The sequence below is a fragment of the Salmo trutta genome, chromosome 33 (assembly GCF_901001165.1).
Source record: "Salmo trutta chromosome 33, fSalTru1.1, whole genome shotgun sequence".
In the NCBI taxonomy this organism is placed as follows: domain Eukaryota; kingdom Metazoa; phylum Chordata; class Actinopteri; order Salmoniformes; family Salmonidae; genus Salmo; species Salmo trutta.
Window position 1 is genome coordinate 30306880 of NC_042989.1, and position 72089 is coordinate 30378968.

At 42.3% G+C, this 72089-nt stretch overlaps 2 protein-coding genes across 7 annotated transcripts; one reads left to right on the plus strand and one right to left on the minus strand.

Annotated features, from left to right (window-relative positions):
- Nucleotides 1-5079: 5079 nt before the first annotated feature.
- On the plus strand, nucleotides 5080-44429 carry LOC115172816 (proenkephalin-A). Its single transcript, XM_029730598.1, has 3 exons — nucleotides 5080-5196; nucleotides 36516-36680; nucleotides 41984-44429. Exons 2-3 carry the CDS (start codon nucleotides 36555-36557, stop codon nucleotides 42611-42613), a joined length of 756 nt encoding a protein of 251 aa, XP_029586458.1. The 5' UTR covers nucleotides 5080-5196; nucleotides 36516-36554; the 3' UTR covers nucleotides 42614-44429.
- A 2618-nt stretch (nucleotides 44430-47047) lies between these two features.
- LOC115172817 (zinc finger protein 395) lies at nucleotides 47048-58269 on the minus strand. 6 transcript variants are annotated; one of them, XM_029730600.1, is made up of 11 exons: nucleotides 57922-58269; nucleotides 55062-55744; nucleotides 53585-53814; nucleotides 52263-52453; nucleotides 52044-52144; nucleotides 51597-51802; nucleotides 51351-51451; nucleotides 50904-51174; nucleotides 50600-50686; nucleotides 49042-49160; nucleotides 47048-48801 (listed from the first exon to the last, which is right to left on the minus strand). In XM_029730600.1, exons 3-11 carry the CDS (start codon nucleotides 53777-53779, stop codon nucleotides 48690-48692), a joined length of 1383 nt encoding a protein of 460 aa, XP_029586460.1. In that variant the 5' UTR covers nucleotides 53780-53814; nucleotides 55062-55744; nucleotides 57922-58269; the 3' UTR covers nucleotides 47048-48689. The 6 variants fall into 6 exon arrangements, 5 of the variants coding, with proteins under 5 accessions (XP_029586460.1, XP_029586461.1, XP_029586462.1 ...); XM_029730601.1 differs by lacking the exon at nucleotides 57922-58269 and having other exon boundaries at nucleotides 55062-55273; nucleotides 55598-55824; XR_003871496.1 differs by lacking the exon at nucleotides 55062-55744 and adding an exon at nucleotides 49313-49332 and having other exon boundaries at nucleotides 48681-48801.
- Nucleotides 58270-72089: the final 13820 nt, after the last annotated feature.

The following is a 72089-nucleotide window of genomic DNA, read 5'->3' on the forward strand; positions in this document are numbered from 1 at the left end:
ACACTACTAACCCTACCAGCCCTAATGCCTAACCCTAATCTTAACAACACTACTAACCCTAATGCCTAACCCTAACCTTAACAACACTACTAACCCTAATCTTAACAACACTACTAACCCTAATCTTAACAGCACTACTAACCCTAATGCCTAACCCTAACCTTAACAACACTACTAACCCTAATCTTAACAACACTACTAACACTAATGCCTAACCCTAATCTTAACAACACTACTAACCCTAACCTTAACAACACTACTAACCCTAATGCCTAACACTAATCTTAACAACACTACTAACCCTAACCTTAACAACACTACTAACCCTAATGCCTAACCCTAATCTTAACAACACTACTAACCCTAATGCCTAACCCTAATCTTAACAACACTACTAACACTAATCTTAACAACACTACTAACCCTAACCTTAACAACACTACTAACCCTAATGCCTAACCCTAACCTTAACAACACTACTAACCCTAATGCCTAACCCTAACCTTAACAACACTACTAACCCTAATCTTAACAGCACTACTAACCCTAATGCCTAACCCTAACCTTAACAACACTACTAACCCTAATGCCTAACACTAATCTTAACAACACTACTAACCCTAACCTTAACAGCACTACTAACCCTAATGCCTAACCCTAATCTTAACAACACTACTAACCCTAATGCCTAACCCTAACCTTAACAACACTACTAACCCTAATGCCTAACACTAATCTTAACAACACTACTAACCCTAACCTTAACAACACTACTAACCCTAATCTTAACAGCACTACTAACCCTAATGCCTAACCCTAATCTTAACAACACTACTAACCCTAACCTTAACAACACTACTAACCCTAATCTTAACAGCACTACTAACCCTAATGCCTAACCCTAACCTTAACAACACTACTAACCCTAATGCCTAACCCTAACCTTAACAACACTACTAACCCTAATGCCTAACCCTAATCTTAACAACACTACTAACCCTAATGCCTAACCTTAAGTGAAGACCAATAAGCACATTTTTGTTTTCATACATTAGTACAATAGAGCCAATTTTGACTTTGCAGCTGGCCCATCTAGCAGAAATCAACCAGTTCTGCCTCCAGGACAAGACTCATGACAATTAACGTCAACCTGAGAAGTTTACCGGTTAGGGAGGTCCGAAGGAGGGTCAGGAAATAGACAGTGATTGATAGACCTGAAATGTTTAATTAGACCCAATGGTAATGAACAAAAGGTAGGCCAAGGTGTCAGACTAACGAATTGTCAAGTTAGAACAAACAGAAAGCCCAAATAAAGTCACAGACTCCAGAATTCTCTCCAGTTTTATATTTGCATGATTGAACTTGTCATGTCCATGGAAATAGAATCCTCATTGACTTGAATGGGGAGCCCCGTTACTATAGATTCTAATGTCGTGTCAATTTGCAGGCAGCCCATGTTGTCAGCGCCCTCTGTGACACGCCCCGTGAGGGAAGGGTACCCCCTGCAGAAATGGAAGGCCTTTGACCTGTGAGGGGCATGACGGTACTCGCATAGCGAGAGGTGAAGGATGGAGCCAAGGACGAGGTAACAGCTCAACACGTGTCCACTATTAAAGTGTTTAGAAGGCTACCACACCCACCACTCCAACTCCACATGTCCTCTGCTACAATGTCCCACACCACCCATCACACTGCCCACTGGGCACACAGGTTGAATCAATGTTGTTTCCACCATTAAACCAAGGTGGAATAGATGTTGAATTGACGTCTGTGCCCATTGGGTGACCTCACACCCAGGTCCACCATTGAAACACGTGTCCAGGTTTTCCAAGGTTTTAAAAAGCATATCATATCAACACAATAGTATTTGTCATACGTCAGCTCGACATTGCTCGAGTGGACTAGTCTACTGACGTACGACAGTCATTTGGACCAAGCATCAGTGGAGTTCACAGAGACCAGTAACCATTACAATGTGCTGCTCTTTGTTGTACAGGAGAGGACCTGTGATTCTAATGCTGTTCAGTACGGTCCACTATCAGTTTGTCACAGAACACACCGGCTCAATCTGGCTGGACAACTAAGTGGCTAGAGTAGTACAGTCATTAGGTATTGAGTGCAACATACAGATTGTGTTTACGTTGTCTGTGAGGAAAGTTAAAAGGTCAAGATGATGTGTTTGTGGTGGTGGTGCTGAGAAGTGTGTGTGTGTGGGTGGGGGGTGGGGGGTCTGGGGGTTCTGTGTGTGTGTGAGGGAGGGCGGGGTCTGGGGGAGGGGGTTCTGTGTGTGTGTGTGTGTGTGTGTGTGTGTGTGTGTGTGTGTGTGTGTGTGTGTGTGTGTGTGTGTGACGGGTCTGGGGGAGGGGGTTCTGTGTGTGTGTGTGTGTGTGTGTGTGTGTGTGTGTGTGTGTGTGTGTGTGTGTGTGTGTGACGGGTCTGGGGGGGGTTCTGTGTGTGTGTGTGTGTGTGTGTGTGTGTGTGTGTGTGTGTGTGTGTGTGTGTGTGTGTGTGACGGGTCTGGGGGGGGTTCTGTGTGTGTGTGTGTGTGTGTGTGTGTGTGTGTGTGTGTGTGTGTGTGTGTGTGTGTGTGTGTGTGTGTGTGTGTGTGTGTGTGTGTGTGTGACGGGTCTGGGGGGGTTCTGTGTGTGTGTTAGAGGTGGTTGTTCTCATCCAAACAAAAACAAAACAAATATTTCTTAACGATGCAAAGTTAACCAACTGGGTTCAGACGTCAGTTCAACGTCTAGTTTTCATTTACATTTGTTTGCGCCTTCAACTAACGTGAATTCAACGTGAAATCAGCAAAACATTTCCCCGTGTCATTGGATTTAGATTAAAAGTTGGGTGAAAAAAGACAAAATGTGCTTACAGTGATGACTTTTTATAAATCCAATCAGTTTTCCATGTTGATTCAATGTCATCACATAGACTTTTGGGGTTGAAATCACATGGAAAAACGTTGATTGAACCATTTTTGTCCCGTGGGGAGTGAAGTGACCAAACACGAACACATACAAACAGGAAAGCACAACCACTTTGATTGAATGGCCTTAATTAAAACCTTAGGACTGTGAGACATACAGAAATCTTTATTTGTGGCTCTGTTGACTGTAATACTCCCTAAGGAAAAACTCCAGAACTGTAAGATCACCTTCCTAATGTTGAGTTGCACCCCCTTTTGCCCTCAGAACAGCCTCAGTTCGTCAGGGCATGGACTCTACAAGGTGTCTAAAGCGTTCAACAGCGATGCTGGCCCATATTGACTCCAATGCTTCCCACGGTTGTGTCAAGTTGGCTGGATGTCCTTTGGGTGGTGGACCATTGTTGATAGACATGGGAAACTGTTGAGGTGAAAAATCCAGCAGCGGTACAGTTCTTCTACACTCAAACTGGTGCGCCTGGCACCTACTACCATACGCCATTTAAATGTACTTAAATATTAGTTTTTTCCATTCACTCTCTGAATGGCACACCTACACAATCCATGTCTCAAGGCTTAAAAATCTTTCTTTCTCCTCCCCTTCATCTACATTGATTGTAGTGGATTTAACAGGTGACATCATTAAGGGATCATAGCTTTCCCCTGGATTCACCTGGTCAGTCTATGTCATGGAAACACTCAGTGTATATCCCAATGAGAGGATCTGTTTGCGTCTAACGTACTTAAAGGGAAATTAGCACCACCCCCCAACATCAATATATGTGAAAACAGCCCATTTCTATGTTTGTAGTAAAAAAAATAAGAGGAAGACAAGTGTTTCCAATGACATCTTCAACCAATTAGTGGACAATTAGGAGGCAATTAGTAGGCAATGCCTCGTCATAATTGGTTAAAATCACATGTAGCACACCGATGATGTCATTGGAAACACTTATCTTCCTCTTTCTTTTTACTACAAAACATAGAAATGCACCATTTTCACATATGTTGATGTTGGGGTAATGCTGGAGATGATGAAAATGAAGTTGACATTTGGGTTGGATTTTTGTTCTTTGGCTAGAATGATGAACCAACGCTACATCTACGTCAGTAGCTGCACAGATAAGGATGAGCGATTAATGGACTGGATCACGGACTTGGACCAGGGTTTAGAGACAATGAGAGGAAGAGAGATGAAATGATTATGGCTTTGTCATCTCCAGAATAGACTCAATTAATATAATTATAAAAAGGTCAATTTTACCAAGATTATTTTATCTGGAAGTAGGAAAGCACAGAGGCTCGTAGGGGTCACAGGGTCACGTTCCCCCTCAGAGGTGTCCTTTTAAAAAAATATATATATGTATTTATTTAAAAAAATATGTTTGTTGTTGTTGTTTCTCTGTAATACTGCTAGTCACCTAGCAATATAATGAAGTTAGCTTTAGCTAGCCCAGATAGGTTCCCAATCTCATGACTAGCAACCAAGAATCCATTTCAGGCTATCAGTAGCTAGATTATTTAACTATTTTAGTTGACATGCCTGCTGGTAAGGTTGGTAGTCTTCAGAAAAGCAAGCAATAACTAAATGTACTGAATAACACACATTCCTTTCCATCTTTTACCCAGAGATGCAGAGAAGCTTATTTCATTGCTTTAAAAAAGGACTCACCAGTCAGGAGGATAGAGACAGCTCAAGATGTATGCTTAGAATATACATATATTTTTTTATATAGAATTGAGCATAATGATTATAGCTCTATAATGCAGGAAAAAGCTGTTTCAGGTGTTTGAAAATTGCTAAATGTGTTGGGTAGCTGAAGTAGGAGACCGCAGGTTATACGTTGGCATTGACAAACTAATGTAAGTCTGCCTGTCCATCATATGTAATAAGCTTCCTTCCTTCCTTCCTTCCTTCCTTCCTTCCTTCCTTCCTTCCTTCCTTCCTTCCTTCCTTCCTTCCTTCCTTCCTTCTCTCCATCTCTCCATCTCTCCAACCCCTCTTTCTCTCACTAGCTCTGTGTTTCTAAGTCTCCAACCCCTCCCTCTCTCGTTCCACTCTCTCCATCCCCCTCCTCTCTGTGATGAAAGTGAAAGGGGGATGCAGGGGGCAGCACCAAAGGGAGGGGTGTGCCCCTCTATAAGAGATCTGAGCAACAGCCTGTCTGTATAGATGAAATACACTGAGAAAGAAGACAGGACACTAACTAGAGCTGCTGCACTGTAGACCAAAATCACTTAAAGGACCTGCGCCCAAACCCCTCTATAGTACTCAGGTAAGACTGACCTTAGACCTTCAGGCTTGGCTTAAGGTGGGGATGGGAGAGAACTCACCTGGCTTGATTTTGTTGCTGGGACATTTCCCTGGCTGACACTGAAGGAGTTTAGGTTCAGTGTTAAACCTGAGAAGTTGCCTAAGAGCTCAGTGCAGTTTGGTTTATCTTCTGGTGGCTGGTTTATTTATAGGGTGGCATGTGTTTTTATGGTTAGTTAGTTATCAGTTTGAGCAATGTAGAATTTCTCTCTGGGTTCTTGCTGAAGTATGGAGGAGTCTTCCCACTGTCATTTACAGGTAAAGCATGTAGAATGCCACTGAAACAAATGAGTTAAAAAGAAAAATAAAAACCACACAGTAAGTGAGCAACAATTTGGGAGATAAGACTGATTTATTTGATGCAATATCAAGACATAAGGAGAGGACAATAAATTGCTAAGGAGAAGAAAATACTATTACTTTGGATTTTATTCATCAAGTTAGAATGTGAAATTACATGGCAATATTTTAACTTGATAACGATTTAATTGTGTTGTATGGTATATTCTTCGCGGAGATTCGCGATGTGTACAAGAGTAACTGCTGGTACACAGTCACTGCTTAAACTGAGCACTTTTTCTCTTTTATTTGCTCTATTTTTCTTTCTGTGTTCTCTCTCTCTTTGTGTTCTCTCTCTTTCTGTGTTCTCTCTCTTTCTGTGTTCTCTCTCTTTCTGTGTTCTCTCTCTTTCTGTGTTCTCTCTCTTTCTGTGTTCTCTCTCTTTCTGTTCTCTCTCTCTGTGTTCTCTCACTCTGTGTTCTCTCTCTCTCTTTCTGTTCTCTCTCTCTTTCTGTTCTCTCTCTCTTTCTGTGTGATCTCTCTCATTCTGTGTTCTCTCTCTCTTTCTCTGTTCTCTCTTTTTCTATTCTCTCTCTCTGTGTTCTCTCTCTCTTTCTGTGCTCTCTCTTTCTTTCTCTGCTCTCTTTCTGTGCTCTCTCTCTTTTTCTGTGCTCTCTTTCTCTTTGTGTTCTCTCTTTCTGTGCGCTCTTTCTCTTTCTGTGCTCTCTCTCTGTGTTCTCTCTCTCTCTCTGTGCTCTCTCTTTCTGTGCTCTCTCTCTCTCTCTGTGCTCTCTCTCTCTTTGTGCTCTCTCTTTCTATGCTCTCTTTCTCTTTGTGTGCTCTCTCTCTTTCTGTGCTCTCTCTTTCTGAGCTCTCTCTCTCTTTCTGTGCTCTTTCTAGCTCTTCTGTGCTCTCTTTCTCTCTTTCTGTGCTCTTTCTAGCTCTTCTGTGCTCTCTTTCTCTCTTTCTGTGCTCTCTCTCTCTTTCTGTGCTCTCTTTCTCTTTCTGTGCTCTCTTTCTCTTTCTGTGCTCTCTTTCTCTTTCTGTGCTCTCTTTCTCTTTCTGTGCTCTCTCTCTCTTTCTGTGCTCTCTTTCTCTTTCTGTGCTCTCTCTCTCTTTCTGTGCTCTCTTTCTCTTTCTGTGCTCTCTTTCTCTTTCTGTGCTCTCTTTCTCTTTGTCTTCTATCTCTTTCTGTGCTCTCTCTCTCTTTCTGTGCTCTCTCTCTTTCTGTGCTCTCTCTCTCTTTCTGTGCTCTCTTGCTCTTTCTGTGCTCTTTCGCTCTCTGTGCTCTTTCGCTCTCTTCTGTGCTCTTTCGCTCTCTTCTGTGCTATCTCTCTCTTCCTGTGCTCTTTCTCTCTATTCTCGGTGCTCGTGGCACAGTTAAAGTCCTGACCCATGACAGGAGCATATTTCTCCCATCACTCTCATTATCCTCCTATTGATCCCCTGGTCTTTAAATCGATGCATCTCCACCAAGACGATGCAAGACTATTATTTTCCACAGTTAACACCCCAGGGAGAAGGTTAAATCTTTATGCTTTCGGTGCAAAATACTGTCTGCAAAGAAATTTCCTGTTGATGATCTGATGACGGCAGAGAACTAACCACATAGCTGACTTAGGCTAAAGCCCGGGGGCAGTTTCTGTTGCTTTCCAGGACTCCCTTTGTGTGTTCTGTCAATGGACCACCACCACCACTTAATGAGGGGCTATCTACAGCTGTAGTCCATAAATCGTTTGTTCACAGTAGGGGAGAGTGGGGTAAGTTGAGCTCTTTTATACATTCAGCATCACTCCGTCAAGGGCAATACAGTGTTCTTTCTAACAAACATCTACATATATTTCAGGATGTTGTGTATCCCTGGAAATAATATGAATTCATGTAGACATTACAGTTTTGAAAACAAAACTTGTCCAAAAAAAGTGTTCTCTTGGCTCTTTTTTGTTTGCCTTGGGGTAAGTTGAGCTGCTGGACAGGGTAAGTTGAGCTGCTGGACAGGGTAAGTTGAGCTGCTGGACAGGGTAAGTTGAGCTGCTGGACAGGGTAATTTGAGCTGCTGGACAGGGTAAGTTGAGCTGCTGGACAGGGTAAGTTAAGCTGCTGGACAGGGTAAGTTGAGCTGCTGGACAGGGTAAGTTGAGCTGCTGGACAGGGTAAGTTGAGCTGCTGGACAGGGTAGGTTGAGCTGCTGGACAGGGTAGGTTGAGCTGCTGGACAGGGTAGGTTGAGCTGCTGGACAGGGTAAGTTGAGCTGCTGGACAGGGTAGGTTGAGCTGCTGGACAGGGTAGGTTGAGCTGCTGGACAGGGTAGGTTGAGCTGCTGGACAGGGTAGGTTGAGCTGCTGGACAGGGTAAGTTGAGCTGCTGGACAGGGTAAGTTGAGCTGCTGGACAGGGTAAGTTGAGCTGCTGGACAGGGTAAGTTGAGCTGCTGGACAGGGTAGGTTGAGCTGCTGGACAGGGTAAGTTGAGCTGCTGGACAGGGTAAGTTGAGCTGCTGGACAGGGTAGGTTGAGCTGCTGGACAGGGTAAGTTGAGCTGCTGGACAGGGTAAGTTGAGCTGCTGGACAGGGTAAGTTGAGCTGCTGGACAGGGTAAGTTGAGCTGCTGGACAGGGTAAGTTGAGCTGCTGGACAGGGTAAGTTGAGCTGCTGGACAGGGTAAGTTGAGCTGCTGGACAGGGTAAGTTGAGCTGCTGGACAGGGTAGGTTGAGCTGCTGGACAGGGTAGGTTGAGCTGCTGGGCAGGGTCGGTTGAGCTGCTGGACAGGGTAAGTTGAGCTGCTGGACAGGGTAAGTTGAGCTGCTGGACAGGGTAAGTTGAGCTGCTGGACATGGTAAGTTGAGCTGCTGGACAGGGTAGGTTGAGCTGCTGGACAGGGTAAGTTGAGCTGCTGGACAGGGTAAGTTGAGCTGCTGGACAGGGTAAGTTGAGCTGCTGGACAGGGTAAGTTGAGCTGCTGGACAGGGTAAGTTGAGCTGCTGGACAGGGTAAGTTGAGCTGCTGGACAGGGTAAGTTGAGCTGCTGGACAGGGTAAGTTGAGCTGCTGGACAGGGTAGTGGGTTAACATACAAGCCTTACTGCACCAACCCTAAATGAACAAATTCAATATAAGAGTGCTAGTGAGGTGCTCAGGGTCCTACACAGATGTAGGATCTTAATTTGATCACCCTGTTGCAGGATAACTTTCCTGCAATGCAGGAAATGTAAAACCTGTAGTGTATTTGAGGTTTCAAAACTGGTTCAAATTAAGATCCCACATCTGTAGTTATTGTTCCTCTGTCATTCATTTGACTTCAGAATTGTCTGCATTTTGATGGACATGGTGTCTTTTAGAAATTATAGAATTTTCCTTACTAAAGCCGATATTGGGTTAATCGGGGTCAGTTTAATTCCTGTCTTTTTAATTTGCTTTTATTATAAATGTAATCTATCCCTGGTTACCTAGATTATTTTAAAGGCTTATTCCATACCTGGTTGAACAGTGGTTTGATGGAGGTGTTTTTCTTTGAATAACAGTCAATATCAATTTGGGTTTGTTCAAAGGAGTCAATCAGGATTAGCTTTCAACTGATTATAGGCTTAAGCTGTACATGGCTAGCTGCCCCGTGGGAGATAAAGGCTAATCGGGGGGTGAATATTGCGCTTTCCAGAGAGAGGTGAAGGCACAGAGGGACTCAGGAGGTCAGGTTCAAAGCTACACATTGACTGGAGCTGCTATCGGTCAAACTTCATTATATCTAGAGGTTTCAGAGCACAATGGAAATCTACTCAATCAAATTAGCCTTTTACTTTTCTCAGAAGATACTCCATATATATGCTGTGTTTCAAATTAGGCTTGCATTAGCTCCCTAAGCAAATGCTTAGCCTTTAGCTCAGTGGGCTTCTACAGCTTTACGGTGCACAGACGACCCAGGGTGAAACCCAGTAGACGGATAATATCGTCTCAGGGAAAGGGTTTTCTCCACTTAGTCTGCATCTTCTGATTAGACACAGAGAAAGAGAAAGAGATAAAGAGAGAGAGTGTGTGTGTGTGTGTGTGTGTGTGTGTGTGTGTGTGTGTGTGTGTGTGTGTGTGCGTGTGTGTGTGTGCGTGTGTGCGTGTGCATGCCTCCGTGCGTCCGTGCTCGCCTGTGTGTGTGTGTGTGTGTGTGTGTGTGTGTGTGTGTGTGTGTGTGTGTGTCTGTGTAAAAGAGAGAGAAAGAGAGAGGAGTGTGTAAATGTGATTTTAAAGGGATTTCAAGGCAATTAGATGCGGACTCCTCAGACCTGGGGGCAAAATAATTCAAAGCTCTCCCCATCCGGCACGACACAGATTTGAGGAAACTGTGAAATTAGCTCTTGATCAGCTCTCTGTTGTTCTTCTGTGCAACCGTTTGAACGGTCCTCAGCATCAGATAGAGGACCAAGATAGGTTCTACTCTGGAGTTATGTCAGTGACATGGTGTATGTTACGCTAGTTTGTAACAGTTGTACAGTTGTTGGAAACCCTCCCGTATAGTTGTGGATCAGTTGTATAGTACAACTCCCGGCAGTAGAAGGCAGCCACTCAGCTTGAGAAAAAATAACCCATTAAGACTAAAGGGATCCCTGTTAGAAAGTCACCAAACTGCATTCCTAATATCCCCGAGGTGACAAGGTACAAATCTGTCGTTCTGCCCCTGAACAAGGCAGTTAACCCACTGTTCCTAGGCCGTCATTGTAAATAAGAATTTGTTCTTAACTGACTTGCCTAGTTAAATAAAGGTTAAAAAAAATATATAACAAAAATATGGATGCCATACTGGATACGTTTTACAAATCTCGGATGAATTGAGGGAGAAATAAAATAAAAAATCACTATGTTTTGCATATGCCTATAATACGCAGAGCCCCAATTGAGATCCCATTCCAACAAGTTGTGTCCTGGGTCGTGTTCAATAGGCACGAAACGGAAGAAAACGTTTTAAAACACTGTAATAGGGACATGCAACATTAACTCATCCAATAAGAACGCTCATTTCCATTACATTGTGCCTTATGGAACACCACCCCGTTTACACAACCTACTGAGAAGAGTCCTGAAAAGCAGATAATGACAGACAGTTCCCCGAAGAAAAAAAACGTTGTTCTTCTTTTCTCCTAAGTGGCTCTACCTTGTTGGATAAAACAGGAGCTGAACAGGATGACACGCGAAAAGATGTGTTTGGAGGGGAAACGGCGGTGGGTGAGGACTTTGTGTCCATTCCCCCTCAATTCCTGACAGGGGTGTTCTTTGTCTGCCACATCACGGGTGTCACATCACATCAACTCTGCAGCTGCCTTTCACAGCATCACTGCAGGTCTGAGTCAGGTGTGTTATGCTATTATTATTAAATACAGATGTAGGATCTTAATTTGAGCCAGTTTGCTACAGCAGGAAAATAATCCTGCAGCAACAAGAAATGTGAATTATTATGTGGATTATAATTAATGGACATTTTTGTAGGGGTTGATACATTTTTCGTAAGGGAAATTCAAGTCAGAAACCTCAAATACACTAGAAGTCTAAAAGTTCCTGAATTGCAGAAAAGTTTGCCTGCAACAGGGTGATAAAATGAAGATCCTACATCTGTATAAGACAGTGTATAATTATATAGCCTCTGACTAGTCTCTAACAACCGGATGTTCCAGATTTCAGGGGAAAAAGAGCCTGCATCTACTACTCCTCCACATTTACTGGATTGGTTAAACAGAGCAGAAGATAACCTCCCCTGACAGTTCTTTTCCTCCTCCTAAAGACCAGTATGTAGGGGATCTAGTTTCATCAACTTTTAGTGATGGATGAAATGCGCCTGATGGCGTTAATGATAGTGGAATAATAATAGCTACTGTAAATTGGACAGTGCAGTGAGATTAACAAGAATTTAAGCTTTCTGCACATATAAGACATGTCTATGTAGAGCAGGTATTCCCAGGGGTACGCACAATACCATTGGGGGTACGCCAAATAAAAATGGGATTCACATTTTTTTCTTCACATTTTCAAATAGTCCATTTATATTTTCCAACAGGGCTATACATTTGGGTGAGTTTTTCTTCTCGCCTGAGTAGCCTCATTTCACTGACAAAAATTAATTTAAACCATCTTGTGTTCAGCGAAATAACAACACAATGTCAAATACAGGTAACCTAGTCAAATAATGAACATCCAATCACATTAACCGTTACTCTCTCGCAGGAATACCACTAACGGTCCATATGTAGCTGCTGCTCATGTTGGCATCTATACTGATGGCGCAAAAGCCATGACAGGGAGACATAGTGGAGAGGTAACGCGCGTGCAAGCAGTTGCTCCCAACTCCACTTGGGTACACTGCAGCATCCACCAAGAGGCTCTTGCTGCCAAGGGAATACTTGACAGCTTGAAAGACATTTTGGACACTACAGTGAAAATGGTTAACTTTGTTAAAGCAAGGCACTCTTGTGTATTTTCTGCACTATGCAATGATATAGGCAGCGACCATGTAACGCTTTTACAACTGGTGGTTATCAAGGGGCAAAGTATTGACACCTTTTTTTAATTGAGAGACGAGCTTAAAGTTTTCTTTACTGACCATAATTTTCACTTGTCTGACCACTTGCATGATGACGAGTTTCTCATACGACTGGCCTATCTGGGTGATGTTTTTTCTCACCTGAATGATCTGAATCTAGGATTATAGGGACTGTCAGCAACTATATTCAATGTGTGGGACAAAATTGAGGCTATGATCAAGAAGTTGAAGCTCTTCTCTGTCTGCATTAACAAGGACAACACACAGGTCTTTCCATCATTGTATGATTTTTTTGGTGTGCAAATGAACTCAAGCTTATGGAAAATGTCAAATGTGATATAGCGAAGCACCTGAGTGAGTTGGGTGCACAATTATGTAGGTACTTTCCCGAAACGGATGACACAAACAACTGGATTCGTTATCCCTTTCATGCCCTGCCTCCAGTCCACTTACCGATATCTGAACAAGAGAGCCTCATCAAAATTTCAAAAAGCGGTTCTGAGAAAATTTTATTTGATCAGAAGTACTGCCAGATTTCTGGATTGGGCTGCGCTCAGAGTATCCTGCCTTAGCAAATCACTCTGTTAAGATACTGATGCCCTTTGCAACCACGTACCTATGTGAGAGTGGATTCTCGGCCCTCACTAGCATGAAAACTAAATACAGGCACAGACTGTGTGTGGAAAATGATTTAACCTGTCTGGGAACCTTGCGTCCCACCCTAGTCAACAGCCAGTGGAATCGCGTCGCGCGAAATACAAATACCTCATAAATGCTATAACTTCAATTTCATATGACTATTTTACACCATTTTATAGATACACCTCTCCTGAATCGAACCACGTTGTCCGATTTCAAAAAGGCTTTATAGCGAAAGCAAAACATTAGATTATGTTAGGAGAGTACCCAGCCAAAAATAATCACACTGCCATTTTCAAAGGAACTAGCATGCATCACAAATACCCAAAACACAGCTAAATGCAGCACTAACCTTTGACAATCTTCATCAGATGACACTCCTAGGACATCATGTTACACAATACATGCATTTTTTGTTCGATAAAGTTCATATTTATATATAAAAACAGCATTTTACATCGGCGCGTGACATTCAGAAAATATTTTCCCTCAAATGCTTCCGGTGAATCAGCGCTACAATTTACAAAATTACTATTTGAAAACATTGTTAAAATTTAATATTGTCATTCAAAGAATTATAGATTAACATCTCGTGAATGCAACCGCATTGCCAAATTTAAAAATAACTTTACTGGGAAATCACACTTTGCAATAAACGAGGTCCTATGCTCAGAAAAATAGGCTAGGCGATACAGGTTAGCGCCATCTTGGAACCATCTAAAATCAATTTTCTATTGTAAATATTCCCTTACCTTTGATTATCTTCATCAGAAGGCACTTCCAGGTATCCCAGGTCCTCAACAAATGTAGTTTTGTTCAAAAAAGTTAATAATTGATGTCCCAATAGCTCCTTCTTGTTAGCGCGTTCCGAAGGCTACTCATAATGTACGAGGCGCACGGGACTTGTCGTCACGAATGTGCAAAAAATATATATTTACGTTCGTTCAAACATGTCAAACGTTGTAAAACATAAATCTTTAGGGCCTTTTTCAATCAGAGCTTCAATAATATTCAAGGCGGACGATTGCATTGTCTTACTAAACGTTTCGGAATGAAAGGGTACCCACGCGTCATAGTAGTAATGGCCCTCCCTCTATGACCAACTTTCCAAGCCTCTCTTTCGGTCAGTTTTTACCGGAGAAGACTCAAACCACTTTGTAAAGACTGTTGACATCTAGTGGAAGCATTAGGAAGTGCTAAATGAATCCTTACTCACAGTGTGTTTCATAGGCAAAGTGTTGAAGGTGATTCCACAAATCAGATTTCCACTTCCTGCATGGAATCTTCTCAGGTTTTGGCCTGCCATATGAGTTCTGTTATACTCACAGACACCATTCAAACAGTTTTAGAAACTTTAGAGTGTTTTCTATCCAAATCTACTAATTATATGCATATTATATGCATATTCTAACCAGATTAAATCGGGTACATTGTTTATCCGGCCGTGCAAATACTGCCCCCTAGCCCCGGCTCTCTCCAATACAACCCAACATTGTAGAGTTATGTGCATCCTTTCAGGCATAACCTTCTCATTAACCTGTGATGAGTTGTTCACAATTTTCAATGAGCAAATAAGGTTTTATATGTAAGATGGTTAAATAAAAATCATTTTATTGATTATCCTTATATCATTATTTGTGCCTTGGTCTTGTAAGAACTCTTTGTCACTTCCCACGAGCTGGCTTGTGACAAAAACTCACACTCATTCTTATGTTTAAAAGACAGCTTTTCATCTATCCAGATGCCCAGATATTTGTAAGCAGGAACACGATCTAAAGTACATTTGCTTAAATCATCATTGTTATTTTCATGCGCTATAAAGAACAATATATACTTAGTTTTACCTGCATTCAATACTAATTTCAGGTCAATAAAGTTTTTCTGTAATACAATGAAGGCAGGCTGTAGTTCAGATAGAGCCTGGTCAACTGTGGGGGCAATAGCCTACACAACAGTATCATCGGCATACAAGTGCAGGTCAAATGTTTTTACAGACAAGTTGTTAATGTAAACTGTAAAAAATACAGGACCCAGAATTGACCCCTGCGGGACACCTTTCGTAATATCCAGGAAACCTGATTTAACACCATCAGTAGATACACATTGAGTTATATCTGTCAAGTAATTTTTAAACCAGTTACATGCAGCCAGGTCTAGGCTAATTGAGGAAAGCCTCTGAATAAGCAGTGAGTGATCAACAGTATCAAAAGCCTTTGACAGGTCAATGAAGAGGCAGCACAATGTTGCCTTTTGTCCATCCAGTTAAAAACGTTATTTATAATTAGGTATGCAGCAAAGATAGTGCTATAAATTGGTCTAAAACCTGACTGATGCACATTTAGAATACATTCAAAGATTAGAATGATCTTAGCTGAAAATTAATCAAGGATTCTAATATTTTAGCTAGGCAAGAAAGTTTAGAAATAGGGCGGTAATTATTTAGGTCACAGAGGTCACCACCTTTGTGAAGGGGGAGTACATGGGCCGCCTTCCAAACCTTGGGGATAGTACCAGATATAATCATCAGGTAAAACATATGTGCGAAAGATTCAACAGTCAGGGGGCCAGAGAACTGCAGCAACAGTGGATCAAGCATATCAGCCCCAGTGGATCTTTTTACATCAATCTTTAACAATACATCTAGCACATCACAGATAAAAAAAATTGTATTAATAATGGTGGAATGATGGCGTCAAGGATGGTGGCATGACGGTGTCAATGATGGTGTTATTGATGGTGCCAATGATGGTGGAATGATGGTGTCAATGATGGTGTCAATTATGGTGGAATGATGGTGACTGATGCTATCAATGATGTTGGAATGATGGTGTCAATGATGTTGGAATGATGGTGTCAATGATTGTGAAATTATGGTGGAATGCTGTGTCAATGATGGTGGAATGATGGTGTCAATGATGGGGAATGATGGTGTCAATGATGGTGGAATGGTGTGCCAATGATTGTGGCATGATGGTGTCAATGATGGTGGAATGATGTGCTAATGACGGTGGAATGATTGTGGTCAAGGATGGTGGAATGACGGTGTCAATGATGGTAGAATGAAGGTGTCAATGATGGTGAATGATGAGTGGTTTGGTGACAGTGTGAACGGCGTGTGAGTTTATGATGTGGTGAGGTTTGTGATAGATCGGTGTTTCCCAAACCTGACCTCGAGCCCTTCCATTCCACCTATTGTAACTGTGTGTCACGCTCGTCGTACGAACTGGAAGCATACTCCGACCAACGTGCAGCGTGATCTGGGTTCCACATATTTTATTTAAGTGAACCGCACAAAACAACAAAGCCTAAACGATACGTGACGCTCATAGGCAACTACACAGAAACAAGATCCCACAAAACACAATGGGGAAATGGCTGCCTAAATATGATCCCCAATCAGAGACAACGATAAACAGCTGCCCCTGATTGGGAATCATACCAGGCCAACATAGAAATAAATAACCTAGACTAGAACACCCCCCCTAGTCACACCCCGACCAAACCAAAATAGAGAATAAAAAGGCTCTCTATGGTCAGGCGTGACACTGTGCTTGTGGATTAGTGAAACATTTGAATCAGGTGGGCTGCTAGTACTGAAATATATTCAACATTTATTTGGTCTTCATATTGTGAAAAAGCTCAAAATAAAAAATGTCAAATGTATTTGCCAGTTGTAATGAATACATGGGAATTATTTTCCACAAGCTTTGACGACTGTGTGCTGTCCCTGTGATGGCCTGTGGCTTGGTGACAAAGTTATAATCACATGTCACATTTGATCCATCAACAATGGTAGATGAATATACACCCTAGTAAATACTATAATACACTCTGCCCACAGCCAGCTGGGTGACTGGGATGGGCACTGTATCAACATGGTTGTCAATCTGATCAAAGAGCCTAGTCACTGTCTCATGACTGATGTGTGTGCGTGTTTGCATTCGTGCGTGTGTGAGCGAGCCTTGTGACCCTTAGTTACCTCATCTGACACATTTATTAAAGTTACTCCTGATGGGTTGAAACCCATTAACCGAGATGTATCCCTTGCTAGCCTTAACCAGCCATTGATTACGTGGATGGTGAAAGCATTGGAGGAGATCTCTACATTTATATTAATCCATCTCTATATTGATCTGTGGTGCTGTGGGACCAATATTGACGTGGGTTTGCGGGTTGGAAGACATTTAAGGGACAGATAATATACCGTTGAGGGTGATAGAAGAGGAGTAAGATAGGGATGTATTTTATTGATAGAGTTAGAGGTGTATAGTATTGATGAGGAGGCTGATGTGTGGTATATGGTCGTGACTGTCAGTCTCGGTTAAGGTTGTGGTTATTCAGTTCCTCTCAGTACCATTCTATCCTACTATCTTTTCTTTATTTGACCATTGAAGTCATGAGGTTGAAATGTTTTTGACACAGACCACAGTCACCACACTGGATGTAAAGTTGATGCAATGTGTTTACAATCTACTATTATTTGAAATGGTCAACATTATTAGTGACTATAACTGATCTGTCTACTCCATCGAAGAATATGCTGGTCCTATTACTATTCCAGTGAGCACAAGATGTTAAAATACATCATACGTATTTTCAACCAAAAATACGTATTTTCAATATCCTTTGCTCATAGGGATGAGTGTAGTGTAGGGGTGGGAACGCCAGTCCTCAGGGGCTTGATTCGTGTCACAATTTTGACCCAGCCCCAGCTAACATACCTGACTCCAAGAATCATGATCTTCAGTTTAGAATGCAATTAGTTTAATCAGATGTGTTTGCTAGGGATGCGGAAAATGTGTGACCACTCTGGCCTCCGAGGACTGGTGTTGCCCATCCCTGCTGTAATGGGTACAGACAGTCAGGAGAGACACAGACCCTGTGGAGGATTCCTAGGTTATTATTAGCAGGTCTAGCAGTCAGATTCACCAGAGGACTTTGATGAATCAAATCAAATTAAGAAAAAGTTGCTTACATGCGCTGAACTCAACTGGTGTAAATTTTACCGTGAATATGGAATCATGTAGTAATGTATGTTATATTTGAAGTAGCCACCCTTTGCCTTGATGACAGCTTTGCACACTCTTGACATTCTCTCAACCAGCTTCAGGAGTTAGTCACCTGGAATGCATTTCAATTAACAGGTGTGCTTGTTAATTTATTTCCTTAATGCGTTTGAGCCAATCAGTTGTGTTGTGACAAGGTAGGGGTGGTATACAGAATATATCCCTATTTGGTTAAAGACCAAGTCCATATTAGTCCTGGGGCTCCCGGGTGGTGCAGCGGTCTAAGGCATTGCATCTCAGTGCTGGAGGCGTCACTGCAGACACCCTGTTTCGAATCCAGGCTGTATCACAACCGTCCACAGGGTATGGCATGGCGTTGCAAAATGGAGTGATAGCCTTCCTTCTTCAAGATCCCTTTAACCCAGTACAAATCTCCCACTTTACCACCACCAAAGCACCCCCAGACCATCACATTGCTTCCACCATGCTTGACAGATGGCTCAACCACTCCTCCAGCATCTTTTAATTTTTTCTGCATCTCACGAATGTTCTTTGTGATCCGAACATCTCAAACTTAGATTAGTCTGTCCATAACACTTTTTTTCCAATCTTCCTCTGTCCAGTGTCTGTGCTCTTTTGCCCATCTTAATCTTTTATTTTTATTGGCCAGTCTGAGATATGGCTTTTTCTTTGCAACTCTGTCTAGAATGCCAGCATCCCGGAGTCGCTTCTTAACTTTTGATGTTGAGACTGGTGTTTTGCGGGTACTATTTAATGAAGCTGCCAGTTGAGGACTTGTAGGGCGTATGTTTCTCAAGCTAGACACTAATGTACTTGTCCTCTTGCTCAGTTGTGCACCGGGGTCTCCCAATCCTCTTTCTATTCTGGTTAGAGCCAGTTTGCGCTGTTCTGTGAAGGGAGTAGTACACAGTGTTGTACGAGATCTTCAGTTTCTTGGCAATTTCTCACATGGAATAGCCTTCATTTCTCAGAACAAGAATAGACTGACGAGTTTCAGAAGAAAGTTCTTTGTTTCTGGCCATTTTGAGCCTGTAATCGAACCCACAAATGCTGATGCCCCAGATACTCAACTAGTCTAAAGAAGGCCAGTTTTAATGCTCTTTAATCAGGACAACAGTTTTCAGCTGCGCTAACATAATCGCAAAGGGGTTTTCTAATGATCAATTAGCCTTTTAAAATTATAACTTGGATTAGCTAACACAACGTGCCATTGGAACACAGGAGTGATGGTTTGTAATGGCTTGGTAGTCGTGGTGAAGGAATGAGGCACAGGAAGCAGCGAGCACAGGGTAGTGGGGTATTTAATGTACACTCACACACAAAACAAATATTCCCAAACACTGGGGAGAAAACACACACGGCGTAAAACAGCGCCGACACGAACATGAGCCGTCAGTAACGAAATAATCCCGCACAACACGGAAGCGGACCAGCTAAAGTAAATAGCCCCGCTAATTACCCAAACTAAACACAAGTGCACAAAACCAAAAAAAAGGAAAACCAAAAAAGGCAATCAGTGGTAGCTAATAGGCCGGTGACGACGACCGCCGGGCGCCACCCGAGCAGGAGGGGGCGCCACCGTCAGTGGGAATCGTGACATGGTTGCTGATAATGGGCCTATGTATATATTCCATAACAAATCAGCCGTTTCCAGCTACAATAGTCATACAATAGTCATTAACAATGTCTACACTGTATTTCTGATCAATTTGCCACAGGAAAAGAAGACCCAGAGGTACCTTTGCTGCAGAGGATAAGCTTATTAGGGTTAACTGCACCTCAGACTGCAGCCTAAAGAAATTCTTCAAAGAGTTCAAATAACAGACATCTCAACATCAACTTTTCAGAGGAGATTGAGTGAATCAGGCTTTCATGGTTGAATTGCTGCAAAGAAACCACTACTAAAGGACACCAATAAGAAGAAGAGACTTGCTTGGGGCAAGAAACATGAGCAATGGACATTAGACCGGTGGAAATCTGTCCTTTGGTCTGATGAGTCCCAATTTGAGATTTTTGGTTCCAACCACCGTGTTTTTGTGAGACGCAGAGTAGGTGAACTGATGATCTCTGCATGTGTGGTTCCCACCGTGAAGCATAAAAAAAGCACCTTTATTTAACCTGGTAGGCAAGGTGGAGGAGGTGTGATGGTGTGGGGGTGCTTTGCTTGTGACACTGTCTGTGATTTATTTAGAATTCAAGGCACACTTAACCAACATGGCCACCACAGTATTCTGCAGTGAAACGCCATCCCATCTCGGACTATCATTTGTTTTTCAACAGGACAATGACCCAGAACACACCTCCAGGCTGTGTAAGGGCTATTTGACCAAGGAGAGTGATGGAGGGCTGCATCAGATGACCTGGCCTCCACAATCACCCGACCTCAACCAACTGAGATGGTTTGGGATAAGTTGGATCGCAGAGTGAAGGAAAACCAGCCAACAAGTGCTCAGCATATGTGGGAACTCCTTCAAGACAGTTGGAAAAGCATTCCTCGTGAAGCTGGTTGAGAGAATACCAAGACTGTGCAAAGCTGTCATCAAGGCAATGCGTGGCTTCTTTGAAGAATCTAAAATATAACATATATTTTGATTTGTTTAACACTTTTTTGGTTACTACATGATTCAATATGTATTATTTCATAGTTTTGATGTCTTCACTAGTTAAAATAAAGAAAAACCCTTGAATGAGTAGGTGTGTCCAAACTTTTGACTGGTACTGTATATGGTGTTTATATATAGTCTAGTGAGTGTGTATATGGTGTGTATATATAGTCTAGTGAGTATGTGTATATAGTCTGCTGAGTGTGTATATGGTGTGTATATATAGTCTAGTGAGTGTGTATATGGTGTGTATATATAGTCTAGTGAGTGTGTATATGGTGTGTATATATAGTCTAGTGAGTGTGTATATGGTGTGTATATATAGTCTAGTGAGTGTGTATATGGTGTGTGTATATGGTGTGTATATATATATAGTCCAGTGAGTGTGTATATGGTGTGTATATATAGTCTAGTGAGTGTGTATATGGTGTGTATATATAGTCTAGTGAGTGTGTATATGGTGTGTATATATAGTCTAGTGAGTGTGTATATGGTGTGTATATATAGTCTAGTTAGTGTGTATATGGTGTGTATATATAGTCTAGTGAGTGTGTATGTGGTGTGTATATATAGTCTAGTGAGTGTGTGTATATATAGTCTAGTGAGTGTGTATATGGTGTGTATATATAGTCTAGTGAGTGTGTGTATATATAGTCTAGTGAGTGTGTATATGGTGTGTATATATAGTCTAGTGAGTGTGTATATGGTGTGTATATATAGTCTAGTGAGTGTGTGTATGGTGTGTATATATAGTCTAGTGAGTGTGTATATGGTGTGTATATATAGTCTAGTGAGTGTGTATATGGTGTGTATATATAGTCTAGTGAGTGTGTATATGGTGTGTATATATAGTCTAGTTAGTGTGTATATGGTGTGTATATATAGTCTAGTGAGTGTGTGTATATATAGTCTAGTGAGTGTGTATATGGTGTGTATATATAGTCTAGTGAGTGTGTGTATATATAGTCTAGTGAGTGTGTATATGGTGTGTATATATAGTCTAGTGAGTGTGTATGTGGTGTGTATATATAGTCTAGTGAGTGTGTGTATATATAGTCTAGTGAGTGTGTATATGGTGTGTATATATAGTCTAGTGAGTGTGTGTATATATAGTCTAGTGAGTGTGTATATGGTGTGTATATATAGTCTAGTGAGTGTGTATATGGTGTGTATATATAGTCTAGTGAGTGTGTGTATGGTGTGTATATATAGTCTAGTGAGTGTGTATATGGTGTGTATATATAGTCTAGTGAGTGTGTATATGGTGTGTATATATAGTCTAGTGAGTGTGTATATGGTGTGTATATATAGTCTAGTTAGTGTGTATATGGTGTGTATATATAGTCTAGTGAGTGTGTATGTGGTGTGTATATATAGTCTAGTGAGTGTGTATATGGTGTGTATATATAGTCTAGTGAGTGTGTGTGTATATATAGTCTAGTGAGTGTGTATATGGTGTGTATATATAGTCTAGTGAGTGTGCGTAGGGTCAGTGCAGATAGAGTCAGTGCAGATAGTTTGGGTACCATAAATTGACTATTTAGCAGCCTTATGGATTGACCCAATTACTGTGTTTAATTAAGTGACTTCCTCAGTAACAAGCCAGTTAATTAAGAGATTACAGCTGGGTTATTGGGAGAGGGGGATGTGGAGAGGAGGACCCGGAGAGGGGATGTGGAGAGGAGGACCTGGAGAGGGGGATGTGGAGTGGGGGATGTGGAGAGGAGGACCCGGAGAGGGGGACCTGGAGAGGGGGATGTGGAGAGGAGGACCTAGAGAGGAGGACCCGGAGAGGGGGACCTGGAGAGGAGGACCCGGAGAGGGGGACGTGGAGAGGAGGACCTGGAGAGGGGGATGTGGAGAGGAGGACCTGGAGAGGGGGATGTGGAGAGGAGGACCTGGAGAGGAGGACCTGAAGAGGGGGATGTGGAGAGGGGGATGTGGAGAGGGGGATGTGGAGTGGGGGATGTGGAGAGGAGGACCTAGAGAGGAGGACCTGGAGTGGGGGATGTGGAGAGGAGGACCTGGAGAGGGGGATGTGGAGAGGAGGACCTGGAGAGGGGGATGTGGAGAGGAGGACCTGGAGAGGGGGATGTGGAGAGGAGGACCTGGAGAGGGGGATGTGGAGAGGAGGACCCGGAGAGGGGGATGTGGAGAGGAGGACCTGGAGAGGGGGACCTGGAGAGGGGGATGTGGAGAGGAGGACCTGGAGAGGAGGACCTGGAGAGGAGGACCTGGAGAGGGGGATGTGGAGAGGAGGACCCGGAGAGGGGGATGTGGAGAGGAGGACCCGGAGAGGGGGATGTGGAGAGGAGGACCTGGAGAGGAGGATGTGGAGAGGAGGACCCGGAGAGGGGGATGTGGAGAGGAGGACCTGGAGAGGAGGACCCGGAGAGGGGGATGTGGAGAGGAGGACCTGGAGAGGGGGATGTGGAGAGGGGGACCTGGAGAGGGGGATGTGGAGAGGGGGATGTGGAGAGGAGGACCTGGAGAGGAGGACCCGGAGAGGGGGATGTGGAGTGGGGGATGTGGAGAGGAGGACCTAGAGAGGAGGACCTGGAGAGGGGGATGTGGAGAGGAGGACCTGGAGAGGGGGATGTGGAGAGGGGGACCTGGAGAGGGGGATGTGGAGAGGAGGACCTGGAGAGGGGGATGTGGAGAGGAGGACCCGGAGAGGGGGATGTGGAGAGGAGGACCTGGAGAGGGGGATGTGGAGAGGAGGACCTGGAGAGGGGGATGTGGAGAGGGGGACCTGGAGAGGGGGATGTGGAGAGGAGGACCTGGAGAGGGGGATGTGGAGAGGAGGACCTGGAGAGGGGGATGTGGAGAGGAGGACCCGGAGAGGGGGATGTGGAGAGGAGGACCCGGAGAGGGGGATGTGGAGAGGAGGACCTAGAGAGGGGGACCTGAAGAGGGGCTGGAGGTGTGAAGGGTAGAATGAGAGCTGCAGGTCAAACTCTCCAGACACTGGGGAAAGAATAGACAATACAGTATTGTGCCTGGCAATATGCTGTCTGACTTTGGATGTCTAAGTAAAAAACATCCAAAATAATGTCTCTATCTCAAAGATGTTGAATGGTATGCTGCTATGCACCAACATTGGCAAACCGCAAATCCCTCCTTCACTCTCTCTCTCTCTGGCTCTAGTATACCAACTTTAATTCCATTTCAGTTCTAGCTATGTGATTATGCTGTATGTTCTGGTCTTGAATGTTCACCATGTTAGACACACAATGCTTTTCCACAGAAGAATGTTCCGGACAAAGAATTTGAATTAGAATCCATTCTGATTCTGTGGTTCCGGTGACGTCATCAGTCTTCTATTTCTCTGTTGTTCTCTTAACACTTTTCTCATTACCGCAGTGTCCTCATCAAGGCTAGGAAATGTAAAACAAATGACTAATCTCGAGGAAAGAGTTAAATCTGGATTATTTACGCATTGACGATTATTTTTGTCTGTCTAGGCCTCTCCCTCTACTTTAAAGGCTAGTAAGTGCAATGATAACACAATACGTTGGACTAAAGTGCAAGTAATTCCTGTTTTTCTTTTATCATAATTTTCCTATGCTTGTAGAGGGCTTTTCTGACAGTTACAATAGCTGCAATTCCTCTAAATATTTGTCCTTATGCATGTATATATACTCTAGTGAGTGTGTATATGGTGTGTGTCTATATAGTCTAGTGAGTGTGTGTATATGTCACGTCCTGACCAGTAATAGGGGTTATTTGTTATTATAGTTTGGTCAGGACGTGGCAGGGGGTATTTGTTTTACATTTACATTTACATTTAAGTCATTTAGCAGACGCTCTTATCCAGAGCGACTTACAAATTGGTGCATTCACCTTATGATATCCAGTGGAACAACCACTTTACAATAGTGCATCTAGGTGGTTCAGGGTGTGTTTGAGTATGTGTTTATGTAGAGGGGTGTTTGATTTATTAGTCCGGGGTTTTTTGGTTAAGTTCTATGTATATTTCTATGTCTGTGTTGGGTTTTTAGATCTATGTTTAGGTATTGGGATTGGGGCCTTCAATTGGAGGCAGCTGTTTATCGTTGCCTCTGATTGAAGGTCCTATATTTAGGAGTATGTTTGTTATTGGAATTGTGTGAGGTTGTTCTTTGCACTGCTGTGTTTAGCCTGCAAGACTGTTAGTTTGTTCGGTTATTGTTTTGATTATTTAAGTGTTCAAAATAAAAGTGAAAATGAGCACTCGACCCGCTGCGCTTTGGTCCACTTACTACGACGACCGTGACAGTATATATAGTCTAGTGAGTGTGTATATGGTGTGTATATATAGTCTAGTGAGTGTGTATATGGTGTGTATATATACTCTAGTGAGTGTGTATATGGTGTGTGTATATATAGTCTAGTGAGTGTGTATATGGTGTGTATATAGTCTAGTGAGTGTGTATATGGTGTGTATATATAGTCTAGTGAGTGTGTATATGGTGTGTATATAGTCTAGTGAGTGTGTGTGTATATATAGTCTAGTGAGTGTGTATATTGTGTGTATATATAGTCTAGTGAGTGTGTATATGGTGTATATATATAGTCTAGTGAGTGTGTGTGTATATGGTGTGTATATATAGTCTAGTGAGTGTGTATGGTGTGTATATATAGTCTAGTGAGTGTGTATATGGTGTGTATATAGTCTAGTGAGTGTGTATATGGTGTGTATATATAGTCTAGTGAGTGTGTATATGGTGTGTATATAGTCTAGTGAGTGTGTATATGGTGTGTATATATAGTCTAGTGAGTGTGTATATTGTGTGCATATATAGTCTAGTGAGTGTGTATATGGTGTGTGTATATATAGTCTAGTGAGTGTGTATATGGTGTGTATATAGTCTAGTGAGTGTGTGTATGGTGTGTATATAGTCTAGTGAGTGTGTATATGGTGTGTATATATAGTCTAGTGAGTGTGTATATGGTGTGTATATAGTCTAGTGAGTGTGTATATTGTGTGTATATATAGTCTAGTGAGTGTGTGTGTATATGGTGTGTATATATAGTCTAGTGAGTGTGTATATGGTGTGTATATATAGTCTAGTGAGTGTGTATATGGTGTGTATATATAGTCTAGTGAGTGTGTATATGGTGTGTATATATAGTCTAGTGAGTGTGTATATGGTGTGTGTATATATAGTCTAGTGAGTGTGTATATGGTGTGTATATATAGTCTAGTGAGTGTGTATATGGTGTGTATATATAGTCTAGTGAGTGTGTATATGGTGTGTATATATAGTCTAGTGAGTGTGTGTATGGTGTGTATATATAGTCTAGTGAGTGTGTATATGGTGTGTATATATAGTCTAGTGAGTGTGTGTATGGTGTGTATATATAGTCTAGTGAGTGTGTATATGGTGTGTATATATAGTCTAGTGAGTGTGTGTATGGTGTGTATATAGTCTAGTGAGTGTGTATATGGTGTGTATATATAGTCTTGTGAGTGTGTGTATGGTGTGTATATATAGTCTAGTGAGTGTGTATATATAGTCTAGTGAGTGTGTGTATATATAGTCTAGTGAGTGTGTGTATGGTGTGTATATATAGTCTAGTGAGTGTGTATATGGTGTGTATATATAGTCTAGTGAGTGTGTGTGCATATGGTGAGTATATATAGTCTAGTGAGTGTGCGTCGAGTCAGTGCAGATAGTTTGGGTACCATAAATTGACTATTTAGCAGCCTTATGGATTGACCCAATTATCAAATCAAATCAAATGTATTTATATAGCCCTTCGTATATCAGCTGAAATCTCAAAGTGCTGTACAGAAACCCAGCCTAAAACCCCAAACAGCAAGCAATGCATGTGAAAGAGGCACGGTGGCTAGGAAAAACTCCCTAGGAAAAACTCCCTAGAAAGGCCAAAAACCTAGGAAGAAACCTAGAGAGGAACCAGGCTATGAGGGGTGGCCAGTCCTCTTCTGGCTGTGCCGGGTGGATATTATAACAGAACATGGTCAAGATGTTAAAATGTTCATAAATGACCAGCATGGTCAAATAATAATAATCATTGTAGTTGTCGAGGGTGCAACAAGCACGTCCGGTGAACAGGTCAGGGTTCCGTAGCCGCAGGCAGAACAGTTGAAACTGGAGCAGCAGCATGGCCAGGTGGACTGGGGACAGCAAGGAGTCATTATGCCAGGTAGTCCCGAGGCATGGTCCTAGGGCTCAGGTCCTCCGAGAGAAAGAAAGAAAGAGAGAAAGAGAGAATTAGAGAGAGCATATTTAAATTCACACAGGACACCGGATAAGACAAGAGAATACTCCAGATGAAACAGACTGACCCTAGCCCCCCGGCACATAAACTACTGCAGCATAAATACTGGAGGCTGAGACAGGAGGGATCAGAAGACACTGTGGCCCCATCCGATGATACCCCCGGACAGGGCCAAACAGGCAGGATATAACCCCACCCACTTTGCCAAAGCACAGCCCCCACACCACTAGAGGGATGTCTACAACCACCAACTTACCGTCCGAAGACAAGGCCGAGTATAGCCCACAAAAATCTCCGCCATGGCACAACCCAAGTGGGGGGCGCCAACCCAGACAGGAAGACCACGTCAGTGACTCAACCCACTCAAGTGACGCACCCCTCCCATGGACGGCATGGAAGAACACCAGTAAGTCAGTGACTCAGCCCCTGTAATAGGGTTAGAGGCAGAGAATCCCAGTGGAAAGAGGGGAACCGGCAAGGCAGAGACAGCAAGGGCGGTTCGTTGCTCCAGCCTTTCCGTTCACCTTCACACTCCTGGGCCAGACTACACTTAATCATAGGACCTACTGAAGAGATAAGTCTTCAGTAAAGACTTAAAGGTTGAGACTGAGTCTGCGTCTCTCACATGGGTAGGCAGACCATTCCATAAAAATGGAGCTCTATAGGAGAAAGCCCTACCTACAGCCGTTTGCTTAGAAATTCTAGGGACAATTTGGAGGCCTGCGTCTTGTGACCGTAGCGTACGTGTAGGTATGTACGGCAGGACCAAATCGGAAAGATAGGTAGGAGCAAGCCCATGTAATGCTTTGTAGGTTAGCAGTAAAACCTTGAAATCAGCCCTTGCCTTAACAGGAAGCCAGTGTAGGGAGGCTAGCACTGGAGTAATATGATCAAATTTTTTGGTTCTAGTCAGGATTCTAGCAGCCGTATTTAGCACTAACTGAAGTTTGTTTAGTGCTTTATCTGGGTAGCCGGAAAGTAGAGCATTGCAGTAGTCCAGCCTAGAAGTAACAAAAGCATGGATTAATTTTTCTGCGTCATTTTTGGACAGAAAGTTTCTGATTTTTGCAATGTTACGTAGATGGAAAAAAGCTGTCCTTGAAACAGTCTTGATATGTTCTTCAAAAGAGAGATCAGGGTCCAGAGTAACACCGAGGTCCTTCACAGTTTTATTTGAGACGACTGTACAACCATCCAGATTAATTGTCAGATTGAACAAAAGATCTCTTTGTTTCTTGGGACCTAGAACAAGCATCTCTGTTTTGTCCGAGTTTAAAAGTAGAAAGTTTGCAGCCATCCACTTCCTTATGTCTGAAACACAGGCTTCTAGCGAGGGCAATTTTGGAGCTTCACCATGTTTCAATGAAATGTACAGCTGTGTGTCGTCCGCATAGCAGTGAAATTTAACATTATGTTTTCGAATGACATCCCCAAGAGATAAAATATATAGTGAAAACAATAGTGGTCCTAAAACGGAACCTTGAGGAACACCGAAATTTACAATTGATTTGTCAGAGGACAAACCATTCACAGAGACAAACTGATATATTTCCGACAGATAAGATCTAAACCAGGCCAGAACTTGTCCATGTAGACCAATTTGGGTTTCCAATCTCTCCAAAAGAATGTGGTGATCGATGGTATCAAAAGCGGCACTAAGATCTAGGAGCACGAGGACAGATGCAGAGCCTCGGTCTGACGTCATTAAAAGGTCATTTACCACCTTCACAAGTGCAGTCTCAGTGCTATGATGGGGTCTAAAACCAGACTGAAGCGTTTCGTATACATTGTTTGTCTTCAGGAAGGCAGTGAGTTGCTGTGCAACAGCTTTTTCAAAAAATTTTGAGAGGAATGGAAGATTCGATATAGGCCGATAGTTTTTTATAATTTCCATTATCCATGACTTGGAGTGCATTTTCACACTTGGCCACAACCACACCCTGTTCTGATGTCATAATACATTCTTAGAAACTGGGTAGTTTGGGTCCTGGATGCTGATTGGCTGAAAGCTGTGGTACATCAGACAATATACCAGCGGTATGACGCAAAATGACTTGTTTATTGTTCTAATTATGTTGGTAACCAGTTTATAACAGCAATAAGGCACCTCAAGGATTTGTGATATATGGCCAATATACCAAGGCCAAGGGCTGTATCTATGCACTCTGTGCTGCGTTATGGATAAGAACTGCCTTTAGCCGTGGTATATTGGCCATATACCACACCCCTGCGCACCTTATTGCTTAATTATTCTCTTTCTACTCCATTTTCCTTCCTGATGATGCCTTCCTATCGATAGAGACATCGTCAGTCATTCTAAATGTCTGTTTCTCAGGGGTCCCACCATCACACACACACACACACACACACCACACACACACGGGTGCTCAATGGAGTTTGAGAACCCAATGGTGCTTTCAGCACACGGCTCATTTGTCAATCCTATAAGTGGCTCAGACCCAATGGTATTTAACACTGGTACTGGTACTGGCATGGCTGCTTTTGTCTAGTAATGAACTCTCATCGAGGGAGTCTCCCTATTTCTTATCAGTAATGTATCTGGATGAGCTACCCCTGCAACAAGCATACAATAAACAGTTTTAGTGACTAGGTAAGAGCACTTGTTGTCGAGCGAAGAGTGAAAATCTCCAAACCCCTAAAATTGGATGATTTTGTGCCTCTAGGGCATTTCAGACTGCAGATTGAGGACATGTTTCATGTAAAATGGTTTTGTTTTCTATGACTGTGTTTTGTATCTGTCGTGCTTTTGGTATTATATTGATGTGTATATTTTATAGTTACAGGGCTCACCTGGAAAAGAGACCTTGGTAAGACATGACTCCCTGTCAAAATAAAGGTTGAATAAATCAATTAAAGAGTACAGTGTTAATTCCTTGGGCATCTCATATCTCATTTCAATCCCATGTCCCCTTTTCTCACATCCAGACCTTGAGTCTAGAAGTACTAGTGATTTTCAGCCTTTCTTTCCTTTTTCCAGTGCCTTCACTAGCGCCTTCGAGACAGATAATCACGGACTGATTCAGACCGGAGACACCAGTTTAGTGGACTTTCTGGCCAACCAGTGACATCAATCAAGAATTTATTACCTACCAGGTAGAAAAGATAACCAGCAGGGCACTCCAGACCCCCAGGCTGGGTTTTGATTACCCCTGCCATATACAGTCCACATACTGTATGGTCCTTTGTCTATCAAACAGTCCATATACTGTATGGTCCTTTGTCTATCAAGCAGTCCATATACTGTATGGTCCTTTGTCTATCAAACAGTCCATATAGTGTATGGTCCTTTGTCTATCAAACAGTCCATATACTGTATGGTCCTTTGTCTATTAAACAATCCATATACTGTACGGTCCTTGGTCTATCAAACAGTCCATATACTGTAGTTACTCTATAAAACATCCACCAAGAATATCATGCTTCAGCCACAATCTTATTACCTTCTCTTCAACTTGTCTTCCTATGTCTAGCCACGAGCCACAGGCCAAGCTAAAAATCAATAAGGTGGTTTTAAGAGCACACCATCGCCAACCCCTCCTGTGTCCGCCCTGCCAGATCCCTGCGTAGTATTCTTAATTCACTCCCGTACTTAATCACTTGCCACTGCCAGACTTTCTTTAGCTGTTCTAGGGTTGGAGAGAACTGCTATAGAGTGTTAATCAAATGCTGGCACTGTCTTGTACTGCACTCAATGGAATGACGTAGAGTGACAACAATGGACAACACACTGTACTTTTTCTTTGCAGCACTATTTCCCCTTGGCGTCGCAGGTGAATGGTCTGTGCTCCCTGGATATGTTATGTTCTTTTCTGTGTATATATCCATGTCTCATACAGAAGAGACTGTTGATTTGTTGTACACTTTTAGGTTATATGGAAAATGCATGGGAATGTTTGTGATGCTGCATTGGGGCCTGCATTTCCCATTGGCACACTAAACCCAATACAGTTCTTGAAAAGCTAAAAACACAGGGGAGAGACTACTGTCAAGATAACTACTTTTCCCTTTTGTTATCTGGGTTCATTCACACATATTCTACAATCATACTCATCCTTTAAGCTACCCAGGAAAGGGCTGAAAATAGCCCATATTAATATATGTATCCTTATAAGGTTAATGAAATCAATAAATTACTAACATCAGATAACATTCATATATTAGCCATTTCTGAGACTCACTTAAATAATTCATTTGATGATACAGCAGTAGCAATACAAGGATATAACATCTATAGAAGAGACAGAAATGCTTATGGGGGAGGTGTTGCTGTATATATTCAGAGCCATATCCCTGTAATACTTATAGAAGATGTTATGTCAAGTGTTATTGAGGTGTTGTGGTTGGAGGTTCACTTGGCACATCTAAAGCCTTTTCTTTTGGGGTGTTACTATAGGCCACCATGTGCTAACAGTCAGTATCTAAATAATATGTGTGAAATGCTTGATAGTGTATGTGATGTAAACAGAGAGGTCTACTTTCTTGGGGACCTGAATATTGACTGGTTTTCATCAAGCTGTCTGCTCAAGAGGAAGCTTCTCACTGTAACCAGTGCCTGTAATCTGGTTCAGGTTATTAATCAACCTACCAGGGTGTTTACAGGAACATGATCATCGACATGTATCTGTAGTGGTCTGGGTGTAGCTGGTGGAGAGGCGTCGGGCGCAGGACAGCAGAGATGAGTAACACAAGTAACTTTACTCAAATATTCTAATAACATGTCGTAATACCAAGCCCACAATAACGGACCGAACACACATAAAACAATCACGCACAAAAACCATGGGGAAAACAGAGGGTTAAATAATGAACATGTAATTGGGGAATTGAAACCAGGTGTGTAAGACAAAGACAAAAGGAAAATGAAAAGTGGATTGGCGTTGGCTAGACGGCCGGTGACATCGACCGCCGAACGCCGCCCGAACAAGGAGAGGGACCGACTTCGGTGTGTTACGAACCGGCTCAGAGTTCGCAACAAAAGGGAGACAACGTGGAGACAAGGAGTAACAAAAATATATATTTATTAGATACCATAACTAGCACAACCAAAAACAAGGTGTCTGCATGGAGAGAGTCTCCCCAATGACTGTGGAAGTGGTGTCTTTATCCTGGGACACACCCGAGCCCAGGTGTTTCCCATCTAACTGACGACCCTTCCAACTCCGCCCACTGGCATCCTAATAAGGAACAAGAGCAAAGAGAGAAAATACAGCAGACAGAGTGGGAGGGTCGTCACACACCCCCCCATAAAACCGGGGACCAACAAGGGCCCCGGAACAACGTACCAGCCTCTGCGTCCCAAATTGACACCGGCCTCTGCGTCCCAAATTGACACCGGCCTCTGCGTCCCAAATTGACACCGGCCTCTGCGTCCCAAATTGACACCGGCCTCTGCGTCCCAAATTGACACCGGCCTCTGCGTCCCAAATTGACACCGGCCTCTGCGTCCCAAATTGACACCGGCCTCTGCGTCCCAAATTGACACCGGCCTCTGCGTCCCAAATTGACACCGGCCTCTGCGTCCCAAATTGACACCGGCCTCTGCGTCCCAAATTGATGAGGCTACATGTTCACCTTCCACTTGCCCCAGCCAACCTCCTTCTCCCCAGACCTCAGCAACCTTCGCGCACAGGAAGCAACATTTAAGAGGAAAGGAGAACACAAGACCAGGAGGGAACAGACAGGAATGTTAGAACATGACAAAACAATGGTCAGTCACATAACACTCAGGAACAGGGCACACAAGAGACCGTATTCGCTACAAACGCAAACAACATCTCCCAACGATTCATAGTCACTCCAACGATTCATAGTCATTCCAACGATTACTCCAACGATTCAGCTGAGCACACCAGACCACAACAAGAGAATACAATCACACCGGGCACCACAGAAAAGAGATGAGAAATGGAGCTTCCCCAAAACCTACAATAACTCAACCCTAGTCTTCATGCAGATTTGCGGTGGGTAATTATGCACTGTAGCCCGCTGGCGAGGAAGTAACCCCCCAGCACGCTGGTAGATTCCACCAAGCCACGGATGTGCCCCCGAGACAACTGCTCAGTCCACAGACACCACACAAAAATAACAAACATTAAGAATGCCCAACATATTCCAAAATGAAACACGTCGCTAAGCCTATCAGGGGAAAAAGGCTATAGCTCCGGATAGTAAGTTTCACTACCCTATCCAAATCTCCCACCGAGGTACACAGCTGATTGTACTCACCTCCTCAGACCAATGTCCCAACAGCAAGTAGAACAAACGTTTCCAGGGTGGGCAGGGCCTGGAAACTAACCAAGGTACTCTCTCCAACACAGCACACAAACCAAACAAACAAAAGCAACCAGTACTGAGCACCAAACTCAAACTAACAAAATCTAGAAACAAAGTACCTACGGAATTTAACATACCTCCACGTTTTCTCCCAAACACAATCCGTTCAAGATCCCGGATGAGCTCCCACTTGTTACGAACCGGCTCAGAGTTCGCAACAAAAGGGAGACAACGTGGAGACAAGGAGTATCAAAAATATATATTTATTCGATACCATAACTAGCACAACCAAAAACAAGGTGTCTGCATGGAGAGAGTCTCCCCAATGACTGTGGAAGAGGTGTCTTTATCCTGGGACACACCCGAGCCCAGGTGTTTCCCATCTAGCTGGCGACCCTTCCAACTCCGCCCACTGGCATCCTAATAAGGAACAAGAGCAAAGAGAGAAAATACAGCAGACAGAGTGGGAGGGTCGTCACAGGTGGAAGTCGTGACAGTATCGATCACATTTTTTCTAATACTGTAGAACTTAGTTCTAAAGCTGTATCCGTACCCATTGGAATCAGTGATCACAATATAGTGGCTATATCCAGGAAAGCCAAAGTTCCAACAGTTGGGCCTAAAATAGTGTATAAGAGATTGTACAAAATATTTCTCTGTGACTCTTATGTGGATGATGTTAAATATGTTTGTTGGTCTGATGTGATTCATGAGGAGCATCCAGACGCTGCACTTGATGAATTTATGAAATTGCTTCTTCCAATTATTGATGAACATGCACCTGTTAAGAAACTGACTGTTAGAAATGTTAAGGCTCCATGGCTTGATGAGAAATTGAACAACTGTATGGTTGAAAGAGATGGAGCAAAAAGAGTAGCTAATGAGTCTGGCTGCACATCTGACTGGCTGACTTACTGCAAATTGAGAAATTATGTGACTAAACTCAGCAAAAAGAAGAAGAAACTGTATTATGAGGCCAAGATCAATGATATAAAGAATGATGGAAAAAAACTTTGGAGTACTTTAAATGAAATTATGGGCAGAAAGACAAATTCAACTCCATCTTTCATCAAATCAGATGGCTTATTCATCACAAAACCATTTGCCAATTATTTTAATGATTATTTCATTGGCAAAGTGGGCAAACGTAGGCAGGAAATGCCAACAATGAACAGTGAGCAATTGTATTCATGCATAAAAAAAACAAATAATGAAAGAAAAACATTGCAAGTTTGAATTTTGTAAAGTTAGTGTGTGAGAGATGGGGAAATTATTGTTATCGATCAATAATGAAAAACCTACTGGCATTGACAACATGGATGGAAAGCTACTGAGGATGGTAGCTGACTCTATAGCCACTCCTATCTGTCATATCTTTAATCTGAGCCTAGAGGAAAGTCTTTGTCCTCAGGCATGGAAGGAAGGCAAAGTAATTTCGCTACCCAAGAGCGGTAAAGCAGCCTCTACTGGTTTTAACAGCAGACCTATAAAGTTGCTGCCAGCTCTTAGCAAACTATTGGAAAAAATTGTGTTTGACCAAATACAATGCTATTTCTCTGTAAACAAATGAACAACAGACTTTCAGCATGCTTATAGAGAAGGGCACTCAACATGTACTGCACTGAAACAAATGACTGATGATTGGTTGAAATACATTGATAATAAGAAGATTGTGGGAGCTGTACTGTTAGATTTCAGTGCAGCCTTTGATATTATTGACCATAACTTGTTGTTGAAAAACGTATGTGTTATGGCTTTTCAACCTCTGCCATATTGTGGATTCAGAGCTATCTATCGAATAGAACTCAGAGGGTTTTCTTTAATGGAAGCTTCTCTAATGTCAAACATGTAAAGTGTGGTGTACCGCAGGGCAGCACTCCAAGCCCTCTACTCTTTTCTATTTTCCCCAATGACCTGCCACTGGCATTAAACAAAGCATGTGTGTCCATGTATGCTGATGATTCAACCGTATACACATCAGCAACCACAGCTAATGAAGTCACTGAAACCCTTAACAAAGAGTTGCAGTCTGTTTTGGAATGGGTGGCCTGTAATAAACTGGTTCTGAACATCTCTAAAACTAAGAGCATTGTATTTGGTACAAATCAATCCTTAAATTCTAGATAATGAATGGTGTGGCTGTTGAACAAGTTGAGGAGACTAAATTACTTGCTGTTATTTTAGATTGTAAACAGTCATGCTCAAAACATATAGATTCAATGGTTGTAAAGATGGGGAGAGTGCTGTCCGTAATAAAGAGACGCTCTGCTTTTTTGACACCACACTCCAAAAAGTAAGTTTTGCAGGCTCTAGTTTTGTCTAATCTTGATTATTGTCCATCCGTGTGGTCCAGTGCTACAAGGAAAGACCTAGTTAAGCTGCAGCTGGCCCAGAACAGAGCGGCACATTTGCTCTTAATTGTAATCAGATATACTATACTAAATACTATGCCTGGCAGTCTCTCTTGGCTAAGAGTTGAGGAGAGACTGACTGCATCACTTCTTCTTTTTATAAGAAACAATGTGTTGAAAATCCCAAATTGTTTGCATAGTCAACTTACACACAGCTCTGACACACACACTTACCGCACCAGACATGCCACCAGGGGTCTTTTCACAGTCTCCAAATCCAGAACAAATTCAAGAAAGTGTACAGTATTATATAGAGCCCTAATTGCATGGAACTTCCTTCCATCTCATACTACTCAAATAAACAGCAAACCTGGTTTCAAAAAACAGATAAAGCAACACCTAGCGGCACAACGCCTCTCCCCTATTTGACCTAGATAGTTTGTGTGTATGTATTGATATGGAGGCTACGTGTGCCTTTTTAAAATGTAGTTCTGTCTTTGAGCTGTTCTTGTCTATTGATGTTCTGTATTATGTCATTCTGTATTATGTTTCATGTTTTGTGTGGACCCCAGGAAGAGTAGCTGCTATGATAAACTAGTTTAAATAAGTTTAGGTATGCTGCTCTCAGGAAATGAATGGTAAAAGTGAATCATTTTTACCCCATCATTACGGTAAATTAATTAAAACTTTCAGTACGATTAAAATGTTCATGCCAAACAAGTTTATGCTCTAATTATTTATATTTCATAATAGATACACACCTATTAATTGCAGTTTTGGGCATTATGCATATGTGTTTGCATCACTGAGATAAAGATGGTGTGCCCGCAAGATTTCATGCTTGTGTGTGTGTGTGCATGTACATTATTCCTTGTTCTCTATCTGTTACAAATGCAACACAGTTTCGGATTCCTCTCTCTATATCTCTCCATATCTCCCATCTCTTCCTGATGTCTAATCCAGTAAAACAAAGAATTCCCTCGTAAATTACCTCGTTTCTTTTGGCTATTGTGCTCCCTGCAAGAAGGACTAATTCAGACTTCAATTAAGGCGATGATGAGTCTGTTTAATGAGGTACAAACAGCTGTTATTTTTCTTCTGTCGCTGTTGTCAACACGGGTGGATTGGGGGGGGGGGGTTAAACAATAACACACCCAGACAAACAAAGGCATTAGTGTTTTTCACTTATCTTGTCGGGCGGTCCTTTCTCTCTCTCTCTCTCTCTCTCTCTCTCTCTCTCTGTCTTTCCCTCCCCCTCCTAGATTTCAGTCTGGCAGTTCACAGTAAATTATGACTGAACAGAAGACAGTGAATTGACCTCTGATCTCTCTCCCCTGTCCTGTCCCAGGCTGTCCCTATTGTCTCCGTAGTTAGGATACTGAGGACCATGAAGACCCCTCTCTGGTCCCTGCTGCTGCTGTGTCTGTGTGTCCCGGGACACTGTAGTGAATGCCAGGGGGACTGCCTGGCCTGTGGCCTCATCCTGCCGCAGGAGATCAACTTCAACACACTGGTGAGGGTCCATATTACAGCCCTACTATCACTCCATCCCATTATCTCTATTCCTCTGTCTGTCCCTGCCTACCCCTGCCTCAGCCACTTCCTGCCCTACCGAGATCAACTTCAACACACAGCCTCCTGTTGTTAACTCTCTCTCTCTGCCTCTGTCTCTGCCCCAGCCAACAGCCAGTTCTGGCCTATGCACCCCCTATCCCACAGCTTTTATCCCTCAATGTATTTATTCTCCATTCCCATCTCTGCCACAATCAGTTCCTGCCCATAGATATCAATGGCAGAACAATAAGAGACTTTGACTCTATTGTGTCAACAGGGCCCTGACTGAATCACACAGTCCTTAAAAGGTTGTTTGTCTGTGGGGTGTTGTGTCTTTGGCATCATTAAACTGAAGACATGTTTATCAAATAACTCTCTGTAATTATTATTACGCGATTAAACTGATTAATCGTGTAACTGTAATTAACTAGGAGGTCGGGGCACCAAGGAAAATATTCAGATTACAAAGTTATAATTTTCCTAATATAACTTTCAGATGTTATAATATCTGATCTATGAGTCCTCTGATTAATGATGTGTTAGTTTACCTCACGTCAGTCTCATTCCAAACGTCGTAAATTGTTGGTTATCTGCACTAACCCAGTCTTCACTATGAGTCATCCATACATCAATTGTCTTAAAATCATTTATTTACTAATCTAAGTAATTCACAGAAATGCATAACAAACAGATATGGTTACAAGGAAATGATAGGAGAATGTGCCCTAGTGGGCTAAACCGGCATGGCGGCTTGTTAGACAAAAAGGGGAGTGGGGTCAGCGGAGAAGACACTACAGAGTTGATAAATATTAACAATTGAAATGCTAATCCTTTGCACATGAATGCTCACTCATTCGGGAACAATTGCAATCAATATATATATTTACGCTCAGTGTGTTGTCGGGATCTTTGTTGGAGAGTTTTGTTCTGTTGGAGAGTCTGTCCGCCTTCTCTCTCTCTCTCTCTCTCTCTCTCTGTCGTGGTTAGAATGGGTAGTTCAGAGTGACATTCATTAATGTCGTTATAGAATAGATGTTTTCGGCGGTTGTCGGTCTTCGCGTTCAATGATACCGAATTCCTAGCTGCAGACTAGTAATTAACATCAAAGACTTGTTATTATTCTCTCGGTATCAATAGTCTAAGAGTTTAACCACGTGATATGGTTAAAGTTCAGAACGAGGAATGCATGGTCAAACCTTGACCCTCTCATTCTCGAGGTAAGCTGGTCTGCTGATAGAATCCCTGGGTGGGGGTTATATTCGGAATGACAGAAAAAGGCTGTCTCATGACGCCAGGTCTCGTCTGTTCATGGGGCGTGCCGATGACTTGGTAAAACTTTAAAACAGAAAATACAATTCTCTCACATTAACATCTTACAAGCATCCCAACATATTCCAAATAGCTTTATCCTTATTCATTAATTTTATACAACCATTAGATGTAAGTCTCACAACTGAGGCTATGATATAAACAGAGCCATGGTAATGTGGCCGTATTGTCTCTCATGAGTTTCACAAAATTGTACCAAACGGACCAGTTCGTAGCTGGACTCTTCACCGATCTTTTATACCTTGTCCAGAACATAAATGTAGTTCGGTTCTCCAGTCCTGTGAGGTGGAAGAATTCCTTTGTCTCTCTATGAAAACACTCATAGGAATCTCCTCACAGGAATTTACGACCGCTCTCCCAGAGCCTGGGAGGGGAGAGGTAGGATGGTACATAGAAAACCCAAAGAGGGCAACGTCATGACAGGGGCAATAGAGCTATTTCACTCAGGAGATATTGTTTTGGCAGAGATCGAGTAAGTCACAAAGAGGGTGCATGCCGTTGCCGAAGAGAGAGGGAGCAGGACCCCCCATACAGAAACAGGCATGCATGCACGCACAGACGCATCTACCATACCCCTTACTCCACGCACCCCTCCACCTCTCCTTCCTTCTCCACCTCTCCCACCCCCTCCTTCTCCCGAACTACCCTTCCTTCCACAAACTACCCTTCCTTCCTCAAACTACCCCCTCCCCCCCTTCCTATCTCCCTCCTTCGTCTCCTATACTGTCGATGATCTCTGACTCATAGTATTATGCCCTCCCAGCCTCCTGGCATCTGGCTTTTAATTTGCGTTGGCTAATTGATTCCTGAGGATAGACGTGAGTGTTCTGCCCTCTCTCCAGTTTCTTCATCTCACTGCTTGTGGTTTAGAACACCACCGACCCCCTCTCTTTGTCTAGTGGCTTCAGTGTATTTTCCTATGTGCTGTGGGGTAAATATGTTCCCTCACTATGATCCAGTAAGTCAACTCTCCTGTTAAAGTCAAGTATCTCCGATTTTGTCCTTGAAGTAAAACAATAGCTTTTTTTCTAAGAAAAACAATGAATGTAATATCAATACAATGAATATGATATCCAATTCTATAATTCCAGGATCCATCAATCCCTCTCTGTTTCCAATCATACTGGGTAGGGCATATTTGTCTCTTTCTCTCTAGAGAAGTCGTCTCTCTGCAGGGTATATTTGTCTTTCTCTCTAGAGAAGTCGTCTCTCTGCAGGGTATATTTGTCTCTTTCTCTCTAGAGAAGTCGTCTCTCTGCAGGGTATATTTGTCTTTCTCTCTAGAGAAGTCGTCTCTCTGCAGGGTATATTTGTCTCTTTCTCTCTAGAGAAGTCGTCTCTCTGCAGGGTATATTTGTCTCTTTCTCTCTAGAGAAGTCGTCTCTCTGCAGGGTATATTTGTCTCTTTCTCTCTAGAGAAGTCGTCTCTCTGCAGGGTAAAGGGAGATGCCTAGTCAGTTCTACAACTGAATGCATTCAACTGAAATGTGTCTTCCACATTCAACCCAGCCCCTCTGAATCAGAGAGGTGCAGGGGGCTTCCATAATTGACATTCGGTATACTGTACGCCTCTCGAACTGAAGGATTTCTGAGATGAGAATAATCTGTGTGTGTGTGTGTGTGTGTGTGTGTGTGTGTGTGTGTGTGTGTGTGTTTTGATATCTGGTTCAGCTCTGACTTGGGGCATCTCCACTGAGAGACTCCGAGACGAGACTGTGATGCATTTGGAGATGGATTCTAGATATAAAAATCACATAGTAATGTCTTGCTCTGTTGGCACTGTGAGCTATATAGAAATTTCTATCTGCGCTGCTCTCTAAGGAATAACTACACTGAGAATACCAAACACTAGGAACACCTTCCTAATATTGAGATGCAACCCCTTTTGTCCTCAGAACAGCCTGAATTTGTCGGGGCATGGACACTACAAGGTGTCGAATGCATTCCACGGGGATGCTGGCCAATGTTGACTTCAATGCTTCCCACAGTTGTGCCAAGTTGGCTGGATGTCCTTTGGGTAGTGGGCCCTTCTTGATACACACGGGAAACTGTTGAACATGAAAAACCCAGCAGCATTGCAGTTCTTGACACAAACCGGTGCACCTGGCACCTACTACCATACCCCGTTAGAAGGCACTTAAATATGTTGTCTTGCCCAGTTACCCTCTGAATGGCACACAGACCCAATCCATGCCTCAATTGTCTCAAGGCAAGGGATCATAGCTTTCACCTGGATTCACCTGGTCATTCTATGTCATGGAATGAACAGGTGTTCCTAATATTTATACACTCAGACTAAGTGTATATTCACACAAAGACCATACAGACAGCATGGACGCCATGTTAATTCAGGGTGAAGCATTCTGTAAGACAAAAAAGGAGGACTCTATGTTCTGTTGAGAGAAGTACAGTATGGTCTCTTCAAGGGCATCATATGGCTATCATCATCATTCTTCACAACGGGACTCCCATTGTTTGATGGTGTATCATCATCTATCTCAATTCAATTCATAAAGCCGTTTTAACGTCAGCGTTTGACCATGGAAGGTCTAGCACTGTGCAACACCTGGACAAAGTGTTCCCTAAGTAAGCGTTTTAATGTTAGCTTACACCTTTTTACAAAGCATGTGACAAATATAATGGAATTTGATTTGATTTTGATTTGACTGGGGAATTAATAAATAACTAACAAGTCATAATGTTGGGGTAGGAATGGTTGAGGTAGGTTTTACATAAAATGTTTGTATTTATTAGGATCCCCAAAAGCATCAGCTACTCTTCCTGGGGTCCACATGAAACATGACATGATACATAGTACCAAACATTATTGGTCAAGGACTGAAATACATAGATTTAAAACATCACACATAGCCTACATATCAGTACATACAGTGCACACAATATCTCGGTCTAATGCATAGTAGAGTGCAAATTACAATACAATATAAATATAATGAATGTTTCTTCACAGTCCCCTTTGTGCAGTAAGGTGTTGTTTTATCTGGGGGTTTTTAACTGGTTTTATTGCTAGTTTGAGTTACCTGGGGTGGCAGAGAGTTCCATGTAGTCATGGCTCTGTTTAATACTGTGCGTTTTCCAGCCTCTGTTCTGGACCTGGGGACCGTGAAGAGACCTCTGGCGACCTCACTCAGTCGCTTAGGTCACTGGTTTTGCCCATTCTAACATTCAATCAAACAGTAACTGAATGCCTCGATACCTGTCTGCCTGCTTTATATAGCAAGTCATGGTCACATGACTCACTGTCTGTAGGAGCGATCCATTTTCGTGAACAGGGTGGTGTACCTAATAAACTGTCCGGTGAGTGTACATGTAAACAGGGCTAAAAATGTACTGGTAGCAGGTATAAATAAATACTTATGGTAATATACTAATAGTAATATATACATGTAAACAGGAGTAATAGTGACCAGTAGCAGGATGAATAGATAGATACTAATGGTAATGGCAATCAATAATCACTGAACAGTAGCGTAACGCTAGTAATAAATCAAACCAATAATCATTATTACAGAAGCATAGGTGTGAGGGGTGTCTGCGTGTGGGTTTAAGTGTGTGAGTGAGGTTTTTGCGTGTGAGTGAGTGACAGTGAAGGTGTGTCAGTGTGGATGGGCATAGAGTCGGTGTGGATGGGCATAGAGTCAGTGTGAATGGGCATAGCCTTCCCTGTAGCTCAGTTGGTAGAGCATGGTGTTTGCAACACCAGGGTTGTGGGTTCGATTCCCACGGGGGGCCAGCACAGAAAAAAAAAATGTATGAAATTGTATGAAATGTATGCATTCACTACTGTAAGTCGCTCTGGATAAGAGCGTCTGCTAAATGACTAAAAATGTAAATGTAAAAAAAAATAGTCAGTGTGGATAGCTGCTCTCTAACAGCCATGTGCTCTGTGTTTCCCTCCCTCTCTCCTCTCAGGTGTGTCTGGTGGAGTGTGAGGGTAACGTCTCCCCTGCCTTCACTTGGGACATGTGCCGCAAGGCCTCAGCCTCCCCACAGTTACCCTCCCTGTCCATAGGGGGCGCTGCCATGCTGACGCGGGCCCAGAAGGAGGTGGAGGCCATGCTGCCAGAGGAAGAAGAGGAACAGGGGGAAGGGGGGCTGATGTACCCAGTAGCCCTGCAGAGGTTTGACCACGTGGTCCGTTCTCTGGGCATAGACGAGCTGGGCAGTGAGAGCCGGCTAACCGCTGATGTCTACAACTCCCAGCTGCCCCAGGAAATGCAGGAAAGGGATGAGGAAGTTGGGGATGAGGAAGAGGGGGATAACGGGATGGAGAGAGAGCAGGACGGAGCGGCGGAGAGAAGTCTGTCGAAGCGCTTCGGGGGGTTCCTGAAGGGAAGGCATGGATACAGGAAGTTAATGGGCCCCGGGAGGCCCTTGCAGAAGCGCTACGGCGGGTTCATAGGCATCCGGAAATCTGCCCGCAAGTGGAACAACCAGAAACGGTTCAGTGAGTTCCTGAAGCAATACCTGGGCATGAGCACCCGAGCTAGCAAGTCCTACAACAGTGTCTCCGCTGACATCACCCAACAGAACAAGGTGTAGCAACGCACACGGCAACTGTATCCCTGGCAATGACGCACATATTGTAACCTAGCAACCCCCAACCCCGCTCTACATATTCAAATCTGTCACCAAGGTGATGATTAAACTTCTGTTCCAAACACAACCCCTCATGAAAATCCACACTGGAGCATTATAGAGTCAGTCTTGTATACTGCATTTCCTCATCGATAACGATAACATATTATGAATAAAAGCTAAGAAAATAGTAAAAAAAGACCATGTATATAGCTAAATGGTTTATCAGAGAATCCCATTGGATTAATAGTATAGACACACGAACACACTATATTTGTTTTGCTTTCTATACTGCATCTGTAATGTAACTTTTCAAACCATATTTGCCTTCATCAATTATGGCTATTATTATTACATAGGCTAATTCAGTGTAAACTTCATGAATTTAAATGACTTACTAGTGAAGTTTCCATGGATTTCCTGAACCAGTACAGTACATGAGAGGGAGACTGTTTGGTGACCAGGCATGGCACTCCCTTTGTTAGGTTACCCTCTAGTGGCTAACCCAAAAATTACTTTCAGATTTCCAATTGAAAATGCGCTAAAATATGTTCATGACTATCTTATATAATATATAACACAATCTCAGTATTAGGTTTGTGGATGGCTTGTAACCTATTCACATCTTCAGAAATATTCTCCAAACTTCAATTTCAACCCTGGCTACTATAATTTGGAGCAAAACATCACAATTAACTGTTACTACTGCGTAAGACTTAAATATTATATCCATGCTCATGTACCAATGATCTGTTGGCGAAACTAATGTTCTGACTTGAGAATGAACCTAGGCATGTGTTTTTTGAAGCCGAAGCAGATGTAGCCTAGGCCTATTCAATCAGTTCAAGTGTTAACCAGCGATAGCAGACGTCTGCATAGTGCATGTTTTCATGGTGTTGGAGGTGGAACTGCATAGGAGCTGTCAAATCGGTGAGCAACTGCTCTTGCCATCATTGTCACCAAGCCACTCCCGCCCCACTAGTGTTAAAAGTTAAGATCGAGAAAGTGTAGGCCATGGTTCCCCAACTGGCGGCCCAACAATTAAAAAAAAAAGTGGACATAAAAGACAAAAAACAGACGCAAATCAGCTCCAAGTGATTTAAATTTAGGAAATCTGTTCCAAACTATTCCCACACATAGATATGCGATCATATACAAATGGAAGAAACATTTCAAATTATGTTTTAGTCAAACGTTATATCTGTTTGGGCTTCTTGCAGTCAATTTGCAGTCTACAAATGAGTTGTAATTATGTTCAGGCCCCCAGACCATCCGCTCAAGAAAATAAAATTATAATCAGCCCGCGACTGAATCTAGTTGATGATCCCTGGTGTAGGCTATAAAGAAATAGTTACTCTTACATTCCAGTGTTCCAACTTGTAACCAAGGCTGCATGGGATTTCTCTTAATGCACTCCGTTCAGCCAATGGCAATGTCCGCTTTAGGATGAACGCCAGGAGCCGCTTGTGGATTTGGCATCTCTGACGCAGTTCCACCTCCAACACCACCAAAACATTAAATAGAGCCCCTACTGTATGTATGAACAGTGGTCTGAATTATTATGTGAAACCATTTTGTTGTGCCGCATTAAACCTGTAAATGGCAGAACTTTTACATATCAATAAAGATAGTTTACTATTTGTTTTGTGGCTTGTTATGCAGCAAATGATTCGGTGTCTTGAGGTGTTTTGTTCCAACGTTCTAGAATGTTCACGAGACAATGACATCTTGTATGAATCCCACAATGCTCCATTTATTAAACAAAAAATGTCCACACCAATAATGTCTTGTATAATAACAATAAAAGTCCTCTCTTGATAAAAAAAAATACGTATAACTTTACATCGAACTTGAGGCCAAACATTTGAAAAAGGAGAATAAAAACAAGACTACTGGAGACAGGGTTAGTCTTTATCAAGCATATTTCAACATCAAAAAGACCAAAACATTCCAGATTCCATATAAAAATAGTGCATCATAATAAAAAAATGACTTTATTCAAAGGTAATTTCTTTCTCCAGGTACAGTACATAGAGGTAACTGCCAAAATAAAGGAAACACCAACAAAGTGTCTTATTGGGTGTTGGGCCACCACAAGCCACCAGAACAGCTTCAATACACCTTGACATAGATTCTACATGTGTCTGGAACTCGGAGGGATGCGGCACCATTCCATCATTTGGTGTTTTGTTGACGGTGGTGGAAAACGCTGTCTCAGGCGATGCTCCAGAATCTCCCATAATTATTCAATTGAGTTCAAATCTGGTGACTGAGAGACACACACACACTTTAAACCCTCTATGCGCCTTTAAGACCCCTCTTTCAAAGTCACCAAATCAATGGGCAACTGGGCATTTTATACATGACCCTAAGCATGATGGGATGTTAATTGTTTAACTCAGGAACGACACCTTTGTGGAAGCATCTGATTTCAATATACTTTGTATCCCTCATTTACTCAAGTGTTTCCATTATTTTGGCAGTTACCTATACATAACACAATATATAAGCGTTTTTTGCTTCTGTGGATGAATTGGCTTACTGCAAGGAAACATGAGTTTCAATAAACAAGCATTTTGGGTTTTAACACATGAAAACATCTTTATGCATGTTAATTTACAATAAGTGGCAGAGTGACAAGGGTTTAGGGCCACAATGCCCTTGAGCAGCATATAATTCTAGATAAGCCCTTAGCCATGTAAATGTTTTCAGACTCAATCCTGGCACCATATTTTAGTTCTTATTATTGGCACCACGTGGCACATTCCACATCAAACCTGGAACCTCGATAACATAATTCAGTTAGTGTCTCAGCAGTACTGAGGCTGGTACTGGAGTGTTAGATTCCTGACAAAATATATACTGCTCAAAAAAATCAAGGGAACACTTAAACAACACAATGTAACTCCAAGTCAATCACACTTCTGTGAAAACAAACTGTCCACTTAGGAAGCAACACTGATTGACAATAAATTTCACATGCTGTTGTGCAAATGGAATAGACAACAGGTGGAAATTATAGGCTATTAGCAAGACACCCCCAATAAAGGAGTGGTTCTGCAGGTGGGGACCACTTCTCAGTTCCTATGCTTCCTGGCTGATGTTTTGGTCACTTTTGAATGCTGGCGGTGCTTTCACTCTAGTGGTAGCATGAGACGGAGTCTACAACCCACACAAGTGGCTCAGGTAGTGCAGCTCATCCAGGATGGCACATCAATGCGAGCTGTGGCAAGAAGGTTTGCTGTGTCTGTCAGCGTAGTGTCCAGAGCATGGAGGCGCTACCAGGAGACAGGCCAGTACATCAGGAGACGTGGAGGAGGCCGTAGGAGGGCAACAACCCAGCAAGCAGGACCGCTACCTCCGCCTTTGTGCAAGGAGGAGCAGGAGGAGCACTGCCAGAGCCCTGCAAAATGACCTCCAGCAGGCCACAAATGTGCATGTGTCTGCTCAAACGGTCAGAAACAGACTCCATGAGGGTGGTATGAGGGCCTGACGTCCACAGGTGGGGGTTGTGCTTACAGCCCAACACCATGCAGGACGTTTGGCATTTGCCAGAGAACACCAAGATTGGCAAATTTGCCACTGGCGCCCTGTGCTCTTCACAGATGAAAGCAGGTTCACACTGAGCACATGTGACAGACGTGACAGTGTCTGGAGACGCCGTGGAGAACGTTCTCCACGGCAACATCCTCCAGCATGACCGGTTTGGCGGTGGGTCAGTCATGGTGTGGGGTGGCATTTCTTTGGGGGGCCGCACAGCCCTCCATGTGCTCGCCAGAGGTAGCCTGACTACCATTAGGTACCGAGATGAGCTCCTCAGACCCCTTGTGAGACCATGTGCTGGTGCGGTTGGCCCTGGGTTCCTCCTAATGCAAGACAATGCTAGACCTCATGTGGCTGGAGTGTGTCAGCAGTTCTTGCAAGAGGAAGGCATTGAAGCTATGGACTGGCCCGCCCGTTCCCCAGACCTGAATCCAATTGAGCACATCTGGGACATCATGTCTCGCTCCATCCACCAACGCCACGTTGCACCACAGACTGTCCAGGAGTTGGCGGATGCTTTAGTCCAGGTCTGGGAGGAGATCCCTCAGGAGACCATCCGCCACCTCATCAGGAGCATGCCCAGGCGTTGTAGGGAGGTCATACAGGCACGTGGAGGCCACACACACTACTGAGCCTAATTTTGACTTGTTTTAAGGACATTACATCAAAGTTGGATCAGCCTGTAGTGTGGTTTTCCACTTTAATTTTGATTGTGACTCCAAATCCAGACCTCCATGGGTTGATAAATTGGATTTCCATTGATTATTTTTGTGTGATTTTGTGGTCAGCACATTCAACTATGTAAAGAAAAAAGTATTTAATAAGATTATTTCATTCATTCAGATCTAGGATGTGTTATTTTAGTGTTCCCTTTATTTTTTTGCGCAGTGTATTTATACAAATGGCTCATTTTATTACAACGATGTGAGTAAGAGACCAGAGCTGCCAATGACCTCCATGTTTTAAAGGGAACCAATACTTTCATGTCATAGTGTCTCTTTAATTATAGACTAGTGCTCTGAAATGATATCCGTTAGCATAACCAAAGCCTGTTACGAGGCTATATTATAGACTATTTCTGGTGTAACTAAGAAGACTTTAAGGCATACCAGAAAGGATAGCTACCGTAGCTGCTAACAACAAGGACGAGATACTGGGTCCTTAACTTTAACAGTTGGTTACATCATGCTCAGAGAAGTGAAAATCAATGTGTATGTCATCTGATTGGTCTAAAGTGTGTGAATTGATTCCTATATCCCACAACATGGTAATTCTTGGCGGAACATTGTATTTAACACACCTTAGAAAAACGACAAGTTGCAAAATATAGACAACATCGCTGGATAATATAATGAAACACAATACAAATTAACATATTCAACGTCCCCCCAAAAATATTTTTTTGTTCCCTTAAAAAAGCCAAATACATGAGAAAAAAAAGCTACATACAAGTTTGCAGGAATAAATGACTTATAACATCAGACAGGCTGGGCTAATGACTCACAAATCTGCATTTTACTTCTCCTCCAATCCATTCTCAATGTTTACGACACAACTTCCTGGTTACCGATGCCTTGTAGATCATGAGCAGATGGAATCCTATAGGTCAAGGGGGATTCTTTCAGCCAATCCGTGCACTATATGCAATTGACAAGAGCTGGTATAAATGAAACTCAATACTTTTTAACAAATAAATGAGCAAGTTGACAGCCAGCAACTCTCTTCTCTGACATGGTAACAAGCATGCTATTTACAGGACCTTAGTATTTAGCGAAGCTTCACCTCTGTCACATAGGGCTATCTCTCTCCTAGTATCACTTGACATTCTTCTCCTCGTCATCCTTCTCCACTGCATGCACAGACAGGAAGCCAAAGCCTGATGGATCAGTTAACCTTTGGATCATACGGATCTGTTCTTGCCCAGGCGTTTGGAAGTTCATTTACAGATCGGATATTCTGCTGAGCACCTGCCTGGCTCAGGCCCACAATTGGCAACAGGCAGCAAGCCTTGTTTCCAAGCCAAGTTATGGACGGCATGATGTCATAGATCTATAGACATCCCCTATATAGCTGCTGGGTATAGAAGAGCTGCTGTTTATAAGTTATAGCCAAAGATTTGGAAGAGAGGATCACGTTCCACTTCCTTTATAGCCCCTCCCTTGGCAGGAAGACAGGGAACTGAGATGCAGAACTATGCTTCTGGTAAAGGTCATAGGTTACCAGTCATAGGTAATTTAGCTGCCTGCCCCCCGCAGAGTTCACCATGAGCACCAACGCACAAGAACTCGAAGTTGTCAAAGACATGAAGAAAATACATAAAAAACTTCTAGTAAAGTGGTAAAAAGTACAAAAAAGGTTTATAAAAAGAAAGAAATAAACACCAACGTACATGGTGCTCGACTGGTTGACCCCCAGATCTTTCCTCCGTCTTCACTCGAAGAGGTGACTGCTCCATCTTTCTTTCTCTCGGTCTCCATCCCTCTCTTCTGTGAGGGGTTCAGTCGAGGAAGCGCTGGCAGGCTTTCTTCCAGCGACAGGCGGTGCACCACTGGTCCCGGTGCTCGATGCCGTAGACCTTACGGCACTTCTTCGCCTCGCCACGGATCCTCCTATAGAGAGAAAGGGAGGGAGGGAATTTACAGTAAATGAAATGAACGGAAATGGAGAGAGAGACATAAGTAAGGAGATGCATAGATAAGAGTGAGGAAAAGACAAAAAAATCAGAGAGCAGCGAGAAGGGAAATTACTGTAGACTCAGATTGACTGAGGCAGATATGAAGGATGATGTGCATTAAAATGTTATCAATAGTGATACATTAGTAATAGTATACTAAAATATAGTATCTCACCTTGTGGACCAGTGGCTGCGTTGGGGAGAGGTGCTGACAGGGTGTGGTCTGATGGGGGCACTGTGCTGCTGCAGCCACTGTTCTCCCACACTGACTGACCTCACACGGAACGACGCACCCTGGTGGACAGAGGGGGAAACCGGTGAGAAGCAGTCCATAGAAAAACAACAGAACATACACATTATGACTGCCTTTGTTATGGGTGATGAAGAGCAGAATGTCAAATCCCATCCTTTCAAAAGGCTTCTTTTCCACGTCTCCTCTCCTTTACCTCCACTGATGGGAAATGAACTGCAGATAAGGGGAGGAGACAAGGACAGCCACTATAAATAAGTGTCAACTCAGTTTTTGTAATTGGTTAGAGACTACTAACTAATCTGTCTAATTTTATACAAATAAACCACAACTGAATTGAACATAGATTTCTCAGCACAACATACAACCCAAAAGGAAAACAAAAAAAGGTAAATATAAAAATCAGTAAATATCAATAATACTGCAGATGGGACCTGAGCTGTGTAGATCAATCTGGTTCAATGCATTTGTTATGCATGGTTGATGACAAGTAAACTAATCAAATAAATGACAACATATTGCATTTGATGTTGCCATCTCTCACAATACTGCAAGGTCCAGCAAAACAACACTGATGAAAGCAAGGAAAATCTTCATCCACTATTTTAGCATTCATGCAATGCGTATTTAGATTACAGTAAACTGAACGATCCATGTTAACTGCTGAAACGGCATCAGCATTGATTTCTCTTTGTGTGCACTGCTGCAGACTACTGCAGTGGCTTGATCACGCCAGTGTCCACGTGTTGTTACAAATAAATTACCAGCAGTTTCTACTACATATCGATAGGTGGCAGTGTTGTAGCACCAGCTAACGAGAGACTATGGGTCAGTGGAGACAAAGGCAGCCAGTTCAGTGATGGAAAGAAAATATGATCAAATCAACAGGGGATTAGCTGGTAAATATCCATGACACTATTGGCAGTATAGAGCAGCTCTGGAGACAGGGCACTAAATCTATCCTAGAAAACAAATGCTATTTTTCCCTGATGGACTGAATTAAATTCCCCAAACACATACTGGCAAAGGCTCTGTATGGGAAATGTTTCTGCAAATATTCCACTTTTAAAAGCAAGTACGTAATGAATATATGGATAAATCTGTGTTTAAAGGGCAAAAATATGTTGAATTCTACCAGTGAAAATAGCATATACCTGGACATACAGCATGAACAGCAGTTGTACAGTGCTGTAGATTCTTAACTGAGTGTTTATAAATCAATTATCTACAGGGAATTTCCCTTGAGATTCTCCTATTGGATTCTGCAGTGAGGGTTGCGTTCAAGAGCCCCAGGAGTCAGGGTTGTGTTGATTGTCATTTCATTGGTGTAGTCTGTTGTCCAGCTCCTTTACCAACACTTCTCTCTAGGCGCATTTGATTTAGCTCAGCCAGGGTGTGGGATCGGCGGGGTTTGCACATTCGAGACCATTCCTTTAGTCCTAAAGTGCAAACTCTACCCACCCAGTGCTTCAGGAAGGTTTACCTGTCTTGGGTGGAGGGTTGAGGTAGGTGTGGTACAATGACAGGAGTAGGAGACCGAGACAGGTGGAGCCTCCACCTGGACTGGAACCTACAGAGATAAATAAAGTGATCAATGATTGCGATCAGGTAGGATCATTGAATGCAAAATATGAAACAATAGGCTCTATAACCACATACAAAAACAGAGTTTGCAATAGGTGCTCATAGCATGCTTGTTACGTATTTAACTCAAGAAACACATTTGTTTGCCACTTTTCATGCCCGGTGTGCAGAACAGAGATAACTTAGTCATGAATAGTGCTTACCTGGTAGGAGTGCTCAGAGTGGACCTGCCAGAAGAAGTCCGGGGTGGAGGGGGCAGACTGGCTGAGCTGGGGGCTCACTTCTGTGGGGGAGTCTCCTCCAGCTCCTGGTCCTACGCCAGTGGGAGAGGGGCTGGAGGGGGAGGCCGACCATGGGGTGCTGGGGGTAGAGACCCCTAGAGGTCGGGTGAGAGGCCGCGGCTCCCGCTGATGGATCTCTGTGTAGTAGAAGTCCTCCTCGCTGCAGGAGCAACGCTCATGCTCACTGACTTGGCTGAGGGAAAACACGTGGATATACAGTGCATAGATTAATGCAACAGTTGTTTTCTTGTGCCACTATTACTGCTAGTAGAAGCACTGTCACATCATCTGATAATAAAAGTTAAGACTTTATAATGTCAACGACCGTCATTTTGGTACCAAAGATCAGTCTCGTCCCTGGACACTTACCCCAGGTGCAGGGTACGGATGTGACGTTTAATCCCAACGACAGACTTCAGAATCTTCCCACAGTTGGGCCACAGACACCTGTAGGCCACCTTCACTGAGTTCTGAGAGGAAACAAGTTCACCGGTAAGCAAGGCTGATGGAACTGACTGAACATTAAATCAAGAACAAGTAGCTGATGTGCTTGCCAGTAAATTCTGTCACATTGGTCAATTTTAGCAAGGCTGTCCCCGTGACTACCCTACTCACCCTGCGTTTCCGTGGTGCTGGCTCGTCAAACAGCACCTGCTCCATGTCCAATCCCTCATCAGGGGGCATGGCCAGGCTGTGACCCTCTGTTTCTGTGATTGGTGGAGAGGGGGCCGGGCTTCCGTAGCCATGGTCACAGCTCCAGTAGCCACTACTGCTGCTGTCTGAGAGTTCCCCGCCTCCACACTCCATACTAGCAGAACCTGCTGCACACATACACACATTAGTAACTCCAGAAGTCACTTACAGTGCATACATTTTCGTACTGGTCCCCTATGGGAATGAAACCTACAATCGTGGCGTTGCAAGCAATATGCTCTACCAACTGAGGCACACACACACACACACACACACACCTTACTAGAGCTGCAATGGTTGACAAAAACTGGACAGGAAAAATATAACCAAGAGCTTATCACTCAATCAATTATTCTGTCAATGAATTACCTGTGACTGTGTCTCTCTGAGGAGGGCTCGGGACCAAAGGGCTGCAGGACAGGCTGGTGAGAACCAGGGCTGCCATCATCTCATCCATAGACTCTGCACTCCTGTAGCAGGGAGAACGATAAGATATATAGAGAGAGAGAGAGACACACACAATGACAGGGGAATGCATACCCTGCTCCAGTTAACACACAAATTACACCCACATTACATTACACTTACCTCCTGGGCACATCAATGCAGGAGGACATTTGGTGTGGTGGAGGCGGGACGGTGGGGCAGGTCCATACGTCCTCTAGTTTCCTCAGGACATGCTGTCCCAGGACAGGCAGTAGGACGGACACCTCATTATCCACATGGTTGTGTTGCTCCACCACCCCTGTGCACTCACGCCCTCCACACAACACATACACCTGAAGAGAGAGGGAGAGGTTAGCGACAGAAGTGGAATTGAGGGAGGAAACGGAAGGGAGTGATATAGATGTACAAGGATGGAGGGAGACAGAGAGAGTCCTAAACAGAGAGTACACAGTGGCAGAATACCTGACCCCTGTGACTGACCCAAAATCCTTGACTATGTACAGACCCAGTGAGCATAGCCTTGCTTTTGAGAGGTCGTTATAGGCAGACCTGGCTCTCAAGAGAAGAAAGGCTATGTGCCCATTGTCAACAAAATTGGTGGAAACTGAGCTGCACTTCCTAACCTGTATGACCACAGACACATATTTCCCTCAGATCACACAGACCCACAAAGAATTTGAAAACTTGACAAGGAATATCCACAAGCGTTTCAATGTTCATTGTCTTTACTTGCAAACTCCAAAATAAAGGTGTACAACCATGTAGAAATGGTAGGAAACAGGAGTGATATACCCAACTCAACATGAGGTAGTGTTACGTTAATAATGTACCGACTCTGGAGGGTAAAGGTCACAGTCAACACATGTCCATAATAACAATGCTCCCATGAATAGTAATAATACTATACTGCAGTTAAGTACACCACATATTCAGTAGGAATGATTTGTATAGTGTCCACACTATAACAAAATCCAACATTGATAAGCTCCCATATCTGTTTGGCAAAATACCACAATGTGCAATCATAGCAGCAAGATTTGTGGCCCGTTTCCAAGAGAAAACGGCAACCAATGTTTACTGTTCATTTCTAATAGTTTTTTGTTGACGTTGTTAAATTATCCTCTCACTTTTGTTTATTTTACTTGCTTTGGCAATGTAAACATATTTCCCATGCCAATAAAGCCCCTTTGAATTGAGAGAGAGCGAGAAAGAGCAAGAGAGAGTGTGATAGAGATGTACAACGATGGAGAGAGAGATGTACAATGACAAGTCAAAAAGAACAAGTCAGGGTTAGTGCAAAGATAGGGGGAGAGTAAGAGAGACAGATATAAAAAGACAGACAGCGATACTTCGAGGAAAGAGAGGGAATTCATTAAAACAATCTGAATTTGAATTAGAGAGTGACAGACAGATTGTCGGTGTTCTCTCAAGCATGACATGTAACATAAGAATGTCTCCCTCACCTTCTGTCCAGGAAGTAGTTTGTTGTTGAACCTGCTGAGATGCTGGGGCCCTGGTGATCCCATGGTTGGGCCCCCCACACCCCCCTCAGGGTCCCCATGACTCCCTGTCTCCAGTGTGCTCTCCATGGAGGGGCAGGAGGTACACACCAACGCCCCTAGTGGGGAACGCTTCCCCAGACGACTCTTAGGTAACATGGTTGGCAGTAACACTGTCTGAAGACTCAGAAGATCTATTGGGAACACAGACAGACAGACAAAACAGGAGTAGAGTTTGGGTTTAGTTACTGTAGTAGGAGAGTACTGATTCTGCCTCAGAAATCATGCTGTGTTACATTTTGGGAAATGCAATCTCGTTGTCATTGGTATCCATTTTTCCATTTCAAAAGATCTTAGAAGTGCGCATGTTTAGGAACTTCAAGGTTTAGCTGTAGAACTACAGTCCAGATCGAACTAATGAATCTCACAAGCCCTTTGCCCCAAACATTTTTTGGGGTACACTTAATCTCTTTTACAGTCAAATGCCAAACCTGGAGTGGCAATGGGGATTGAGAAATTGACCATCTGCTTTCAACGCATTACAGAAAAAAATCTGTGTGCTCACTTTGCTATTGTATTTCATGTTTTGAAGTTCTATAAAAAAAAAATTACTTCATTGACATAGTCATATCCATCCAGATGCATGTGTGGATGACAGCTCAGCCATTCTGCCATGAATGTTGATGGATTGATTAAGTGTGTGGGGAGGGCATTCCTGGTAGCTAATCAATTACATAATTGGTCTTCATCAGCACTTGAATCTACCCCCTCCCCACCTTCTCCCCCTAAACGCTCTTGGTTGAAATTGCGTCAGATGACCATATCCCCCAACCCTATCCTTGACTATTAGATAAAAACCCGTCTGACACCAAATCAGTGGGTAGGAGGTGACTTCTTTCTACACCATCCAACTATATACTATGGTGTGTGGTGGCTTGGGATCAGCTGGCTTCCGCAGATAGAGTTACAACACAAATATTTACCCATGACCTATTTTGGAGCCCTTCTCTATTTCGGACACTTGAGACATTTTACCAGATGCTCTTATCCAGAGCAACTTACAGTAGTGAGTGCATACATTTGAACTTATTCGCACTTGTCCCCTGTGGGAATCAAACCCACAACCCTGGCATTGCAAGCGCCATGCTCTACCACCTGAGCCACAAGGTTTGCCTTGACCTTTACAGAAAGCTGGTTGCTGGTTAAACCTCCTAACCACAGAGCTAAAGTTAGCTGACATTCAACATCCCAATAGAATGTGTAGGCCTACCTTAAGATAATATAACTATTACACAACAGTAGCCTGTGAATAGAATCTTCAAACCAGAAATATATTGATTCCAAACGAGTGCCCTAACTAATGACTCTTCATTTGTTGTTAAAGTTGTTCCAAGTTACACGTTCAAAAATAAACGATTATGACAAAATGCTTTGTATTTACCCTGCACAGGAAATGCGATAGAGGCAGGGCTTCAATAATAGTCTCCAATAATTTGAGGTGTGGGATTCTCCAAAAACATTCTCTCAATAATGAATTAACTCTTCTCCTGCAAAGCGATTCTACCATCAATCACCCTGCCGGTCTCACGTCGTCAATAGAAACATTCCGATGGGCATCAGTATATGGACGTCATCATGATAACTGATGCAATTCTGGAAACCAGAGAGCAAGACACAGTGAGTCACCCCTTCTAGAAATGATAGAAGAACAATTTACAGTTGGGAAAGATTTGGGGTGGACCAGATTTGCTCTGTTGAGTGGTCACGGTCTATCATATCCTGTAATACCGATTAAAACCACATCAAAGAGAGAAGGGGGAGAGTGTGTGTGTGTGTGTGTGTGTGTGCATAAGCAACAACAACGCCACCAGAGAAGCCAAAGACTGAGTATGAGAGAGAGAAGGGGCAGGTAAGGTTCTCTCCATTCCCTCCTTGATTCCAGGAATGTTTGACTCACTGGTGTAATGGTGAACCAACCTGATGGTAACAGAATTTCCTTTGATTTCACAACATTGGCCGTCTGTGTAACAGTAGCTCGCTGCTGTACGTAGAGGCATATAATAGCCACCAGTCACAGGTGGCACTGTAACTCTATACCAGGAATACAGGGAAAAATAACACGTCCTATAAGGGGAAAGGGGATACCTCGTCAGTTGCACAACTGAATGCAATTCAGACAAACCATCAAACAGGCAAAGCGTCAATACAGGACTAAGATTGAATCCTACTACACCGGCGCTGACGGATATGGCAGGGCTTGCAAACTATTACAGACTACAAAGATAAACCCAGCCACGAGCCTACCAGATGGGCTAAACGCCTTTTATGCTCGCGTCGAGGAAAGCAACACTGAAGCACGCATGAGCACAAAAGCTGTTCTGGATGACTGTGTGATCACGCTCTCCGTAGCCGATGTGAGCAAGACCTTTAAACAGGTCAACATTCACAAGGCAGGGCCAGATAGATTACCAGATGGAAACAGGATGCAATGGAGCTCAATTTTGAGTCTCATAACAAAGGGTCTGAATACCTATGTAAATAAGACGTGCTGTTTTGTTGTTGACATTTGCAAAGATTTCTAAATACCTATTTGGGGTTTGTCATTACAGGGTAGTGTGTGTAGATGGATTAAAATAAATAAAAAGTGTCATCAATTTTAGAATAAGGCTGAAACGTAACAAAATGTGGAAAAAGTCAAGGGGTCTGAATACTTCCCGAATGCACTGTATTTTACACACATGCCTTTTATTTTCCTCCATAAGTAAAAGCAGGAAATGCATCAGCTATGTCTCTTCTGCCATTCATTCCTATATAGCACCACAGTGGAGGTGTCATAATACCCATAAAACCTAGTGGTCAAACAGGGAAGTGGTTCTAATCATTTTTCCACCATTAATTTTTCCCATAGGAGATTTTAGAAACACATAAAATAAGAACTGTATTTCGTATAGGCTTACCCTGGCGTGCTGTTTTGATAACCATGTAAATCTCTCTCGGACAAGGTGACAAATATATTCGACTGTATTTACTCTCAGATTCAAAAATGCTAATTAGCTTAAAAATAGACATCACGCAAAACTACAAATCCCTGCAAGCTCCTGCACCTCATCTCCAGCTGACACCTTTGCTAACAGGTATTGTGTCTATTTAAAACTTGCACAAGACTGTTCACAGAATTGTCAATTTAAAAGAAATGTAGCCAATGTATTTATTACTACATTTAGCTAACATTAGAGATTCTTACCTTTGCCTCGATTGGCAGTCTAGTCAAGATCATCATGGCATTTGTAGTTCTTTATGATAGCCATTATAGCAGATAATTAGCCTTTCATTTTTTTTTGGGGGGGGGGGGTAAATACAGGCAAATATTGATCAAAATCACATTGTCCTAGAGATTTACACGGTTATCAAAACATCACGCCAGGGTAATTCTGCACAAAACACAGCCCTTATTTTAAGTGTTTCTAAAATCCACTATGGGAAATATGAATGGTGGGGAAACGATTGGAACCATTTCCCTGTTTGACCACTAGGTTATGGGTATTGTGACTCACTGAGACTGGTTTGGATTTCTCCCTGACCAAAATAGCTGCCATTCTCAGAACATTCTAGAACTTGAGGGTCTATGACATAGCTGTCCACCCCCTTATCGGTGGAAAGTAGTATAACCACGCATGCCCGCACTAAAACTGTCAATTTCTCTTTCCAAAAATAAACCATGAAAACACCATTATTGCAGTAAGATTATCACTACGAAACTTAATGTAGATAATTTAGTGTAATGCATAATTTATTTTTAATTTGTTTGATTTTTTTTCTTCTTATGTTTACTGGTTTCCCAATAATAGGATAATGTTGGATGTTGTTTTAAAATAAATTAGTTCTATAAGGTTGTCACAAAGGATCTATGCACACAAGAGATTTTAGGATGCAAAGCATCACGTTTACAGCCTATATTCTGCAGCTCATGCTTTGTAATAAAAATGTAATATAAGGCATCGATTGCTTCATTGAACATTTACTGATAGCCCACAAATAACAAGCGTCTGCATTGACTGGGTCCTAATATTATTTGCAACTTCACAGTTGATAAACATGGTCATATAAAAAGTAGCCTCAATGCATTTTGCAGCGATAAGAACATGTTTTTTTCTTCATGTTTACAATACAAATATGCACTTAAAATCCAAACCTTATGCACTGCATAAAGAATCTACTAACATGTTGAAAAGCATGCATCCTAAACAGCACTTTTCCTTGAGAAAACCCCCGCAAAGTTTCAATGGGTACAGTGCACTTACCTCTGCCAATATTCAACACACCAGCTTCCTTAAAGCTCGCTTTAACCGGCTGTAACTTGAAATGCTGTTTTCCCTGCCTGAAAAAGGGTTGTATGCTGGTTATATCCAAACCCGGTATGGAATAAGGGGCAGGATTGGAATGGAGCTTTTCTTCTGCGGAAACATTATCAAGTAAATACCATACATACACGGTACTCGGACGTAAATAACCGTCTACTTTACATATTTGACTCAACTGAATAGATACATCAGTGGCAGTTAAACAGTTTTAGCGTGAAAATATAGCTGTAGGTGTCGAGTATTGTTAAAAAGGAATGAAAAACACGTCCGGGTTTTCTTAAATCTGTTTTCAGCGGGTTTTCAGGTCTTGTAGTAAACAAGCTAACCATGTGGTAAGGATGTCAGCGTTCATTGGTCAAACCCTGTTTTTCTAGACACACGCCCCACAAAGCTCACTTGTTTACAGTAGCTTGGATTCGGGCTTGCTTGAGTGGAGCTCACAGTGGACGGACAGTAACTCAACTGGGTTACATTGTTGCATGCATGCTGCAGAAAGCAAACAGCTACATTGAAAGTTGCAACGTTGCTCATCATTTCAGTGCAAGTTTAGAACTTTGTCACATTGCTTCAGTGCAAGTTTGTCATAGGCTACGATAGGGAATTTGGTGAAGTTCGAAATGAATTAATTTTATAAATATGTTATATACTGTTTTTTATATTAGGCCTATTTTTGCCATTTCATACCCATCTGCAACATTAACAGTGTTGCTACTGTAATGTCACAGCTCCATTCTAATCTCACAATGAACCAGTGTTTGACTAAACCAGTCAGATGAGATTCGCTGTGTGATTTACACAGTAGCCTATGCAATCCACACTGCCTTTGTTTATACTAATTATAAGGTGTTGGCTCTCCTTTTGTTAAGGTGAAAAACAACAGGTATGTGGGTGGCTTGTATGGGCAGGGAGTCCCCTATACAGCACTTTACATCAGTGGTTCTCAAACATTTCCTCAGGGACCCCTGACATTTCACTATTTTGTTTTAGCCCTGAACTAGCTCACCTGGTTAATTTCATTAAGGTCTTGATGATTAGTTGACAAATTGAATCATGTGTGCTAGCTCTAGAATAGAGTAGATCAAATACATGGAATGGCTGAGGGTCCCCAAGGAGAGGTTTGAGAACCACTGGTGTACATAAAATAGATCAGCGGTTTGTTAAACCTCTCCTCAGGGACTCAAAGCCATTCCCTGTATTTTATCTCTTCCAGAACTTACACACCTGATTCAACTCTCCAACTAATCATCAGCCCTGGGTGAATCACAAGCATTACGCTACACTCACATTAATCAACTAATCATCAGCCCTCAAGCATTACGCTACACTCACATTAATCAACTAATCATCGGCCCTAGATGAATCACAAGCATTGCGCTACACTCGCATTAATCAACCAATCATCGGCCCTGGGTGAATCACAAGCATTACGCTACACTCACATTAATCAACCAATCATCGGCCCTGGGTGAATCACAAGCATTACGCTACACTCACATTAATCAACTAATCATCGGCCCTGGGTGAATCACAAGCATTACGCTACACTCACATTAATCAACCAATCATCGGCCCTGGGTGAATCACAAGCATTACGCTACACTCACATTAATCAACCAATCATCAGCCCTGGGTGAATCACAAGCATTACGCTACACTCACATTAATCAACCAATCATCGGCCCTGGGTGAATCACAAGCATTACGCTACACTCACATTAATCAACCAATCATCGGCCCTGGGTGAATCACAAGCATTACGCTACACTCGCATTAATCAACCAATCATCGGCCCTGGGTGAATCACAAGCATTACGCTACACTCGCATTAACATCTGCTAACCATGTGTAGGTAGATGAATACAATTTGATTTGATTTGAATCGGGTGAGCTAGGGCTACAACAGAGAGGAAGAGGCAAAGCAAGAGGATTTACTATCCCCCAAAATCTGTATGTGTGAGATAAGCCCCTTTTGTATGGATGTCTATGAGAAAGTGTAGAGATAGGTGGGTCTTATTTGATCTAATACAAGTTTCTTCATATTACACATTTAGACTACTGATATAAGTGGAGGCACGTGGCATTCCCGCAAATTTGAGAATCATGACTTTGTTGTGCCTGCTGTTCAAACACCTATCTGCCCTCTCATTCAATAGAATGGTCCCGCCTGATATCGCCTCCTCTCGCTTGCGACATGCATTTATATTGTTAGAGCGGTCACTTGACTATCTTGTCAATTTAATCGAAAATCTTTGGCTTCAACACAATTGTGAAACGTCTGGGGGTCCCCGATGAGAGGTTTGAGAACCACATAGATAGTGTGCAGCTATAAAGATGAAGGGCCAGGGACGCTGTTTTAATCAAATTTGTTTTCACATTCCGTGAATATTGGCGAGAGGAGATGTGACGATGTCCCCATGCCGTTGCAGAATACCGATTTTAGCCTAAGCCGTCTGGCTCGAGAAATAGTAGTTCGTCATTTTATAGCTCTTACTGCATGGGGAGCTCGTGCTGTACGTGCGGGTGAGCGTCTGGTCGATCAGGCAGATATATACACACGCGCGCACACACACACATGGAAAAGATGCACGTAGCAAGCGTACAACACGTCGTCCTTGGTGTGTGGGGGTGGGTGGGTGAGTCAGTGGCGCTCCAAAGAATGTTGTTGCGAAATAGGCCTACGCTCTGGTCCACTGACCCAGATACAGCATAGTTAGTTTATAGTTAGTTACTCAGTTCATGGGCTTCCTTCTCAGCTTTCACACTTGCATATAAATGTATCCGACTGGCAACTAACTTACCCCGTCTCAATCCTGTGAAAATAAGGGCACCATTACCTATAAAAAAAAACGGATACAAGCATAAGCTATTCACTGCAGAAAATCAGTATAATGTTATTGTATCTCTCTCCTGCTCTCAATGAAAGGTCTTAATTGGCATGGGAAACATATGTTTACATTACCAAAGCAAGTGAAATAGATAATAAACAAAAGTGAAATAAAAAATTAACAGTAAACATTACACTCAAATGTTCTAAATTAAAGAGACATTTCAAATGTCATTTTATAGCTATATACCATGGTGTAACGATGTGCAAATAGTTAAAGTACAAAGGGGAAAATAAATAAACATATAGGTTGTATTTACGATGGTGTTTGTTCTTCACTGGTTGCCCTTATGGCAACAGGTCACACATCTTGCTGCTGTGATGGAACACTGTAGTATTTCACCCAATAGATATGGGAGTTTATCAAAATTGAATTTGTTTTTGAATTCTTTGTGGGTCTGTGAAATTTGAGGGAAACATGTATCTCTAATACAGTCATACACTACCGTTCAAAATTCTCTGGTCATTTCCATGTTTTTGAAAGAAAAAAAACATTTTTGTCCATTAAAATAACACCAAAATGACTATTGTAGATGGAAACGGCTGATTTTTTAGGGAATATCTACATAGGCGTACAGAGGCCCATTATCAGCAACCATCACTCCTGTGTTCCAATGGCACGTTGTGTTAGCTAATCCAAGTTTATCATTTTAAAAGGCTAATTGATTATTAGAAAACCCTTTTGCAATTATGTTAGCACAGCTGAAAACTGGTGTCTGATTAAAGAAGCAATACAACTGGCCTTCCTTAGACTAGTTGAGTATCTGGAGCATCAGCATTTGTGGGTTCGATTACAGGCTCAAAATGGCCAGAAACAAAGCATTTTATTCTTAAACTCGTCAGTCTATTCTTGTTCTGAGAAAAGAATGCTATTCCATGCAAGAAATTGCGAAGAAACTGAAGATCTCGTACAATGCTGTGTACTACTCCCTTCACAGAACAGCGCAAACTGGCTCTAACCAAAATAGAAAGAGGAGTGGGAGGCCCCGGTGCACAACTGAGCAAGAGGACAAGTACATTAGAGTTTCTAATTTGAGAAACAGATGCCTCACAAGTCCTCAACTGGCAGCTTCATTAAATAGTACCCGCAAAACACCAGTCTCAACTTTCAACAGTGAAGAGGCGACTCCGGGATGCTGGCCTTCTAGGCAGAGTTCCTCTGTCCAGTGTCTGTGTTATTTTGCCCATCTTAATCTTTTATTTTTATTGGCCAGTCTGAGATATGGCTTTTTCTTTGCTACTCTGCCTAGAAGGCCAGCATCCCGGAGTCGCCTCTTCCGTTTCCAGCTAGAATAGTAATTTAATTTAACATTAACAATGTCAACAATGTATTTCTGATCAATTTTATGTTATTTTAATGGACAGAAAATGTGCTTTTCTTTCAAAAACAAGGACATTTCTAAGTGGCCCCAAACCTTTGAACGGTAGTGTACATTTGGCCGGAGGTTAGGAAGTGCAGCTCAGGTTCCACCTCATTTTGTGGGCAGTGTGGACATAGCCTGTCTTCTCTTGAGCTCCAGGTCTGTCTACTGTGGCCTCTCTCAATAGCAAGGCTATGCTCACTGAGTCTGTACATAGTCAAAGCTTTCATTAATTTTGGGTCACCAACAGTGGTCAGGTATTCTGCCACTGTGTACTCTCTGTTTAGGGCCAAATTGCATTCTAGTTTGCTCCGTTATTTTGTTAATTCTTTCCAACGTGTCAGTAATGATCTTTTTGTTTTCTCATGATTTGGTTGGGTTTAGTTGGTTGGGTTTGGTTGGGTTTAGTCAAGTATTTTTAGCCGGGTCCTAATTGGTATATCAAGTTTTATGTTCCTTTTGATGGCACAGAAGGCCCTTCTTGCCTTGTCTCTCAGATCGTTCACAGCTTTGTGGAAGTTACCTGGAGCGCTGATGTTTAGGCCAGGGTATATATCGTTTTTGTGTGCTCAGGTCAACAGTGTCTGGATGGAATTTATATTTGTCTTCTCACTCACTCACTCACTCACTCACTCACTCACTCACTCACTCACTCACTCACTCACTCACTCACTCACTCACTCACTCACTCAGTCACTCACTCACTCACTCACTCACTCACTCACTCACTCACTCACTCACTCACTCACTCACAAACGAACACATACACTCACACTGCTCCTTCACACACTGCTGACAAGTCACAAGACAAATTCCCCTTCTCACCATGTAAGGCTCTTGCCACTGATTGCAACAGATAATGGAACCACACCCAGTGAATTTCAGAATGTCAAGACAGTGACCTCAATGCCACCAGGTGATAATGAGTAATGTTTTAAAGGCTGGTGATGACGTTAGATTAGTGTAATACTGTGAATATCAGCATTTCAGGAAGTCATTCACATGTTTTTAGTCAGCAAAGAAGAGGCCTTACTTTACCTCAGCCCTTAATACAAAGGCCTATGCCAGATGTCATGAATACTAATCATGACAACTAACAATGCCAACAATGTTAAAAATGTATCAATTCTGCGGTTACAAACTGACTTGAACTATCTCGTCAGGACTTACCAAACATAAATACAGATAGAGACTAAGTGGCCAGTGTGAGAGATTACATGAAAAATATATATTCAGTGTTTTTGGCTGTACTTTTCATGAACCCTTCAAAGTATACAAAAATGACTTAAGGCATTGACTAAATCTGAACCCCTTCTATGTGCATTAAACGATCAAATGTTATTTGAGTCATAATGCAAAGGCCTTTGTCATCTCAATGCTTGGGGATATACCCTCTGTGAGGCCAGCCCATCACACTATTCATAGAATGTAGCCTAATGTTTGATCCAAAGTCAAGGCTACAACTGCTGTATCTGCCTACCGGTATACAATTGCACTTTGCTACAGGGTGGACATATTAGCAGCTCAGGTTTAGCCAAAGACAAATTGAGAGGTGAAGCTAGAGTGCACATGGGTGATTTGAGATGCTGGTATCAGTATGGTTACAGCTTTATGAGTCCCGTTGGCAATCTGCGAGGCATCTTGAGTGGAGAGTTACCTATGAGGCGTCAAAACACTCCTGTAAATTAATCATCACCTACAACAAACACTTTTTATGGATACTTTGAATAAGTGATTTAGAGATTTCGTTTTTTGTTTGTTTTCTGTTTTTGCTTTTAATCTACTTCCCCCAATAGAGACAAGGTTGTAGAATGTTGTGCACAACAATGATGGTGTGTGTGTGTGTGTGTGTGTGCATGCGCGTGTGTTAAAGACACACACATGTAGAGAAAGAAAGACAGAGACACAGAGAGAGAGATACACATACAGAGAGAGATACACAGAGAGAGATACAGAGAGTGTTACGTAAGTTGATTGAAGGATCGGACCAAGGTGCAGCGTGGTAGGCAAACATTTTACCTTTATTTAGCTCAGGTTTAGCCAAAGACAAATTATATATATATATATATATATATATATAGAGAGAGAGAGAGAAAGAGAGAGATACAGAAAGAGAGGGATACACACACAGAGAGAGAGAGATACAGAGAGCGAGAGAGACAGAGAGAGAGAGACACAGAGAGAGAGAGAGATACAGAGAGAGATACAGAGAGAGAGAGACAGAGAGAGAGAGACACAGAGAGAGAGATACACACAGAGAGAGATACACAGATATATGTATATATATGTATATATAGCGAGAGAGAGAGATACAGAAAGAGAGAGATACACACACAGAGAGATAGAGATACAGAGAGAGATAGAGATACACAGAGAGAGATACACACACACACACACACACACACACACATACACACACACACACACACACACATACACACACAGATACAGAGAGAGAGAGATACACAGAGAGAGAGAGAAAGAGATAAAGAGAGAGAGAGATACAGAAAGAGAGAGAGAGAGCGATACAGAGGAGAGCGATACAGAAAGAGAGAGATACACAGAGAGAGAGATACAGAGAGAGAGAGATACAAGAAGAGAGAGATACAGAGAGAGAGATACAAGAAGAGAGAGATACACACACAGAGAGAGAGAGAGGTACACAGAGAGAGAGAGGTACACAAAGAGAGAGATACAGAGAGAGAGAGAGAGATACACAGAGAGAGATACAGAAACAGAGAGAAAGAGAGATACAGAAAGAGAGAGATACACAGAGAGAGAGAGAGATACAGAGAGAGAGAGAGCGGTACACAGAGAGAGGTACACAGAGAGAGAGATACAGAGAGAGATACAGAGAGAGAGATACAGAGAGATACAGAGAGAAAGAGAGATACAGAGAGAGAGTTACAGAGAGAGAGATACAGAGAGAGAGCTATACAGAGAGAGAGAGAAATACACAGAGAGAGAGATACAGAGAGATACAGAGAGTTACAGAGAGAGAGATACAGAGAGAGAGAGCTATACAGAGAGAGAGAAATACACAGAGAGAGAGATACACAGAGACAGAGAGTTACAGAGAGAGAGATACACACAGAGAGAGCTACAGAGAGAGAGAGAGATACACACAGAGAGAGCTACAGAGAGAGAGAGATACAGAGAGTTTCTGTTAGTTTTTTATTGTTTTATTTTTCTACTTGCCACAATAGATATGTTAAAGATACAAATATATATACACTACCGTTCAAAAGTTTGGGGTCACTTAGAAATTTCCTTGTTTTTCAAAGAAAAGCACATTTTTTTGTCCATTAAAATAACATCAAATTGATCAGAAATACAGTGTAGACATTGTTAATGTTGTAAATGACTTTGTAGCTGGAAACGGCTGATTTTAATGGAATATCTACATAGGCGTACAGAGGCCCAGTATCAGCAACCATCACTCCTGTGTTCCAATGGCACATTGTGTTAGCTAATCCAAGTTTATCATTTTAAAAGGCTAATTGATCATTAGAAAACCCTTTTGCAATTATGTTAGCACAGCTGAAAACTGTTGTTCTGATTAGAAGCAATAAAACTGGCCTTCTTTAGACTAGTTGAGTGTCTGGAGCATCAGCATTTGTTGGTTCGATTACAGGCTCAAAATGGCCAGAAACAAAGAATTTTCTTCTGAAACTCGTCAGTCTATTCTTGTTCTGATAAATGAAGGCTATTCCATGCGAGAAATTGCCAAGAAACTGAAGATCTCGTACAATGCTGTGTACTACTCCCTTCACAGAACAGAGCAAACTGGCCCTAACCAGAATAGAAAGAGGAGTGGGAGGCCCCGGTGCACAACTGAGCAAGAGGACAAGTACATTACAGTGTCTAGTTTGAGAAACAGACGCCTCACAAGTCCTCAACTGGCAGCTTCATTAAATAGTACCCACAAAACACCAGTCTAAACATCAACAGTGAAGAGGCAACTCTGGGATGCTGGCCTTCTAGGCAGAGTTCCTCTGTCCAGTGTCTGTGTTCTTTTGCCCATCTTAATCTTTTCTTTTTATTGGCCAGTCTGAGATATGGCTTTTTCTTTGAAACTCTGCCTAGAAGGCCAGCATCCCAGAGTTGCAAACTTTTGAACGGCAGTGTATATCAGTACCAGTCAAAAGTTTGGACACACCTACTCATTCGAGGGTTTTTTCTTTATTTTTACTATTTTCTACATCGTAGAATAATAGTGAAGACATCAAAACTATGAAATAACACATATAAAATCATGTAGTAACCAACAAAGTGTAGCCACCTTTTGCCCTGATGACACTCTTGGCATTCTCTCAACCAGCTTCATGGGGTAGTCGCCTGGAATGCATTTCAAATAACAGGTGTGCCTTGTTAAAAGTTAATTTGTGGAATTTCTTTCCTTCTTAATGCGTTTGAACCAATCAGTTGTGTTGTGACAAGGTAGGGGTGGTTTACAGAAGACAGCCCATATTATGGCGTCAGTCCATCAAAACTATAAGACATGAAGGTCAGTCAATGCAGAAAATTTCAAGAACTGTGCAGTCGAAAAACTATCAAGCGCTATGATGAAACAGGCTCTCATGAAGACCACCACAGGAAAGGAAGACCCAGAGTTACCTCTGCTGCAGAGGATAAGTTGATTAGAGTTACCAACCTCAGAAATTGCAGCCCAAATAAATGCTTCACAGAGTTCAAGTAACAGACACATCTCAACATCAACTGTTCAGAGTAGACTGCGTGAATCAGGCCTTCATGGTCGAATTGCTGCAAAGAAACCACTACTAAAGGACACCAATAATAAGAAGAGACTTGCTTGGGCCAAGAAATACGAGCAATGTACATTAGAATGGTGGAAATGTGTCCTTTGGTCTGATGAGTCCAAATTTGAGATTTTTGGTTCCAACCGCTGTTTATTTGTGAGACTTAGAGTAGGTGAACGGATGATCTCCACATGTGTCATTCCCACCGTGAAGCATGGAGGAGGAGGTGTGATGGTGTGGGGGTGCTTTGCTGGTTACACTGTAAGTGTGCCTTGTCAATTCAAGGCACACTTAACCAGCATGGCTACCACAGCATTCTGCAGCGATACGCCATCCCATCTGGTTTGCGCTTAGTGGGACTATCATTTTTTTCAACAAAACAATGACCCAACACACCTCCAGGCTGTGAAAGGGCTATTTGAAGGAGAGTGATGGAGTGCTGCATCAGATGACTTGGCCTCCACAATCACCCAACCTCAACCCAACTGAGATGGTTTGGGATGAGTTGGACCGCAGTGTAAAGGAAAAGCAGCCAACAAGTGCTCAGCATATGTGGGAACTCCTTCAAGACTGTTGGAAAAGCATTCCAGTTGAAGCTGGTTGAGAGAATGCCAAGAGTGTGCAAAGCTGTCATCAAGGCAAAGGGTTTGAAAAATCTCAAATCTCAAATATATTTTGATTTGTTTAATACTTTTTTGGTTAATACATGATTCCATGTGTGTTGTTTCATAGTTTTGATGTGTTCACTGTTATTCTACAATGTAGAACATTTAAAATAAAGAAAAACCCTTGAATGAGTAGGTGTGTTCATACTTCTGACTGATACTGTATATGTAGATAGATAGAAATAGTGACACGATGAATAAATATACAGTGTATAACAAATAAAGATAAAGAGTAAAAGTAACATGGCTATATACAGGAAGTACCAGTACAGAGTCGATGTGCAAGGTAATTGAGGTAGCTATGTACATATAGGTATGGGTAAAGTGACTAGGCAACAGGATAAATAGAAGCAGAAGCAGGTAGCCATTTGATTAGCTATTTCACTGTATTGTTTAGCAGTCTTATGGCTTGGGGCTGTTCAGGGTCCTGTTGGTTCTAGACTTGGTGCGTTGGTACCGCTTGTCATACGGTAGCAAAGAGAACAGTCTCTGACTTGGGTGGCTGGAGTCCTTTACAATTTTTTGGGGCCTTCCTCTGACACCACCTGATATAAAGGTCCTGGATGGCAGTGATGTACTGGGCTGTACTCACCCCCCTCTGTAGCGCCTTGGGGTTGGGTGCCTTGCAGTTGCGATACCAAGCGGTGATATAGCCAGTCAAGATGCTCTCAATGGTGCAGCTGTATAACTTTTTGAGGATCTTATGGTGAAGTCAGTGAAGACACTTGCCAGCTGGTCAGCAAATGCTCTGAGTACACGTCCTGGTATTCCGTCTTGCCCCGCGGCCTTGCAAATGTTAACCTGTTTAAAGGTCTTACTCGTATTGGCTACGTAGACATTATGTACAGGAGACATTTGTACAAAAAAGTTACGATCAGCGTAAAAAAAAACCACACAAAATAACAGAATGGGTCAGGAGCCCGTAAGATGGCTGCTATCCATCTTCCCATGTAGATCTCAGAGCTGTTCAGCAGTTCAACCTATTCTATTTCAGTAATACACAAACCAGTTTAACCTATTCTATTTCTGCAATACACAAACCAGTTTAACCTATTCTATTTCAGTAATACACAAACCAGTTCAACCTATTCTATTTCAGTAATACACAAACCAGTTTAACCTATTCTATTTCAGTAATACACAAACCAGTTTAACCTATTCTATTTCTGCAATACACAAACCAGTTTAACCTATTCTATTTCTGCAATACACAAACCAGTTTAACCTATTCTATTTCAGTAATACACAAACCAGTTTAACCCATTCTATTTCTGCAATACACAAACCAGTTTAACCTATTCTATTTCTGCAATACACAAACCAGTTTAACCTATTCTATTTCCGCAATACACAAACCAGTTTAACCTATTCTATTTCAGTAATACACAAACCAGTTTAACCTATTCTATTTCAGTAATACACAAACCAGTTTAACCTATTCTATTTCCGCAATACACAAACCAGTTTAACCTATTCTATTTCAGTAATACACAAACCAGTTTAACCTATTCTATTTCCGCAATGAAAGATCACTAGGAAATGTATAGCCACAACAGTGTCAACAGTATAAACCAGGGGTGGCCAACCAATGCAGGTTTTTGCTCCAGACCTGCTCCAACACACAATATGCCTGGGCTGAATACAGCAAAAACTCATAACAACCCAGTGTTTATCTTTGTGATTGTAATAGACAAGTCTGATTCTATCATATGAACCCATTGTCGATCAACCAACACAACTGATTTTCCATTCTGATAATACCGTAGCAGCAAACAGGTCACACTTGGCCAGTATGTGTCTGCCATCTGCTGGTAAAACTGCATCTGATTAATGTATTTATTCACAATGTCACATCACAGATTCATAGTTCATACCCACATCAAATCAAGTAGTCTATTATTATATTATCTTCACCCTTAGAAGTAGTTGAAACGCCAACTGATAACCAATACTATACTTTAACTTTACAATGAAAGGGGTCATTATTAGACTGTATCGAATTCCATATAGTTCTATTGACTTTGATAAGCCAACTCACACAGCAAGGTAGGCTTTTCTTTCTCTCACCCAGGACAGGTGGATGTTTTCAGTAGATTATCTGATAGATTTACTCGTTGTATATTGACCCACTTGTGAAGTGGAGTGTGTGTTCATAACATGGAGTGAGAGCGAATATGGGTAATGCCTCATACTTAAAGGACTTCCCAGGGCTGCCAAACCCGACCATTCTGTCCATGTGTGCGAGTGTTTGTGTTTGTGTGCGTGTGTTTTGGGTTTTTGATAAGCTTTGGATAAACGCTATTTTGATAAACGGTCTATGGATATAATATTGTGTTGCTGAACAAATGTATAGCCATAAATGATTTATGAATGCACCACCATTGCCTCACCTTATAGTGTTCTTTGTATAATTATGTCGACCATGTTGGATGAATCCAAATGAAGAAACCAGTAACATAAACCCATAGTTTCTAACTCGCTTATCATTTCATCATGTCATTTTTTTTGTACAACCAAGCAGCATAATCAATGTAAATGTTAACACACCAGTTTCCACTTCTTCCGTCTTTAAGGATAAAGTAATCCTTCTAACCCCCCCCCCCCTTTAAAAGATTTAGATGCACTAGTGTAAAGTGGTTGTTCTACTGGATATCATAAGGTGAATGCACCAATTTGTAAGTCGCTCTGGATAAGAGCGTCTGCTAAATGACTTAAATGTAAATGTAAATGTTTAAAAAGGTAGACCTACATGATGATAAACAATGTGTACTGATCTAGCTATGCATTACGCCAATAAATAATCAACAGGAGATTGTTTTGAAGGTAAAATACCATATCTTTATCGATCCCCATAACAAATTAATAACAAATTAATGTCAAATCAGGATAAATGCATCTTTCTAGAGCTCCAACTTTCCGACCTGAACATCACCGAAGACCTGATTTGACCTCATTTTTTTCAGAGTTCCCAGTTCTCTTGAAAGAACAGAAATAATCAACAAGTATGGCATAGTACAATTATACAAAGACCACAGCTTGTGAACAAAGTTATCTTCACAATCATTTAAAATTTTCTTTGCCGTCGCTGTCTGCTGAAGAGAGTCTAGAAAAGTTCAATGGAATTTTGGAGATGGTTCCTCAATGCGGAAAAAGTGAAAAGCTCCCGAGTGGCGCAGCAGTCTAAAGGCACTGCATCTTAGTGCTAGAGGCATCACTACAGACCCTGGTTTGATTCCAGGCTGTATCACTACCGGCTGTGATTAGGAGTCCCGTAGGGCGGCGCACAATTGGCCCAGGGTCGTCTGGGTTAGGGTTTGGCCGGGGTAGGCCGTCATTGTAAATAAGAATTTGGTCTTAACTGACTCGCCTAGTTAAATAAAGGTTAAATAAAAATTAAATTGGATGTTGGAGTTGCTACCAAATGGGGAGGACAACAGTCAATGTGGATGGCTGGACTATCTGTGTGCATAGGAGTTGTTCTCCTCTGTTTTTGAGCAATATGTTTATCTTAGGCTGACTGTCATTTCATAATAAATCTGATTAAAAAAAAAACATTTCACTGTGTAAATTCATTGGGTAGGCCTATAGGCTATTCGCTGTAGTATTATTCCTAATAATTCCTCTTTAGCTCTTGGAGTCCCTGGAAAAAAACTAGACTTACAACAGCTTATTGTACACTTATTTCAAGCATTTTATTTACTACTACAGTCTGCTCTTGCCTGCTGAATGTAAAATGCAGAAACCAAAGGACAACCTATTTACATTTCGCTGATTCTGTTGAAAAACATTTCTTAAACGGAAGCAAACGGTACGAAACGGGGAGGGACCTACCTGAATTTGTCCAATAGAAACTCTTGTTTTGCTCTGTTTGCTTCTTTTGGTTATAAACGGTAAACGGTTTCTGTAATGAAGACGCCCCTGGGTGGGAATTTGAAAAGAGAGAGAGAGCACGCACCGTGGTTTGATCAAAATACACCATATGAGTAGCCTGATAATGTACCCTCCTGGACCTTGTATGCAAACAGCTGAGAACAGACCCATAAGTGATGGAAATGGCTGCATAATCAGTCCTAGGCTGTAGGGTACTCCTTGTATATAGCTCCATTCTTGTGTATAAAAGTTGAAAGAAAAACATTACCGTCAGAACAATGACAGCACAGTGTTGTGTTATCCTATCAAACATAACCTAGACAGTGATGGAGCTGGTATGACACTGATTATCTCTTTTGCGTATTATCTCAGATAGTCTGCAAATTTTACTGTATTATAACACAAATTAGAATATACTCTATATTCGTAGGGTAAACAAATCTGATGACCACATGCCACCTTACCATCCTCACCTCTCTGTTCTATGGCGTGGGATATGGATGCCAGCTGTAGCATAATGGGAGCTGTGATTATTGGACCGAAACAAACAGATTTCATTGAGGGTAAA

Bases quoted from the DNA above. Each gene is read 5' to 3' on its own strand.
- LOC115172817 (XM_029730599.1), bottom strand. From the start codon at position 53,779: ATGTTACCTAAGAGTCGTCTGGGGAAGCGTTCCCCACTAGGGGCGTTG. The intron at 51,452-51,596 runs GTGAGTAGGGTA...GTTTCCTCTCAG, and splicing joins CAGCACCACGGAAACGCAGG to AACTCAGTGAAGGTGGCCTA. The intron at 49,161-50,599 runs GTAAACCTTCCT...TCTGTCCACCAG, and splicing joins CAACCCTCCACCCAAGACAG to GGTGCGTCGTTCCGTGTGAG.
- LOC115172816 (XM_029730598.1), top strand. From the start codon at position 36,555: ATGAAGACCCCTCTCTGGTCCCTGCTGCTGCTGTGTCTGTGTGTCCCG. The intron at 36,681-41,983 runs GTGAGGGTCCAT...CTCTCCTCTCAG, and splicing joins AGATCAACTTCAACACACTG to GTGTGTCTGGTGGAGTGTGA.